Source organism: Bidens hawaiensis, unplaced genomic scaffold (assembly GCF_021521415.1).
Source record: "Bidens hawaiensis isolate Kalapana, Puna unplaced genomic scaffold, B.hawaiensis_p1.1 tig00013629_1, whole genome shotgun sequence".
Classification (NCBI taxonomy): domain Eukaryota; kingdom Viridiplantae; phylum Streptophyta; class Magnoliopsida; order Asterales; family Asteraceae; genus Bidens; species Bidens hawaiensis.
The window spans coordinates 470,121-541,141 of NW_027492158.1; the positions used below are offsets into that span (position 1 = coordinate 470,121).

At 35.8% G+C, this 71,021-nt stretch overlaps 7 protein-coding genes and 1 pseudogene across 8 annotated transcripts; 4 read left to right on the plus strand and 4 right to left on the minus strand.

Annotated features, from left to right (window-relative positions):
• The first annotated feature begins 12,743 nt into the window (after positions 1-12,743).
• On the plus strand, positions 12,744-15,111 carry LOC143544618 (adenine phosphoribosyltransferase 5-like). The gene is made up of 6 exons (XM_077036680.1): positions 12,744-12,838; positions 12,906-13,016; positions 14,094-14,186; positions 14,636-14,785; positions 14,870-14,928; positions 14,989-15,111. The coding sequence occupies exons 1-6, from the start codon at positions 12,748-12,750 to the stop codon at positions 15,076-15,078; spliced, it is 594 nt and encodes a 197-aa protein (XP_076892795.1). The 5' UTR covers positions 12,744-12,747; the 3' UTR covers positions 15,079-15,111.
• Positions 15,112-23,065: 7,954 nt separating this feature from the next.
• On the plus strand, positions 23,066-26,084 carry LOC143544613 (zinc finger BED domain-containing protein DAYSLEEPER-like). Its single transcript, XM_077036676.1, has 2 exons — positions 23,066-23,188; positions 24,013-26,084. The coding sequence occupies exon 2, from the start codon at positions 24,027-24,029 to the stop codon at positions 26,082-26,084; it is 2,058 nt and encodes a 685-aa protein (XP_076892791.1). The 5' UTR covers positions 23,066-23,188; positions 24,013-24,026.
• Positions 26,085-27,666: 1,582 nt separating this feature from the next.
• LOC143544617 (uncharacterized) lies at positions 27,667-28,683 on the minus strand. The gene has a single exon (XM_077036679.1). The coding sequence runs from the start codon at positions 28,639-28,641 to the stop codon at positions 27,667-27,669; it is 975 nt and encodes a 324-aa protein (XP_076892794.1). The 5' UTR covers positions 28,642-28,683.
• Positions 28,684-29,794: 1,111 nt separating this feature from the next.
• Positions 29,795-32,519, minus strand: LOC143544614 (protein FAR1-RELATED SEQUENCE 6-like). Its single transcript, XM_077036677.1, has 2 exons — positions 32,458-32,519; positions 29,795-31,792 (listed from the first exon to the last, which is right to left on the minus strand). Exons 1-2 carry the CDS (start codon positions 32,479-32,481, stop codon positions 29,840-29,842), a joined length of 1,977 nt encoding a protein of 658 aa, XP_076892792.1. The 5' UTR covers positions 32,482-32,519; the 3' UTR covers positions 29,795-29,839.
• Positions 32,520-36,898: 4,379 nt separating this feature from the next.
• On the plus strand, positions 36,899-42,392 carry LOC143544612 (pyrophosphate-energized vacuolar membrane proton pump 1-like). Its single transcript, XM_077036675.1, has 8 exons — positions 36,899-37,144; positions 38,137-38,711; positions 39,210-39,589; positions 39,673-39,759; positions 40,397-40,727; positions 41,338-41,748; positions 42,021-42,080; positions 42,171-42,392. The coding sequence occupies exons 1-8, from the start codon at positions 36,904-36,906 to the stop codon at positions 42,372-42,374; spliced, it is 2,289 nt and encodes a 762-aa protein (XP_076892790.1). The 5' UTR covers positions 36,899-36,903; the 3' UTR covers positions 42,375-42,392.
• Positions 42,393-45,440: 3,048 nt separating this feature from the next.
• On the plus strand, positions 45,441-47,598 carry LOC143544621 (uncharacterized). The gene is made up of 6 exons (XM_077036682.1): positions 45,441-45,614; positions 45,708-45,832; positions 46,309-46,405; positions 46,483-46,592; positions 46,673-46,747; positions 47,439-47,598. Exons 1-6 carry the CDS (start codon positions 45,545-45,547, stop codon positions 47,487-47,489), a joined length of 528 nt encoding a protein of 175 aa, XP_076892797.1. The 5' UTR covers positions 45,441-45,544; the 3' UTR covers positions 47,490-47,598.
• Positions 47,599-48,862: 1,264 nt separating this feature from the next.
• Positions 48,863-51,469, minus strand: LOC143544615 (uncharacterized). Its single transcript, XM_077036678.1, has 10 exons — positions 51,179-51,469; positions 51,008-51,073; positions 50,265-50,445; positions 49,996-50,192; positions 49,851-49,901; positions 49,694-49,785; positions 49,473-49,609; positions 49,321-49,397; positions 49,143-49,247; positions 48,863-49,041 (listed from the first exon to the last, which is right to left on the minus strand). Exons 1-10 carry the CDS (start codon positions 51,467-51,469, stop codon positions 48,904-48,906), a joined length of 1,335 nt encoding a protein of 444 aa, XP_076892793.1. The 3' UTR covers positions 48,863-48,903.
• A 1,583-nt stretch (positions 51,470-53,052) lies between these two features.
• Positions 53,053-60,284, minus strand: LOC143544619 (protein TOPLESS-like; annotated as a pseudogene). The gene is made up of 26 exons (XR_013137282.1): positions 60,185-60,284; positions 59,562-59,657; positions 59,306-59,485; positions 59,110-59,223; positions 58,866-59,024; positions 58,596-58,773; positions 58,378-58,501; positions 58,140-58,246; positions 57,890-58,058; positions 57,679-57,792; positions 57,046-57,111; positions 56,901-56,974; positions 56,719-56,814; positions 56,525-56,620; positions 56,183-56,310; positions 55,865-56,099; positions 55,617-55,781; positions 55,416-55,523; positions 55,201-55,347; positions 55,003-55,113; positions 54,749-54,928; positions 54,540-54,668; positions 54,354-54,449; positions 53,933-54,121; positions 53,464-53,621; positions 53,053-53,378 (listed from the first exon to the last, which is right to left on the minus strand). The product of XR_013137282.1 is annotated as a protein TOPLESS-like (transcript).
• Positions 60,285-71,021: the final 10,737 nt, after the last annotated feature.

The following is a 71,021-nucleotide window of genomic DNA, read 5'->3' on the forward strand; positions in this document are numbered from 1 at the left end:
TACCCTTGACTGCCAAATACCAAGCTTCCTCTTTTTGTTTTGTCGGGCGGTATGAACGTTATTTTCTCTCGTCCTCTGGGTGTAGAGGTTTGTGCTCTGGGGAAGATCTCTACCCAGTTGCTTCTCCGTTTCCGCAAAGCGTTTAGCTGCTGTCATTATGGCATCCCACGTGGATGGCATGCCATCTTTACCAGTCAAGGTGCGGATGAGCTCTGGGTCTTCCGCGCCCTGGATGAAAGCAGCGCGAACAAGATCTTCGCTAATAGTGCCCAGACTTAGCTTCTTTGAATTGAAGCGCGTGATAAAGTCTAGTAAAGACTCATCTTCCTCTCGGATGCAGTTGAGGATCGTCCATTGCTCTTCGGTATACTTTCTTTGTTGACTGAAGTATTGGCTGAACTTCTGCTGGAAGTCTGCCCAATCGTAGAGGTGGTGGACCGGTAGACGGTCAAACCACGCTCTGGCTGCCCCAACAAGTGTCATTTGGAACATGTAACACCACGTGGGTTCCGTCCAGTTGCTGACGGTTGCCCCCGCTATGAATCTGTTCAAGTGATCGTCTGGGTCGGATATACCATCATAAGTGCCGATGTTGGACATCTGTTTGGCACTCTTCGGTGCGATTGCTTCCGCAATGTCCCTTGCAAACTTGGACTTTCCCGCATTTGCAACAGTTGGTCTAAAGGTTTTGGAGAAGTCATGTGGGTTTCCACCCGCGTTTTTTGGTTTGGAGAAGTCACGTGGGTTTCCACCCGCGTCACTGTCAGATTCTTCCCAATCTTCATCATACTCGCACTCATTACTCATGTTGAGCTGTTGTCAAGTGTTTCCGAACTCGTCATTAGCCTGTTGGAGTGAACGTAAACGTTCATCCAACTCAGCTTGGAATTCTTTCTGACGTGCTTCTGCCCACGCTTTAACTTGATCAAGTGTTTGGCGGGGGAGCCTCGTTTGTTGTTTCTCCAACTGGGTATCAATGAATCCCAGGGGAGGATTGTTTACTGCACTTGCCCCCGCTTGGGTAACCGGGGTAGTGTTCGTAAAAATTGTGTACTCACCGGTGTTCCCCCCTGTAGCTGGGGTTGTGGTTACCGGAGTTTCTTGGTCACTCGTTGGCCTTGGCATCGGAGTAACCTTAACCATCTTTCCAGAGGTTTTGAAAAAACTGAGAAAATTTGTTCTAGCTTTTATGCACGGATGGCGCCAATGAAGAAACACTAGGTGACCCCGGCAGATTACGGATAATCTTAGGGTTAAGTAGATGTTTCCCACGAGGGTTAGGTCCGGCAAAGATGGTTATTCTTATGATGACCTGCAAAACAGACACCGTGAGCTCGTCACTGAGAAGGGGGGGTACCTTCTTGTGACCACCCTCCGGCGTGAGAATCAGACTAGATTGCTCTGAATATAAGTGTATATTAATAGAAATAGCTATAGTAGATAAGATAATATCAGATGATATGTGATAGTATAAGATAATCTGAGATCCTGATACCGTTCCAAGGTGTTGGAGTATTTATAGCCGAAGGTAGGTTTCCAAGCAGGTACAGCCAGCTGTATAATATTTCTTTTCCACCAACTGTGGGCTACGTACGTGCCATGCTGGTAGTTGGTGGGTAGGCAGCGGCTGATAGTGACATGGCCGGCTGTGTACTATTCCTTTTCCACCAACTACAGGCTATGTACGTGCCACGATGAGGGTTGGTGGGTAGGCAGCGGCTGATAGTGACATTTTGTACTAGAGCGTGCTCCTCCTCGTACTGTTGTCGGTGAGCTGTCACCCTATGATTGGTTCATGGGCTGCTTTGGTCAGATCTTGTCTATTTTGTCCATACCTTGGCATGTATAGTACAAAAGATCTTCCAGAAGCGTACAGACTGGCTCATTTGGGCGGGAGTATTCCCGCCTTGCTCATTCCTTCTTCAGGTGACATTACTGAATTATTGAGAGTTAGTGCCTTGTGCGTGTAGCCTTACTATTAGTGCGGGTAGCCTTCCCTGATGGCTTGTATCCGCAGCTGCCGGAACAGGCGGGGTACTTTACCATTGGGAGGCTTTTCCTGCGGGAACAGCTGGCGTACTGCACGTAAGGTCTTCATCTCTCTGAGCATGGTGGGTCCTGCGGAACCAGTTGGTCTTCGCGCAGACGTCCCTCTTCAAGGTGAGTCTTGCGGGTCCAAGTGGGCTCTGCTGGGACCTACCTCTTCAATATTTTTACAAGTTCATGTTGTATTTGGTTTGTCTCGGATTCGTGTTGTATTCGGGTTTGTGTCAGATTGACCCACCAACCTATAAATATGACCCCCTTTTACAATCTTAGAAGATTTAAAGGTAAAGCAACTGATGGGGACGGAATATTTCAAATGAGTACCCCTTTGAGTTTTAAGAACTCGAAATAACTCAGTGTAATGATTTTTTTTTTTGCACATGCATAATATATGTTGGTTACATACACGTAAAAAAATTACAGAATTTTTTACACACTGAGTCGACTTTTTACACATGTGTAACGGACGTAAAAGTTAGTGTAATCACTTACATCTTTATTCTCTCTCATACTTTGACTTTTTTTGCCAGATTTAATTTCAACCACATATTCCAATCCATTTAATTAAATGTGTGGCCTAAAATGGAGTTCTTAAGTTTTTAAAACTCACCATAGTTCTCAAAAGATGCCTCCCCAGCAAGTGATAAGTTAAAATGAAATATGAATAAATTGTTTTGATGATTTTTGAACATACATTATGTGCATGCGTATATAATATTAAGAATACAAAATTCAAGAAAATTTAAATCGTTAAATATCTATTTTTGTTTTAGTAATAATTTATATTTTACCCAGAGAACGATAACCAATATATCACTGATATATCGGTGATATATCCTCGACACTGACCGCATACTTATGCCTTATGCCTATTTGTATTCTTAAACACGCATTCCCATAAGTTTTTTAATTACACACTTTTAGAAACTTGAAAAGGGACTATCAACATGCCTATTATTATAAAATTGTGGATTAAGTCAGATAAAAGAAGAGTTTGGATAAATTATCACTGCAAGATCTTAAAATCCATATCATAGTGATTGGAATCTTAACCCAGCAACTTGTCATGGAACAATCTTTATAACATTTTTAAAACAAAAAATTGCAAAAATATAAAAAATGAATTCGAACCATTATATATTTTTCAATCCTAAAAACTAAAAAACTAATTTTATATAGAAATGTACATGATCATAAAATAGAAATAATTTAATTTGATTGTATGGTTACGTATATAACTTATAAATGTATAGATAGAAGATATAAACAACTTGGTTTTATTATTTGTGTATGTACACACCTAAAACATGTATAGTTTGGTCGTTATTTATATAAAAAAAACTAGGTTTTGTTCTCCCGTATTACGGGAGTTGTTTTCATTTTTTATTTTTAATATTTATATTTTTTATTTTAATTTTATTTATTGTAAGACAGTCAATAAAATAGTTAGCCTTTGATGATAAAAGAGTTTCACAAATAAATGAGATGTTATAACCCATTAAAAAGCTATCTTGGTTTGATAAACCCACGATGTAAGGCCCCGAACCCGGTGACCCTACTTTAGCGTCGGATTTACTCATAAACACAATTCTTCAAATCAGAGTTTATTAAAACTTTATATTTAAAACATCTTTACTTCTTTCTTCAGATGCCAGCCGTTCAATCCATGCCGTGTGTCATCCTCATGCTAACTCTATAATCAGCTCACCTGCGTGCATACTAAAAGTCAGCTACGCTGAGTGAGTTCTAGTTAATCGAACGCCATACAATACATACACATACACACATATCCGTAGATACATATCCATACTTCACTAGTTACCCTTCTGTTCTACATACATACTTGCTACCATACATACATACATATCTACAATCACTAACCTCAGTCTACCGAGAGTACGTTCATAGTTTACCGTCTATACCTGTACTCAAGGTCGTGAACACGTACAAGGTTCGCAGTCCTTACCTATGTTCACCATTTATGGTACGTACAAGGATCGCGGTCCTTCCCTATACCATAGTACATCCACAACACGTACAAGGTTCGCAGTCCTTCCCTATGTTGCAACCTAATTCATAGCACGTACGAGGTTCGCAGTCCTCCCCTATGCTACAAAATCAGCACGTATAAGGTTCACAGTCCTTTCCTATGCTGAAATACATCCACAACACGTACAAGGTTCGCAGTCCTTCCCTATGTTGCAACCTAATTCATAGCACGTACGAGGTTCGCAGTCCTCCCCTATGCTACAAATACAGCACGTATAAGGTTCACAGTCCTTTCCTATGCTGACGCCTATCTACATTACGTATAAGGTTCGCAGTCCTTATCTACGTTTACATATATCATCTACTTCACGTATAAAGCTCGCAGTCCTTAACTACGCCATCACCAGCCGAGTCTATGTCCGACAGAAACTAGAGGGATTTGCCATCCTAACTTACTATGTCGAACGTAGAACTCACATGCCATTCGTGTACCTATATACACATACTTACATTATAACATAAGAACACTCTAGGCATTCTTTACCTCATTCATTTAACAACCATACCCCTTGTCGTTACGTGCAATATCCGAAGATCATTCACGCCCCGACAAGTATTCATTTGAAATATTCATACATCTTCGATATATAATATTCGTACATTTATTTTTAACCTGACAGTACGCGCAATATCCGAAGATCGTTCGCGTACCGACAAACAATCATTCATATCTATCACACATATCACATATGACATACACTTATCACTTAGGATAAATGTATTAACAACACATCGAGTATGCACACAGCCCCGAAAACATAACAAGGAATGGGGCTAGAAACTCACCTGAACACGGTTACGTTCACCGTTGATCGTAATCCCTTTATTCAGTTGTGCACGGCTGACTGTATAACAAATACACGTATCAAACAACTATCACTACTCATATCATCTTTCAGTCTTAACTACTACCCACAACGAACGGGGGTCCGGGGGCAGCGCCCTTGGCAGCGGGGTCTAGGGGCGGCAGCCCCTAGCAGGGTCCAAGGGGCAGAGCCCCTGGCTGGGGTCAAACTTGACTTTAGGCGAAGTTAACCCTCGGGCGAACTTAGCTCTAGGCGAAGTTAACCAGCTAAGCGAACTTAGCTTTACAACGAAGTTGCCATCAGGCGAACTTGGCTTCAGGCGAAGTTGTCATCAGGCGAACTTGGCCTCAGGCGAAGTTACCAGTTAGGCGAACTTAACTTTACAGCGAAGTTGCCATCAGGCGAACTTAGCTTGCAGGCGAAGTTCATCAGGCGAACTTAGCTTGCAGGCGAAGTTCATCGCTTTGAAGGCGAAGTTGCCCAGTTGCAGGCGAAGTTGTCCAGATCAGCCGCTGTTCGGTTTCTGTCCAGCATTTTGAGCGATTTTAACACCCTTGCTATGGTTCAATATCACCCACTACGCTTCCCGACCATTTTCGGTCGCTTATACACTAAAAAGCTTGGATCTTTAAACTTCAAAGATCAAGAATCATACCTTTTTGAGCTTGTTTGGATCTCGTTTAACTTGTTAACACACTAATCGCTCTCTCTCTCTCTCGGATCTGCCCGTTCCTCTCCTCGGCCCGGCGGCGGTGTAGATGGTGTGTGTGTTTTTTGGAGTGTGTGTGTAGAAAGTAAGTAAATGAAGATATTTTTGGGTTTAGGGGATATTTATATCCCTGAAATCCCATGGACCTAAGGCCCATTCTCATTTAACCCGTCTCCATTAATCCAACACTAGCCCGACTCATACCAACTCCTACTCTATTATTTATTTCCTGACAACCCGAGTAAACTTTCCCTCTATTAGTAAGTAATATAATTAATATCACTTTGAAATTTCGGGATGTTACACATGACTCACTTATTTTTTACTATAAAATTATTTATTAATTATAAAAAAAATTAAAAATCAAATATTAATTTTTAGTATATCCCTATTTTATAGGAATTTAATATCAAATATTTGGTGAGATTAATTTTTAATACAGTGAGATGTTATAACCTGTTAAGGGTTATCTGGGTTTGGTGAGACCCATACCCATAAATTTAGGTTAAATTCATGAAAAACCTTTATTTTTAAATAAAACAACCAATGAGCTTTTAAAGGTTTCGTTTATATTTATTTAAGGTAAGATGCAAAGAAAAATATAGTTTCTAAAAAAAACAAGACAGAATTACAAATTTTGTCCTTTAAAATAAGTCGAATTACGGTTCGTGTCCTTTGTTAAGTCTCCTTGCAGGCGGTGTACTTTAAACTTTTTTTTCCTACAAGTTTTGTCCTTTACGCTAACTGGGTTAGAAAAAGTCAGTTAAATGCCCTCACGTGAGACGCATGTGAGGGCATTTTTGTCTTTTCGTCTACCCTGCAACTTCATCATCATCATCTTCTTCTTCTTCATTTTTTGCATATCTCAATCAAAACCCTAAAATCATCTTTAATATGTCAAAATCAAATTACAGTCTCCAACCTCCCGTCACCGTCTTCCCCACTCAACTGCCGCCACCGTCTCCCAGCTCCAACGACGCCACCGTTGGGACTGGGTGCCGGAGGTGGTTTCTTTCCATTTCACATGGGACTGGGTGGGTGATTGCTTTGCTATCACTTTCATGGTGGTAGCCCTCTTTCCATTTCACATGTAGACAATAATCCTCTTCAAGTCAAATCCATTCAAACCAATAAACAAACGCGTCCGGATTGATTCTTTGATTATTCAATTCAGGATTCCAACTACAAGCTACCCACGTTCTTTCGTCTCTTATTCCACAAATTAAATAACCATAAAAATCCCACCTTTAAGCTGGGTTATCATTTTCTTGTACTCAATTCCACCAAAACCCCATCTGGGTATCTCAATTTCGATCCAAAAATGGGCGTTTGCATCAGCAAAAGCAAGAGTCATTCAAGACCTGATGTGGGTGTTGCTTACAATCACAGATCCGATGAGCCAAACATAGTTTACACCAAATCTCCAGCTCCGGCCGACCAAATTCCGGCCAAGAAATCACCTCCGGCACCCAGTCCCAACGGTGGCGTCGTTGGAGCTGGGAGACGGTGGCGGCAGTTGAGTGGGGAAGACGGTGACGGGAGGTTGGAGACTGTAATTTGATTTTGACATATTAAAGATGATTTTAGGGTTTTGATTGAGATATGCAAAAAATGAAGAAGAAGAAGATGATGATGATGAAGTTGCAGGGCAGACGAAAAGACAAAAATGCCCTCACATGCGTCTCACGTGAGGGCATTTAACTGACTTTTTCTAACCCAGTTAGCGTAAAGGACAAAACTTGTAGGAAAAAAAAGTTTAAAGTACACCGCCTGCAAGGAAACTTAACAAAGGACACGAACCGTAATTCGACTTATTTTAAAGGACAAAATTTGTAATTCTGTCAAAAAACAATAATGAAATTGATGGTATGTTTAGAGTGATAAATATTAGGCATAAAGTAGGAAGGTGTGTGGGGTGGGGGGGGTGGGGGGGAAGTTGTATAAATAGTAAAATAGAGGGGGTGGTTAGGATCATGTTAGACAGTACCACCACGCATGCGCTTAAACAGTGAGCTCTTCTCTTGTGGTCCAATTTTCATTATTAACTTGTCTTTCCATTTATTTCTAAATTCAATACTATAAATGTATGTATCAACTATTTTAATTTTATATCCTTATTTCTTTTTTATTAAGTTTTTCGGTCTTGGCATAATTTTCGTAAGTTGTATTTTTTATTTATTTATTTTTTTTTTGTAAGAACCCATGATATATTGATATAGAACAGGGTTGTAACAAACCCTACCAGCATCTTCTGTTTGTCGTTCTCCAAAACCGTAGTTAATTGAACCGTAAACACCTAACTTTTAGTGATTTAATTGATGTTAATTTTGAACTAATAATTTCTAACCTTTTTCTAAACTTTTCAACGCTAGTCACAGTCAATGAAGTGAAAAACCTGACCTTTTGCTGTAATTGCACGTACATAACACTTGTCTTGTTGGCAAATAAATCATTCGTCACATTAAACTCCAATTATTTCGTCACAATACATCCTCCTCGTGGGTTGTCGGTTTGTGATTCCAAATAATTCCAAGTTTTTGTTCCCCCAAATAAATATGAATGCTTATTTATATACTTTTTGTTATCTAATTCTTTTATGATGTCGATATTTTAATGTTATTATTTCTACTTTTTATAATAATAAATAAAATGTAAACGAATATTTAATAAATTGGACCAAATTGTAATAATAACAAATGGAAATAATTTGGAAAACAGAACTTCACAGCTTGTTTATTTTTGGCTTCAACACAAAATCCAAAACGAATTGGTATAACTTTCATATTTTCTTAGGCTTATTCGCTATTTCTAGAACAAGAATCGTCAAATTAAGTTCAATCAATAATATATGGACTATACATCATGCACAAATATGCACATGTTAGTTTCGGTATTATGACATATTGACCATACCAAAAATAAATTATCCTTAATTTAAATGGTAGGTGTATTGCTTTTGTTAATTCAAATTATTGTTTTTTTGCTTTCTACCGGTCTCGACTAATAAATTGTTTGACAACGATCCTATCTTTTATCATATTTGTTTCCAACGGTCAGCATCCCCTTATAGCTAGGTGTCCCCAATGTGTTTAGCGATATCTATTTATCCAAATTAACACTTTTATTTATCGTTTCGTATGCAAGTTTTGTGGCTATCTTTATTATATACTAATATGATTAAACTTATGAATTGCTCACCGACCTTTGTGTTGACAAACTTTATTTTATGAAATGTTGCAGGTTTGCATCTTGGTTGATTTATGATTGTGAAGAAAACGACATCAAAGAACTTAGGATATTAGTAAAAATGAACAATATCAATTTGCCATATTTTGTGATATCTTGTTTATGGTTATTTTATGGATAATTGTTATGTGACATTTTCGATGTTGTGAAATGAAATGAGTTTATTAAATACTGTCACTTTAATTAGTGTCATGTGCTTATGGATAATCGTTACACCTCGACATGTTACGCCGTCTTTGGTCGGGGTGTGACAAGCATGTCAAGGTTTACCTTATGGTCGACTTAGATTTAAACTAACGGTGCCATGGGTCAATGTTTGGATTGTCTTTGTTTTGACAAAAAAGGTTGATAGATTGAAAGAACTCATGTGAGAATCTAGAAGAGTGGGAATTTAAAAAAATTGCGTTTTGAGTCGACGTGGCAAAGACGACCAAAACCATATCTAAGCTAGGGTTGTAAATAAACTGAATGGCCTAGTCTGTATTCATCCGTTAACTCTCAACATCTAAAACAGAAGATAGACATCCTACCACTATATCTAGTTTCTTTCTAAGATACGAACAACTTTAAAAGATGCAAAAGAAGTTCCAAAAACTTTTATACACAGTGCTCACCATATTAAAAAAAATCCGAAAGTAAATAAAGTCAATGATCTTAAAATCATAATTTGAAAAACACTTATTATACTACTTGACAAGCTTATAAGTTATAATCAAATATAAAGTCAAAAATACACCACACGAAGACGAAAATTACTCCAAAGCAAATGACTAAGCACTAAAAGCCGATGCATATAGGCCACCAAAATTTTATGAAATTAGTTAAAAGTCTTGATTTATATAAATTTTAGGCATGAACCCGGAGTATAATTACTTGCTTGTTTATGAACATGCGGCCTGTGCTCTTGTCATTTGGTGAATCTTATGACGCGCTTGCAAATACGATGATTCAATATAAATAAATAATAAATTTCTTTTAATTGCTTTGCATTATTGTGAAGTGAGCTTAAATATTTTATATTTTTTCACAAAATTGTAAAGTAATGGTAGAATAAGTTTAAAAAGTATATGCAACTCTATGAGAGTGAAAAATAGAAGTAGATATTAGGCTGAGGGGTGTGGGGCGCTAACCTGGGCGCGTGAGCCCCTCCGCTCGCGCCCCCAGGCGCTAACCCCACACCACCGGTCCGCGAACCTGGGCGCGAACGGGGCGCGAGCGCGAGCCCCCAGGCAGGCGTGAGTGTGGTCGCGGGAGAAGAGAGAGGAAAAGCTGGTGGGCCCGCCCAAAAGAGCCGTTGAGCTCCGATTTTTTAAAAAAAAAACATTAAAAACTCCTATATAATACCCCAAAATCAACCCATTTCAACCATATCAAAACACAACTTCAATCTCCAAACTCATATATAATACCCCAAACTCCTATATAATACCCAAAAATGTCTGGAAATTGGTACCCAAACCTAGATTCAGATTATATTGACGACGATTTATGGTCGTCACCAGACCAACCGATGTTTTATTCGGGGCCGCAAGAAACATCCGGCTTTCAACCATCCAACATACAACCGTCTCCTAACTTTGTTGTTCCAGAGACACAAGAATCACACGTTGATGCTACCGGAGCAAGGAGACGCGTCCACCGGAAAAAACAACCTGCAACGGACGGGCCGAGACCGGCTTCGACTCCGAGGACGAAACGGAAAACCACTCCGTGGTCATCGGATGAGAAGGAAGCCTTGTGTCGGGCTTGGATAGTCATTTCTGAGGATCGGCGTTGCGGTAATTGTTTTAACGTTTTTAAAAATGATTTTTAATAAAAAAGTTAAATAAAAAAGTTAACTGGAAATCTAATTTAATTACTCATTTTGCAGCCGACTACCAAAAAGCAAGGTTTTTTGGACAAAGGTTAGGGAGACGTTCTATATGTTTTTTGGACAAGGTTTTTCGGCTTGTTTACTAATCTTTTCAACAGGAACGCCGGTCGTATGAGACCAAGTGGCAGTGATGATTTGGCGGTTTACAATTTCAATGTCGAAGAGTGGAGGCAGGAGTGTTTGCGGAGGCATGGGACGGTGAAGACGTGGGACGATTTAAAGTTGTGGGAGAGGTTGAAAAGGTGTTCCAAGTGGGTTGAGCTTGTGGCGCCGGACCATGATGCGGAAGTAGGGCCGAAACGGACTAAAACTAGTTCGTCTGGAGCGTATAGCACTTCCGCCGGGTCGGATTGCCGCGTTGGATTCGACCTAAACATTGCGGGGGAGGAAACGTCTTCACCGCCGAGGAGGCGGCCATTGGGACGGGACGCCAAGGGGAAAAAACCGGCTGAGGGGGGAGCCGTAAACATCGTCGATCTTGTTGAATCCCTCAATAAATTCAACAAAACCATGGAGGTGGTCTCTAATGACAAAAAGGAAAAAAGTCGAATGAGAGATTTGGACTTCCTTACAAAAGACTTCAGTAACCTAAATCCGGTCGATCAAATGCTGATGGAAAAACAAAAGGAACGTATCCGAAAGAGGTTGATCGAAGAAGACCAAGCCGAAGAATAAGAATAATGTTTTTTTAGTACTTTAATTTTTATTTTATTTTTAGATATTCATGTGTTTTTTTTTAATGTGCGTTTTTTTAATAATTTATGAGTTTTTTTAATAATACGTTTTTTGAATACATTTATAAAAAAATAAAAAAAAATCCGCTGGAGCCCCTGCTGGAGCCCCTCCACACCAGGGCCAGGGGCTCCAGCGGGGGCTCCAACACCCACCTTATCCAGTTTCTCTTTCTGCCACACGTCACAATATTATTGGCTGGAGCCCCCACTCGCGCCCCCGTTAGAGCCCCCACACCCCTCAGCCTTAAGAAGATTAGGTTTAAGCATAAAATTAAATTTATAAAACCCCTAAAAAATAAAATAAAACTTTTATATTAAAAAATGGTAGACCTATTTGATCTAACCCATCAAATCACTTTGTGAACCGAGAGGGTTAAAATCAAAGCATTATTTGCTTTAATTTTCTTTTAATGGCTAATTTAGATAATCGACAGGCTATTAACCCACCTAATCATCTTCATTTTATTCTTAAAAAGAAACATATCTATATATGAGGAAAACCCTTCTTGGCCAACTTGAGCTCTCTATATTTTGTCATACATCCAACATAGGTCTTATATGGCTTATATATTAACCATGGTAAGTGTTTGAATATGTCAAAGATTACATAACCAACCAATACAAAAAATAAAAATAAAAAATCATGAAACTAAATTTGACCCGAAGGAAATCAATAGCTAAGACCTTAATTTTTTTTGCCCTTTGTTAATTTTAACTTTTTACCACCTGCAAATGTATTTTCAAATTTTATCCATTAAAAAAGTTTGATCAAAAGTTGCGTTTCACTTCACACTTTTTCCTCACTTTCTCGTTTCTTATTTGATCTGCGGCTTTTTATATCACAACATTAGTCAGTGGCGACCTATTACTAGCGTAATGGTCGGCCGTCCTCTCTGAAAGAAATTTTAATTGCTCTCATAGGGTAAAAGCCCCGACCAACCAACGTGATTAAATTTCCGACACGTATAAAACGATCTTCGGTTCGTAAAATACTGTATAAAAGAAATATTTTTAATTCAGATATATGTTAATTAAAAGCACAGTTTATTAAATACGGGTCATGTATAAATTTATATTCACGTGATATCATAAATGTAAAATTGATGGATATAAATAAATACAAAAGAAACTATTTCATAATTTTATAATAATAAAAAATAATTTGATTCGGAGGAAAGTACAATATAATTCGCTTATAAATAGCACACGGGATAAGTTAAACACAACACCAGAGTGGAACCAAGAGACCAAACTGACCACACTTCCTTCCATCTCACCGGAACCATGTTCGCCGAAGAGAATGGTTTACACGGTGACCCGAGGATAAAGGCCATATCAGATGCCATACGGGTCGTTCCTCACTTCCCTAAACCAGGTATTTGTTTTTACTGAAGGTTTTCGATTTTCAGTTGGTGGGCTGGTTGTAATCTTTTATTATGCAGGGATAATGTTTCAAGATATCACAACGCTGCTGTTGGATCAGAAGGCGTTTAGATATACCATTGATATCTTTGTTGATCGTTATCGAGACAAGAACATTTCGGTTGTTGCAGGTATTATTATTATTATTATTATTTATGTTTTTATATTTTACACTTACATGCAAGCGATTTAATTTATTTATTTTTATTTTCTTAATATTTAATATAAATATTCTGTATTTTTGTAGTTATTTGATTACGGTCTAGGAGTTTAATTTAGGATTATTTTTTTAATTTTTGTATTATATATTTTTCGGTTGCAGAAATTAGGGTTCTTGATATTTAGGGTGAAGTTAGAGCATTTTTTAGTAACTTTTTAAAGTGGATGTAAGTGAATCTGAGAAAAAGAAGTAATAAGAAAAGTTCGAAAATGATTATTTAATTGTAAATGATTAAAAAAAAGGTTGCGTGTTTTAGTGTAATTTTAGATTTGGAAATAAGATGATAATGAATTGAGAGTGCTCTTAGAGCATTTACTAGAGCTCCTCCATAAATATCTCCATCTTAGAGAAAAATTTGCTGTTAATTAATAAATTTGAAGAAACATAATGATAAATATAATAATAAATGTATAAAAATATTATTTGTTTTAAAAAAATAGATAAAAAATTGTGATTTTTAGTATAATTATAAAAATAGAGATAGATGATATAACTCGTGGGCCCTAATTCCAACTCCTCTTGTTTAGAAAACATAGATTATGTAGCATATCAGCATCCAAGATTGCATGTGGATTGTTCTTTGTTGTCTAATGTGTAATTATTGATTAGGTATGGATTAATGACAAAGACAATATTAAAGTGAGAGATTACTTAGCAGTTAGTTTGATATTAAATGATCAAAAATGTCATTACCAGTTACAGTTGGTTCCTAACCAATAACCTTGGCTCCATTATTTGCTTCCTCAGATTATTGATGTTATATGTGGACCTAATTCTAACCCTACTTGTTTATAGGGCATAGATTCTGTATCTATATTCTTGTTCACATGTCTATGCTGTTTATTAGGTGTGGATTTTTGTCAAAACCGAGAGTACAGTGACATCTAAACTGTATTGTTTATTATTATTATTATTATTATTATTATTATTATTATTATTTGTTACATAAACATTAGTTGCTTGCTCACTGTTTATTTTTAATGTACAGGAGTTGAAGCTAGAGGATTTATATTTGGTCCTCCAATTGCTTTGGCTATTGGTGCTAAATTTGTTCCACTACGCAAACCAAGAAAGCTGCCAGGTAACATTATTATTTTTTATTTTTTAATTTCTAAACATCAAAAATCATAATTTATAAAGAATTATTTTTAAAAAATATATATACTAGAAGTACATAAATTTAGGAAGTGTGTATTACACTAAACATAAAACAAGTTCCATTTTTTTTCAGGTTTTTATTATTGATTTTTAACCAGGATACGTTTATTGTCGACTCGACTGTACCAACTTGCATTTATTGTTCATTTTCAAAATCTACTAACGTGAGATTTTGTTTGTCATTTCAGTGTCTATATATACATCAAGTGTCATCTGATGTGACATTTAGTAATTTTTATTTAATATAGATAAGGGATCCAATGTGACATTTAACAATTAATTTTAAATATAAATGTTGCACCTCATGGGCTGCTGATATGGCATCAACTAGTGCAACACCAACAATATAAAATTAAAGTTATAAATGTGTAGGTGAAGTTATATCAGAGGCGTATGTGCTAGAGTACGGTACCGATTGTCTAGAGATGCACGTAGGGGCCGTGCAACCTGGTGAAAGCGTGTTGATTGTGGATGATCTGGTGGCTACGGGTGGGACCCTCTCGGCTGCCATAAGGCTTTTAGGTAAGAATGAAAGTCGCATCCTTACGTCGAACTACAATGTTTACTTGATCATAACAATAATATGTGTCAACTTGTTTGTTGTAGAACGTGTTGGAGCTGAAGTTGTTGAATGTGCTTGCGTAATTGGGTTGCCACTTGTAAAGGTAAGTTTTATTTTAGCGTTTCGGGTCAAAACAAACAAGTTGACTTATGACGGATAACAGGGTAATTGGAGGCTAAATGGGGTACCACTGTATGTTCTTGTGGAGCCTCGCCTGGATGATCAAGACAATCATGAAGAATGTGGATTATAAGATGGTGTATGGTGGTCGGTTAACATGTGGTGAATGGTGAATCGGTCTTTTTAAGCTCTTGCGGTGGCTTTCTTGTTACGGAACAGTTATACATTGGAGACACTGGGGGTGTGTGTAATTGTTAGGGTTTGGGTTTTTAGGTGTTTTGTTTCCCATTGGAAGGTTAGCTTTGGTGGGTGTATTTTGTAGGTGAACACATTATTATTACTTTGATTGAACCCACAAACTAAGATTTATGAATATACACCATGGTGGTGAGTGTTCAAATGTGCTTGTTTTTGTCTTTCAGTTTTTTGGGTATTTGTGTTTAGATATAAAGGTTTTTTGGATGATAAGTGTACCAAATAGCTATAGTATATATCAATGGTAAACCTTATAACCCATTACTACATAAGGACTTGCATGAATTGAGAACAAACTCTGATTAAATAAAATAGTTATTCTTTTAAAATTTTGAATTAATTACGTGGATGGTTATGTCTCTATGTTTACATGTTTTACAAAATTGGACCTCAATCGATAAAATGTTAATAAATAAATATTTTATTTTTTTAAAATCCCAAATGTAAATATTAAATATTTGGTAAAACTATAAATTAATACTTACTAAAATATTTTGAAGTTAAGGATTGTCTGGTAAAAAAAAGAATCTATTTTTATTTTTTTTTTAAAACTTCAAATATATATTGAGTTTATATTTAAGTCTATCCATTACACTTAAGAGTTGAGGCAATGTATTCTTGTATTGCAACAATAAGTTGTGAAGAGTTGTTGCCGCTTGCAATGCTTCTTTCCGAGTGGCCGGCATCCACCATAATTTCTTTAATGTTTTGAACCTCATAACATTATTTTCACATGGATAATCCAACAATTCATTCATATCCATTTTGTGTCGATAATGCATTCCCGTAATCAAGTTCTCAAGCTCACGAATGCCTTCTTTAGAATTTACATCGTTTAAATCATTTGAGCTGGTTGGTTTAGTCGAACAAATTTTATAGTGTTGAAAGCAATTTGCTATGGGCTCTTGTTTCACATTCTCCAAGCCGAGACGACCAAATTGACGACATCTAAAACAGTAATATTTTCTAGGGAAGAAATATCCAATTTATAACCTTCTAAAATCTTACGATCAAACCTTTTACGGTAGTACATGTGAAAGGCTCTAATTATCCCAGCTCTTTAAATTAATAATTTATTATTATCGATATAATAATATTTTGCTAAATTATCAAATTATCCCGATCCCAACATTATTAATTTATAGAGGCTTTACTGTACATTGAAAATACATGTGTATGTTGAGACTTGAGATGAATAACCCAAACACTTCTGTGTCGCCCACCCCTTTCTCATGCCTACTTAGGGCTCCTTTTTCATGACTACAGCCAGCCTGTTGTTTTTAATTAGGGATGAGATTGGTACCATACCTTTTGCAATGTCAACCACGTTGTTCATATCAATTTGGTTTTATTGATTGATTTTCTTAAAAGCTGGTAGCTAGACCACTTGATCATGTGTATTTCAAACCGTACTAGTTTCGGTTTACAATTTATCTAGAAAACTAACTACAACAGTTGGGAAAATAAAATATTTGAATTGTGGGCTTTAGTTTTTGTACACTCGAGAATTGGGCCTCTCCCAAAGACAGTTCCGTAAATCTAAAAGGCTTGCTTAACCGTGGGCTTCAAAATGCCATTTGTGTTTTGCCATGTCCACTCAAGCGCCAGTAGTCACGACTAGAGGTGCACAAATCGGGTTCACCTTGAAAACCCGAACCGGTTCGGAACCGGTTTTTTTCACACCGGGTAGAAAATGAAACCGGTTCCAATCAGGAACCGGTTCGGTTCCCGACCAGAACCGATGCCCATAAATGCAAAACTTTTAGGAACCGGGTAGGTTGGAACCGGAACCGGTTTTTAAGTAAAAACCGGTTCCACCGGTTTTTTTTTTAAATTTAAACATTATAGCCGTTGAAATCATGAGTAACAAAAGTAATTATAAAAAAACAAATCAAAACTAAATATTAGTTGAACAAGTTACAAATAAGTTTACCAAAACAAATAATTACAACTCTTCTTCGTCTTCATTCTCGTCTTCACCCTCGTCTTCGTTATCGGAAGAAACCCCGTCCTCCGCCTCCTCATCATGAATATGACGCTCTATTGGTATTTCGTCTTCAAAGTTCGCCTTGTGTTGTACACGATCCACCGCATCCAAATGGTCCTTTAGGCAAATGCAAACCTCTAGAGACTCGGGAGTTAGTTTTGTTCTTCGCATAGATAACACCCTCCCACTAAGAGAAAAAACCGATTCGGAAGCAACCGTTGAGGCTTGTACGGCAAGCAAGTCACGAGCCATGGCGGATAGAATGGGAAATTCGTTTTGTTTACCTTTCCACCAAGCCAACAAATCAATATTGCGAATTTCGTCGACCGTTGCGCCCTCAACATAGTTTGCTCCACTATATCGACCAAGTTCGCTACTTGGTGTGTTTCCTCTTTGCCTCTTAGATGCCGATTCACGAATCCCATTCATCAAGTTTATAAGTGGGTCATTGCACGGCCTACCAGTTGTTGTTTTTTTCACAAAAGACGATCTCGTGCTTGGACCATACATTTGAAAATAATGGTCATAAAGGTCTTGAAGGTTTTTGTTGAACTTGTCCTTCGCTTCCGTCGACAACTTCGGGTCAATCTCGTGCATACCTAAGTTGTCGAATATTTCCTCAATCGTTGTTTCAACCCCATTAACATTCCAATAGGGGTTTAATGCGGCGGCACAAGTGAAGACCGGCGGTATGATTTCAAAATATTTTATGAACTTTTCTTTCATCACCGCAACAATATTTTCGAAGAGTTTGTTCTTCTCCGCAAAGCTTTTAAAAACACAAGACATATAGTACAATTCTTGCAAAACCCAACAACTAGTAGGGTAATAGACTCCCGATAATTTTGTTGTTGACTTTTTGAACACATCAAGATACTCCAACAAATAACCGACTTGGACCCAAACACTTTCCGGAAACATATCGGCCTCGCGTTCTTCAACAAGATTGTTATGAAAAGCTTGTAAAGTTTGGCGTTGGGCAAAAGCACACTTTAACATATGACAAGTTGAGTTCCAACGGGTTGGAACGTCCCAATTCGGCCCCAAATACTTTCTTTCAACCGACTTGCAATAGTTCTTATATTCAAGATGTCTTCTTTTACCACTTTTGAAGACATCTTGTAACATAAGTCTAAAGTATTTTAAATCATCACAAATGTGTTCATTGTCAAGACCTATTTGGACAACCAAGTTGATGATATGTGCAACACATCGGACATGAAAAAAATCCCCGAAACAAGGTGGTGAATATTTAATGATAAATTTTTCAGCCGCCTTAGTATTGTTTGAAGCGTTGTCAAACGAAATCGAAAATATTTTATTTCTCAAGTTGTAAGTCGTTATAACTTCATCAAGTAATTCAAACAATTTTTCGGCGGTTTGTGGGAACGGGAAGTTTTCAAAAGCGATGGTGCGTTTCATCAATTGCCATGTCACCGGATCAACCCAATGAGCGGTGACACATATGTATGATTCGGGCAACCCGTGTGGTGCCGACCAAACATCGGTAGTTAAACTAACCATGGCTTCTAAAGAATGAAAAGACTCGATTAACTCTTTTTTAGCACACTCCCACAACCTGATACAATGACGTCTTAAGGTAGTACGACTTACATGTGTGTATCTCGGTTGTAGAGTTTCGCGAATCAACGACGTCAACTCCGGGTCATCAAAGTGGTTAAACGGCAAACCTCGTTGAATAACGAACTTTGCCATTCTATCTTGAACTTGAGTCGTGTTGTAACGAAATAGTGTACCATCTTTACCCAAGTCAATTTGATCGGTCGCGCCAATCCCTTTCAACGCCTTGCAATATGGCTTCTCGATGTGCTTTCTCAAAGTAGAGTTGGAATCGTGCTTTAATATTGAACCACATAGTTTGCAACGAGCCTTTTGATAACCTTCGTCATCCACAATCAAATCCCAATTCTTCCATACGTCTTGGTTGCGGTTATGGTTGACTACCGTAACAACCCTTGGGTCCTCCGTAACAGGAACAGGGGCAACAAAAACACTCTTCTTAGCCTTGTTGTTAGTTTTTTTGATGGGTGCCATAATAATATTTAGGTGGATGGTCGGGTAAAGGAACGGGTTTGCTAAAGGAGTAGTATTGTAGTTTGTTTTTGAGTTTGGTGGTGAAACAAGTAATGGAAACAACTTATATATAGGTTTGGCCCAAAAACCGGTTCCAACGGCTATATTACCGTTGGAACCGGTTCCAACGGATATATTGTCTTAAAAACCGGTTCCAACGGCTATATTACCGTTGGAACCGGTTCCAACGGCTAATTGGTGTCTAAAAAATCCGGTTCCAACGGCTATATTACCGTTGGAACCGGTTCCAACGGCTAGTTTGACTTTTGTTTGACCCTTCAAAAAAACCCGTCGGAACCGGTTATTCCGGGTACGAACCAAACCGGTTCCAATTAAGAACCGGGTAGGAACCGGTTTGGAACCGGTACTGACATATAAATATTAGAACCGGGTACGATTTTCGGGTACAAAAATACCCAAACCGGGTATTGTTCCAACCGAGTTGGAACTGGAACCGGTTCCGGTTCGGTTCCACCGGTTAGGTTCCGGAACCGGTTTTTTTGTGCACGTCTAGTCACGACTAGAGGTGCACCAATGAGTTAACCTATAACCGGTTAATTTTCTAACTGGTTTTCTTTTGGCGGGAAATAACCAGTTAGACCGAGTAATCGGGTCGGGTACTAACCGGTTTTGATAAATTAATAAAAAAAATCGGTTAACCGGTCGGGTAATAATCGGTTAAAAACCGGTTTTAATAAAATAATAAAAAAAAATCGGCTAACCGGTTAGTAATTGGTTTCTGTGTGCACATCTAGTCACGACTCACGAGTAAAGCTATACAAAACCGGTTTTTTTTGTATATTCCAAACCGGTTCTGCCTAGAGATGAGCAATCGCCCATTTAATAAAATAGACGTAGCGACCGTACAAGTCAAATGTATGTTGTATTTAATATTGTCCGTTGTAAATTGTAGTGTTACACTTGTCATGTAAAGGCATGCAGTATGTATTGTAAAGTTATGAATTTTCTTGTAAAGGAATACAATCATCAACAACTTATAGATGTTTAAAAGCAGTGCTTTAGGTTGAATCAAGTATGAATGTAAATCTTAGTAAAGATTAATTTATAGAACGACCTTTTATCACTTGTGGTTTATGTTTTTTGCTTTTCTATAAATCTAACACTTGACCACCCTTATTACTATTGATTAATACTATTCTTTTGTAAAATTAAAAGTGGTATTTACACTTTGATATTTCAAGACCAAAGATTTAAAAGAGCAATAGACATCGTAAGGTTGTGTGAACGTCAACCACTGTTGGTATTTGCCCTTTGGTGTTATTGCCCACTTTAGTGGGAAAAAATTTTATAACATGTTTGAAATGAGATCACTATACTCGTACCGGTACCGAAAGTACCTGTACTAAAAATCAATAAAACTAATCACCAAATACCATACCTAATGTGTTGGGCTACACCGGTACATGTATCGGTATGATACCTGCTTTGGTACCACTTTGTCATTTTTTTTTCTTTTTTTTTCTTTCTTTCCTCCTTTTTTTTATTTCATTTTTTGTCAAATCTCTCTTGATCTTGGTATGGCAATAAATATTTTGTGAAAAATCAAGTGAAAAACAAAATGAAAGTATTCGCCCCTTGAAATATGTAACGTGGTCTCTATCAGCCCTTAATAAATTAACTAAAGATTTCATCTATAACAAAAGTTACAAGAATTTTTCTAAAAGTAAACAGAACAAAATTTACTGAATACTAGTTTATTTATAAATAATGACATGTTTATAATAAGATAATTTTCTTAAGACTAATACACTATTAAAAAAATACATTGTCAATTATCTATAGTTTAAGTGGCTATTTAGGGTGAAACACTCTAAAGTTTTAATTTAATAATGGGAGGTTTTAGGTTTAAATCTCATTTAAGAAAAAAAAATGGGGGGGGGGGGGGGGGGGGGGGTCAAGGGAGTTTTCTTACCTATCTATCTGTAGGTTTCTTCCTGTGAGTGTAACGGAGATGATCAGGTGGTTCAAGTAGACCGTCAGCGATCCAAGTTGGCCCTTTAAAAATTAAAAATAAAAACAATATTACACAAATTTCAGACCTTAAAGTTTACTTGCCCTATGTTTAAGACTGTATGTAGTGGATGAAGCTCTTATGGGGGTGTTTTATGCCATATGGCACCATGTGAGCATTGGGGGTTTTTTGTCGAAAATTGGTGTAGCGGATGGAGCTTATGTTATAAATCAACCAGAAGAGCTCAACCTAAAAGATTAGTCTAATGGGTAAGGGAACTCGCTTGGCTCATAAACCTCACATCAGTTGGCCATGTAAACGATGTGGGACAAGTCCAATACCTTGCAATGGTTTCACTTTGTAACAATAGACCTTATTTAAAGGTAATGTCCTCGTTGGCCACGACCACGTTGGTCACGGCTGGCTCACTTCAGGCCACCACTCCGAGCCCTCGTTGGTTACGGCTGGCTTCCTACAGGCCATCACTCTGAGGTTGGCTCTGATACTAATGCTATAAACCAAACATAATAACTCAACTCAAAAGACTAGTATAATGGGTAAGGGAACCCGTTTGACTTATAAACCCCACATCAGTTCAATCGATGCGGGACAAGTCTCATACTTTGCAATGTTTTCAGTATGTAGCAACCCCTCTAATGATTACCCAATTATTATAATTTAAATTAAATATAAATAAAATAAATGTGTGATTGGTTGGAGTTTGTGGGGCATTAATTTAATTGGTTGAACCATTTAAAGGAGGGATGCTTCTAAAAAGCCTCAACCCAAAAAGTCCCTTAAAAAGCCCCGAACGTGATATTTAGAGGCACTTTGGGGCTTTTTGGTAGCCAAAATAGGGATGAGATATTTTTTTCCCTAATACCCGTACGTGTCTAACTGTCTATTGGGTACGGATACCCAAATTTACTGATTTTAGGTACGGATACTTTTGGGTAAAGGTACGGGTACCGGTACTCGTTTAGAATATGTAGGGACTTTTATTAGGTTTCCAACACTCATGACTTTACGTTCAAGTAGAATTTTCAAAACCTAATATATATCGGAATCAGTTCCTTCTCGATCTATACGTGTATATTCATATTTTTATTTCATTAAATAACATGTATTAACTTTCTCTCTTGTTTTTTTATAGAAATTGAGGAAGCAATAAAAAGAAAAGGAAGATGGAAAGATGACTATCGAAGATTAAACGACGACTGTTAACTCTCTTTGCATAAGTTAATATTATTTTAAACATTTTTATTAAAAAAAATTTGGGAGACTTTGTATGTTTTGGAATTCATTACTTGACTATGAATGACTTTTATATTATGGTTTATTTCATTTTTAGTTTTAGCATTATGTTTTTGTTGTGTTATTAAGGTTTTGGTTGTGGTATTATAGATAATTGTTTATCGGTATTGCACGGTACCGATACTAAGTTTAATGGAGATTTTTAAACAAACAGAACAAAGTGGTACCAAAGCGAGTACAGTACTCGAAAGTACTTGTACCCGTACCCGCACTATACAATTAGGTACGTATACGGGTATTCAGATTTACTGATATTAGATACGGATACAGGTACGAATACAAGTACGGTACCAATCTAATCTATAAACCAAAACGCCCCGCTACAGGGTCCAGTCCAAGTGCAACTTTTAAGTACTAAACTCATAAGCACTACATGGGCCTAGTTGTAAGCCCACCATCCTTTAATCTTCATCAACCTCCAAAATTTCCAAAAACCTCTGGAGATTTAGTTTTTAATTTCTTTTATTTTTATATTGTTATTATTATTCTTTCATTGACAAAAATACTATATAAGCTCTTCACCTTAAACCCTAGTTCCAAATATTTATTTATTTTCCAAGATTTCTTTTTCTCATCAGCAGCAACTGTTTTCCTCATTCACCGATTGCTGCCGCCTCAAGGGTTCGTTTTTCTTCACTCAAAACTTTCATCTTTACGCCAAAACTTAAACCCTAATGGGTTTTTATTATCTAATCACGATCCACACGTTTCTTGATTCTTGTTATTGTTTTTATTATATACCCATTTGAAATCGATTGGGGTTTCTTAATTAAATCAACCCAATTTATCATTGTTGATATGTTTGGATTGCAGAATGTGAATTCTTGTTATTGTGATGGCGGCGTGTTTGCTATTGTATTGTTTTATGTTCATGATTTAGGGTTTTATGAATGAAAGATGAGATTTTTAGATGTTTTACGGTTTTTGTTTTGTTTGAAAATTAAACCCTAATTAGGTATATGAAACAGGGGATGCTTTAGATTTGGCATTGTGTTTTGAAAGTGATTGTCTGGTAATTGATGTTGGCTATATGATTATTTAGGGTTCCGAATCTTATAATTTTTTTTAGATGACCGCTTTGGCAAAATAAGTCGAAACACTCTCTGTTGCATCTAATTAATTGATTATCTGTTTAACAGTTTGTGTAAAGTAAGGCTAATGTAACAAACTTTATATTCAAAAAATATAAATTGGAATTTAAAGTTTTATCTGGTCGTTGTTACATACGGTTATCTGGTTAACATTTTGTTTGAAGTATGGCTAAAGTAGACGCTTTATATTCGAAAACATATTAAATTGCAATTTGAAGTTTTATGCGATCGTTGTTACGTCTGATTATCTGATTAACGTTTTGTGTAAAGTAAGGCTAAAGTAGCAAACTTTATATTCAAAAACATATTAAATTGCAATTTGAAGTTTTATGCGATCGTTTTTTAATCTTGCAGAAGTTTTTGTATTGATGGCTAACCCTACAAACAACAGCGAATCCCCTAAAGTGGATTTGCAAACAAGCAGCAAACGTAGGCGAAAGAAATCGATAGTGTGGGAACACTTCACAATTGAAACAATTGATGCGGGATGCACGCGCGCTCGTTGCATGCAATGCAAGAAATCATTTGCATATATTTCAGGGTCAAAATTAGCAGGCACCAGTCACCTCAAACGACACATTGCATTGGGAATCTGCCCCATGAGCCAAGTCAATAATAAAAGTGATCAAATTGTCCCTTTTACCCCCCTTCCCATTAATATCTCGCAAGATGATAACGTTTTTTCAAGAAAACGCTCAAAAATTACTTCCGGGTCAACAAGTTCCCCCTTTCATCATGATATTGCGAAGATGATTATTATGCACGAATACCCGCTTACAATAGTCCAAAATGCTGCCTTTTTGAAATTTGTAAAATCTTTTCAACCTGAATTTCCTGCTTTGTCCCTTGAAGCTATTGAACGGGATTGTGTGGGATTGTACCAAAGGGAAAGACAACAACTTTTGAATCTGGTTAGTAGTATTCGGGGTCAGGTTAATCTTTCTCTCGACATGTGCGCCACGGATCAAAGTGTCGGGTATGTTTTCATAACGGGTCAGTTTGTAGATGATGACTGGAAATTGCACAGAAAGATTCTTTCTGTTTGTTTATTACCGTTTCCTGATTCGGAGTCTGCTTTTAGTCATGCGGTTCTCTCTTGTGTTGCTGATTGGAACTTGGAGAACAAGTTACTTGGGGTTACTCTTGATGAAACGTTTGCAAATAAAGCGGTTAGAAAGAATTTAGAACATTTACTTTCTGTTAGAAACCCGTTGATTGTTAACGGGAAATTCTTGACCGGGAGTTGCTATTCTCGGATTTTATGTCATCTTGCTCAAGATGCATTAGGGGTAATATCGGAAACGGTTAAAAAGGTTCGCGATAGTGTAAAGTATGTTGTGACGGTTAAATCTTGTCAAGAAAGATTCAATGATATTAGAGTTCAACTTCAGGTACCGAGTGCAAAAAGTCTTATACTTGATGACCAAAGTCAATGGAACACAACTTATTGTATGTTAGTAGCTGCTTGTGAATTGAAAGAGGTATTTTCTTGCTTGGATACTTTTGACTCAAATTACCGAATTATTTTTACAATGGACGAGTGGAAACAAGTGGAGATTCTTTGTACATACTTGAAACTTTTACTTGATGCAGCGGATATTTTAACGGGCCCTACGTATCCAACTGCAAATGCTTTTTTTCATGAAGCGTGGAAGATACAGCTCGAGCTTAAAAACGCGTCCGTGAGCGAAGACGCGTTTGTCAAACGGTTGACCAGGCCAATGCACGAAAGATTTAATAAGTACTGGAAAGATTGCTTTTTGATCTTTTCTATTGCGGTTGTGATGGACCCCAGGTTCAAAATGAAGCTTGTTGAGTTTAGTTTTACAAGAATTTATGGTGAGGATGGGGACCACTGGATTAAAGATGTTAGTGTCGGTGTTAACGAACTGTTTCTTAATTATGTTGTGAAAATGCTTCCGCCACCAACTTTTTTTGTTAACGGAAATGAAGGGTTTGAAGAAGAAACGATTCTTCATTGTGAAATTGTGAAAACAGAGTCTGAAAATGAAATATTTCTATCAACAAGTGACGAGCTTTCGGATTTTGATGTTTTTCTATCGGGAATTTCGAATCAAGGGAATATGAAAACGGAACTTGATCAGTATTTGGAAGAATCGGTTTTACCCCGGATGCAAGAATTTGATGTTTTGGGGTGGTGGAAGTCAAACCGAAAAAAGTATCCAACTTTATCAAAATTTGCATCTGATATATTATCCATACCCATTTCTACAAAGTTTCAAGATTCGGTTTTTGACATAAAGTGTAATAAGATGGATAGATATCGGTGCTCTTTAAAACCGTCAACTGTTGAAGCACTTGTTTGTGCAAAAGATTGGATGCAAAATGGATTCTCTGGCTTGGATCGCTCACCGGACTTTTCATCATCGAGTTCTGCAAGTTTGTTTGTGAAAACTGAGTTATAGTTTTTTATTTTTTTAGATGTGAAACACAAGGGGTTTTGCAGGTGCTTTTATAATATCTTTCGAGTAATAGACACATTCTAATTCTTTCTTTAACATTTTATTGTTGAAGAGAAGTAGGTAATAATCGTTTCCCTTGTGACGTTTCTAAACATGATTATACTTGAGTATGTGGTATGATGTAAATCCTTGGGGTTCTTTTTGTGTTTCTACTATCTTGATATTTGTCTGGTGTATGCATGATGTTTCAGCACAGCTATAAAAGAGTCAAAAAAGAAATAACACCTTTCAGACTGACATTGGTTGAATTGCTGTTTTTGTGAAAATGGAATTTGTTTAATGTGCCAAATGATGTATCATTTTGGCTGGCAAGTAAAGAGACTGTTTTATGTACCAAACCAGGCTTTAGGGAAAACAAAAGTGATAGAATTGGAGCTATTTTCTGGATTTAATTCATATATCCCTAAAGACTAAAACAGCCTAATAAAGAAAGTGACAAAGGAAGCAAACTACCACCAACACCAATTATTTATCATAATCAAGTAGTGTCTGTGTAATTAAAAAGATTGATACGTTTACAAATGTGGTTGAAGTATTGCATTTAGTGGTTAAAGTATGCATAAAAAATTAGACAGTGACATGGTTGTGTGTTTTTTTAGAACAGCGACTTTCTTGTGTGTAAGGTTACGAAAACGATAGATGCCATATAATAACTGGGTCACTCAACTATGTCATTTGACGATAGAGGTCACACAAACATGTGATTTGGTTTTAAATAGTCATATCCTCCATTAAAAAATCTTTTTTTTTTCAATGTGAATCACTACACTATGTGGTTTGGTGTAACATAATCGTGTATTTCCTGGCTTAAAAAAAGTTGTAAAGGAGACGCTGATCCACCTCTAAGGAGATGATCGAGCGTTTATAAAGACGAAAGTAGAATGATAAACACGAAAGGCGTTTATAATTTTAACATTTTTTTGCCGCTGGTGCGCTATGATAACTATAGAGTACTTCGCCTCTTCGGGCTTGCCCGCTGTTGTTGGTTACATTAATCATTCATGTTTAAACATTTTTCTAGAAACCAAATTAATTGCAGAAGTTCAAACTTTCACATGTCAAAACCCAAGCTTGTTTAAAACTAATTTGTGTGCAACACTTATGTAGCTTCAGCCTTGTTTAATTTATTACATTTATTATAACCAAAACAGAGTTCATTTTCTGTAAAATTATGTGTATTATTGAGCTGTAAGTTAACGACTTTTCACTATTCAACTTGGAGGATGTGCATCACAAAGTTGTAGCAATCGCTAGTCGAGCGGTGGGGTGGGGTGGGGAATAGTGATTAATCAGCACCTAGTCGGGATTTTTACAACCATATTTGTGATACGGTTTGAATTATACAGTCCTCTAAATGAAACGAGGTCAACTGTGCAGTTAAACTACAAGAAAGCAGAATAAGCAAGAATTGTGCATTTAGCAAAACAACATCAAATAACCTGACTTCAATTCACTTGTCAATCTACACTTCATTATAAGAAAACATAACAAAAGCATAATAACCATACCATAACTTTCAGTAACTTCAATTAGTACCAGAATCAATAAGCACAGGAAGCCGGCAATGCAGACTAATCGACTTATCGGTTTGTCTTGTCCCCGGAACAAAGAACTGAAACACCACAGTCAAACAAGCACCCTGCTGAGCAATCCCATAAAACGCACAATCCGGTTTCGCTAAATGACACTGAATCGACTTAAAGAAATGCTTCACGCTAACTTGCACGCTCATCCCATCCCCTTTATCAACCGCCCTTTGCGTCCGCGTCTGAGCTGTCAAATTCTCATCTCCAGCCGGGACCCGCGCCTGCTCCCCTATCACCTTCAGCTTCCTAAACTCAGCCCCAAGCGTAATCAAACTAGTCGAGATTTGCAAATGCAAGTCACCGTATTTAGTTATGGAAACATTTAAAACATCACCAACGTGTTTCATTCGGTCGACAAACGACTGCAGCTGGTTCATATCAGGAACTTGGACTAGCGTTTGTGGTAAATCCTGAGCCATGTCGAGAGCCGACTGGAGTTCAAGAACATCGGCTCTGGATAACGGTTTGGATATCGGGACATCTTGAATCACAGCAGATTTATAACCTTTGGTTTCAAACGTCAAAAACGGCATGGGCTGGCTTGAATACGGCGGTAGCTTTTTAACCAGCTTAATTTGGAGTCGGTTGGCGGTGGCGTCACCGCCAACGGAGCCACCAAACTCGGTGTAAATCGTGAGAACGCTACGCAGTGCTCGGTGGAGGAGGGAGAGGTCGATAGTGAAGGCAATTCGGTCATCGTTTTGGCTGGAGATTCGGTAGTCGTCGAATAAGGCTTCTTTTTGAAACTGAGCAATCGATTGGATTCCGTCACCGTTTAACAGATTGTGAAGGAAGATTGCGTGGTCTCGGGTTAGGTACAGGTGGCAGATTTTGCCCATTTTATCTAGGGCTTGTAAGAAGCGTTTCTCCAGAAGGTTAATACCATGATCAGTCAGAAAGGCTTTAAACTTCATTTTCTATAAATGTAATTAAAATGTTCAAGTTCTAGAAGATCTTCAATCTGTGAATATTATTATTAAGATCATTGTATCAGTCTAAACCCTAAATATTATATAAACATAAACGGATTATACTATAAGCAATTAAATTAAATACAGAAACTAATAAGTAATAATCATAACACTAGATAATAATCGTGACACGCAGATTTGAGAGAAATAAAGATTAAAGAGTACCTTGAGCTTGATGACTGGAATTGAATTGGAGGGAAAGCATCCCGCCTCTATTAAGGGTTAACTTTTTCGGTATCATAGTTTGATCTTTTTTTCATTCGGAGCTATTGTTGTGTCATTTCTATTTTTTAACTCGTTTTCTTATCGGTGGATTGGCTGGAGTTACATTGATTGATTTTAAAAGAAAAAATGTACGTTGATTAACATGGCGTTTAGTTTCCACCAAACCTGATTAAAAATGAAGGTTACCAAAGACCGGTTGGTCCAACGGTAGCTCTATGACTTTTTTTATGGGAGGTCATGGATTCGAGTTTCGCATGGATCAATAATGGATCATTATGTTTTCGGGTTGAGACAGAGAGTGGGCCGAGTCACCACGCTCTGCTCTTTAGACGGAAAGGTGATCTGTTTGCTAAGGTGATCCTAGGTGTCTGGGCCTTTATTGTTCAAAAAAATAATGAAGGTTATTAAATGTTAGTTAATGGAAAATTCTCAGGTTTAAGGGGCGGTTTCCTTGCCCACCCGAGTAGACGGAGTAGTTGGGATGTTTTGGTTGACTTGAGATGACATTATCCTATTTCTTAATTTTTGACCGAGTACTTGGGTACACCACCCTTAAATTGAGTAGTTTTGGGTTGTTTTGAGGTGGTACTATACTATTAATTGTGGTTCATTATCTTTTAACGCCATTAAAATAATTTTAGAGATTATCATTAGTAATGACAAACTGAGAATCTTTTACAGGTAGTGAAGTAGGAAATAAACCAGATCTCAACAACACATTTACAGGTAACATGAGAGACGGTTAACACCACCATTAACATTTAAGAATCAAACACATATTTAGGAATCTGTAAGCTCCCATTCAAATGACGCAGATATAGACATAAGTGCATATTAAACATCAAAAGTGTACAGGAATGGGGCAGAAATACCCTTTGCCAAATGAAAGAAAGCAATGGTTGTATACAATTCCTATTCATGTCTTATCTTCAATATTATGAACTCTACTTAAGCTTTCTTCAAATGTCTGCAAGGCAACCTTATAATGATCCAATGAGATCGCACCTTCTTCCACAACTTGCAACGCGCTTCTGTATAACTGATTAAACCACTCGACCGTATCTGTACCATCATTATTATTAATCACATCATGATCTGGAACATATAACCGCTTGTAATCCCTTTTCCATCTTGATAAAATGTACTTTGAAGGAATCTCTTCAACCCCATTAAAATTAAGCACACATAAAGCATGCCTACATAAATAACCATTGAAATTAAAACAGCTGCAAATGCAGCGTACATCAGCCGCCCCTCGGTTATACAAAACTTCATAATCCTTAATCTCCCTCCGGTTTTCACCTGTTAAAACGCGTTCTTTCACCAAAAAGATAATAACGGGCCCGTCAACATGCAACTGTGTGGTACTGAAACACGAATACATCTCTTCAACTTCGGTTTGAAATTTCTTGAAAATTTCCCGTGTGTAAACTTTTGAGAGCTGTAACTCGAATGAGCATCTTGTTTGCAGCGCCGGTAATGCGTTTCTTGATTCCATGTCAGCATTTGCTTCTTCTTTGTGTTTTTTATGTAACGCGAGTTCATATTTGTCAAGAAATTCTTTTAATGGAGTTTGTTTGTGAATGTATTTATGAAAGATTGGTTGGGGTGTGTCACCAGGAGCCATTCCAGCAAAAGATGCGTCTTTTAAATATACTGGGGCCCACCAGGCCCGATCTTCATATAAAGACCGAAGCCACTCGTTGTCACCGAGCCCAAACCGTTGGATCATGAAAGCCCATGAGCTTTCAAAGTCATACGGTTTTAACGTCTCGTAAGCTGCTTTAACCATAACCTTTCTAATTGCATCATAGTTTTTTAAGCCTCCTAACTTCTCGGGAACCTTTTTCATTATGTGAGACAAACTAAACCGATGATGGGATTTGGGGAAAACTTCCAAAACTACCCTTTGCAAGATCTTACACCTATCTGTAATTATGGTCTGTGGGACCCGCCCAGATGTGCTAATCAACCATGATTTCAAAACCCATAAATAAGACTCAGGCGTTTCACCTGAAAGCAAACCGCAACCCAATAACACGGATTGACGATGATGATTCATCCCGGTAAACGTGACAAGCGGGATCTCATATTTGCTTGACAAATATGACGTGTCAAAATAAACCACATCACTAAAGTAACCAACCGCAGCCCTACACCTGGCGTCTAACCAAATCATATTCCTTAAACGCCCCTCATCGTTAACATCCATCAGGTAAAAGAAATTAGGGTTAGTCAACTGCATACGGAAGAGGTAATTATAAATAGCTTGTGCATCACCTTTCTTCAGATTCAACCGATCAGGATGATAAAGAACAGACAAAGAACCTAACTCCCGACCGCTTGAATGTGAATTTCCGTTATTACCCCTTGAATCAATCACAAGTGCTTTATATAGCTTTAAAGTTCGCCCTTCTGCATCAGAATCTGACTGCACTATCTTCTTGATGGATTTGTGAGCCTTCACACCGAGTAAATGGTTATGATCAAGTGTAACTTCTAAAATCCTCCATCTTCTAGAATCCACTAACCTCATCCTCACCATTGCAGGACAACCGGTTCGTGTTTCTTTTCTTAAGCGGTTCACATCTTTTATTCTCTTAAAACCTTGGCTGCTACAACATAAAACCGCGCCATATTTCTCTCTGCTGTTTCTTTTAAACCACGAGTTCTTCACACGTACTCGAAAACCAGATTCCCGAGCATAACAATTATAATAATTGTAAGCATCATCATACGACTCGAACTCCATCCCTACAGCAGGTGCCACAAAACCTTTTCTGACTTCCGGAAATCCGTTTTCCGGCAGACTATTATCGACATCTTCATCATTAATCAAATGCTTGCTGTTAGGAGATACTTCTTCCATCTAAATCAAATCACACAATTACCAAACAGTCTTAACTTTTAAACCCTAATCTACATAAACAAAACAAAAAAAACAACATTTTTCGGTGTAATTTTTCACATCATCATCGTACTCAGTAAATCCCACCAACAGCAAAGCTATGGTAGGGTCAGAGGAGGGTAAGAAGTAGACAGCCTTACTTACCTCTACCCCGTAGGAATAGAGAGGCTGCTTCCGGTGAGACCCCCGGCTCGATAGTAGTCTTGCGTCAAGCCTTGGACATAAGGCACATACACTCAACCATATCGGCCGATTAGTGCATGTACCCTTGTCTTTCGGCTGCCAACGCCACCACATGATACCTGATTAACATTCCGCCACTTTTAACGTTATTTTCACTAAATTAGTAAAATATCGTCAAAATTAGTGCAATTTCACTTTTGCCCCGAGGGGCAACACAATATACTTTATATGCGCATACCGCAAAAGGGCGTTAACGAGTGCATTTTTCCACATACATTGACTAAAAATTGGTCAGAAAAAAGAAAACCCAAATGGGTGCATTATTTAGCAACAAATACAAGCAAATGTTGGCAATTTTTGAGCAAATAACAAGAAAACTGAATACATGAGATATGTAATTCACCGAAAAATAGAGGCTTAATAGTTGTACAGCAATATATCACCTGGGTTAAATTTGATTGATTCATCAATTGACGCAAAACTGGATAGAATCTTGGCTTGGGTAAAAGATGATAGCAGGTGAACCAGTTATGAGATCGATCAAGGGTTAATCTTTTTGTGATCCAGATCCAGCGTGCATTGAGAAGTTTGTTCACGTACCGGAAAATCAAGGACGGCGAAGCATTATTATATTGAATGAAATTGAAATTGAAATTGAAATTGAAATTGAAATTGAAATTGGGGGTTTCTTGACAAACTGGAGCCCTAGACACCGTGGACATGTGTATACCCGACAGGTAGACCCGAAGTCAGTGGGTTTGCCCCATACCTCCAAAGTAATTACCCGATAGAAACCGAATGGGTTTGGGTTGGCTTTTGTAACAAGATTTTATAATTGGGTATAGAGTTGGGATTACCTAAACTCGTCTCAATCCCGATCCATTATTACCCCCTGAAAAATTGTCAATTTTGGTTTATGAATAGTAGCGCTTGAGTCGTTTAGGGGCTATTTGACAATTTATGTGCCAGTAAACGGCGAGTCAATAAAAAACCCGACTGGGTATGAGACCTTGAGCCCATAATTGTTGAGCTAGTAGTGTTGTTTGGTTGGATCTATAGGACATAATGACTATTTTGTGTCGATAAAGTAGACCAACCAAAATGTCTTAATAAATTATAAGATCAACTAATCGATATTTATTTCCAACGACTCTAGTGAGTGAAAGTGGCAGCAGTAATGGCTTGCGATGTTACACGTGATGGCGACTGAGGTTGTGAACGGCCATGGAATTTGGAACAGGTGGTGCGGTGGTGGTTAGTGTGGCGAAGCTGGAAGAAATTGGTGACGGCGGCAAGTGTGGTTGTTTCTGCTAAGGGTTATGAACACAGGTGTATTGACAAATGGGTAAAATTGTTATTCATCGTCATTTTGAAATTTGCCCATTAAGGGGTTTGCTGATTGATTCATAGATGTCATTCTAGTTAACCAAATACACTTAATGTTGACCGATTCAAATGCATTCTTTTAATGGAATCATTAAGAGTACATTAGCCAAATGGACTCGTGAAGTTGGCGGCAAACCATTGGGTCCTACTGGAACATTGGGCTACCTCTCCTGGTATCATAAGCGACTTCTTTTAACCAAGTGTTTTTTTCGACGATTATATAGTCATTACCCTCCGTAGCAATTAAAAAAAATCAACTTTAGGGTATTAAAACTAAAATATATATATATTTAATTAACCCTTGTTAATACCAATTTCGTTATTTATTTGTACACCGTTTAGTCTTTCTCTTATCTGTTAGATACTCTTTACAAAATTGTAAGCGTGTCCAACAACTATTGAAAAGAAAAAACGGTTTCAACAATTAAAAAAATACAAAAAACAAAAATGTAGATTAGGTTCGCACAATCAACCAAATCTTACACAAATATACTATTTCTACAAAATTATTGTTAAATTAGGTGCATACCAAACTTAGTTAAACGCAGCGCGTTTGGTTACGGTACTGGAAAATTGTCGTACAATTTTAGTCGCGCTATAATTTTCATTTCAATCACCGAGTACCATAACTCCTTTCAGTTCTATATCGGTCAGGGATGGCTCAAGAGGGAGTCTTGTTCTCTCAAATTCCAAAATGAAAATGGTTCCATTTTTATTGTGGGTTTTACCCCCCCCCCCCCCACCCCCACCTCAAAAAAAAAAAAAGGATTGAGATAGCCTTGACATCGGTATTTGTTTATTTTTTGGGTTAGATCAATATAAAATGTGTGTTGGCATCCTTTATAATATAGGTATCAATGTCGGTATTCGTGTTTTGGTTTTCGATTATTTTTATTATTTTCAATCATTGTGAATTTCCGATGCAACGCATGGATACGTTTACCAGTTATCAATAAAAGGGAATAGCATATTTTGAAACCGTTTATTACAATTTAATTTAATTTATTTTATTGTGTTATATGGTTTTTCTAGTATTATCTGGGAAACATGGAATGGGTTTAGCATCAAAATGATTCTCCGGTAGGTTATATTCAAGGAAGATGGCGCATTGGTGTCAAAAACTCGTATGGGTATATCCAAGGCACGCATCTCAATACATACAGTGATACAGATCATTACCCCATCATTTTAAGTTTTTGACTTTTTTTTTGGTTAAAAAATATAATAAAACAAAAATAAATAAACCTTTTTCTTTCAAAAAAAATTAAAAATATATTAAATATTATTATAGGAAATCTTTAGTTAAAAAATTAAAAATATATGATAGGAGGCTTAGGTTTTCCGGTAGAAATCCAAGTTCGATTCTCACTTGTGTCACTTTTTGGTAGATTGTGACAATGAATGATTTGAGCTAAGCTTTGCAAGGTTGTCAGTTTGAATCCCGAGTTAGTGAGTTCTCCCCCCATTAAAGAGATCATTCAAGGATACATTGAGTCTCTTGGATTTCACGTCATAACGTCTATACCCGGACTGAGCAGATCCAAGAGAGACACAAATGGTTTCCTTGGGGACAATCTCTCCCTTAACTGCCAAGGAATATGAACAAAAGACGTGCATCCAAACACTCGAAAATGCCTATAGTACTGCTCCAGTAAGAAGTTCGCGAGGTGCCGTTTTGTGGACCCGGGGAGACTGTCAAGTGGCAGCTGGCAGAATGATCTCCCAGGGGAACGCTAAAGTCAAACTCTGAAGCCAGCGTGGACCTGATTAAGACAGCACAGTTTGGCCAGGTTGGAGCAACGGAGCTCTCCAAATTTGGAAAGTCATGTGAAGACCTAGCACACAAGAAAGTCGCCGTTAAAAAAGTCTTATTATATAAAACACACGCATGTTGTCGTTTTCGTATTTGAATTATTATTATTATAATTTATATAAGTGGAAATTGACCGAGCTACTTGCGAGTCTATAAAGCCCCGCTCATTAAAACTCAAGTCGGGCATAACCTAGAGCATCTTTAACCTATATTACATATAATAATCTATATAGGCACTATGTAATAAATAAAGGTCCTTCATGTCACGTGCTACTTCTATATTTATTTTTATAATTTTTTATCAGTTATCTCTATTATTGATTATAAATCTATGATTTTAATTAGGGGTGTTCATGGTCCGGTTCTGATGGTTTTTGGGTCAAACCGTAAGCCAAACCGTTAGTACGGATTTTGCTAATAAAAAACCGAAGCCAAACTGCTGAAAAAATAAAGACCAAACCGAACCGAACTATTACTAACGGTTTAGCTCCGGCCGGTTTCACGGTTTAGGCTTTAATATGATGTTGTCAAAAACTTAAACTCTAATTCACAAGTTCAGATTTCAGACTGTCCAAAAATAAAATAACCAAAATACAAGTTCCCCATAATTAATCATATTGTCCAGAATTTAAGCCTAGAACGTGACGGGATACTGGACTTTTAGTAAAGTTGGGCTAAATTACACATTAGCATCTTATAGTGGGCTAAGACAAGAAGCCTAATTTTTAAAACATATGATATATTATAAGTAATTATATAAACCTAATATAAAAAAATAAAATTCATATATAAATAAATCCTTTGTTCCAGTCCGGTTTTTTACGGCCGGTTTTCAATAAAACCCGCAAGCCAAACCGTTCATTACGGTTTGAAATTTTGAAGCCGATCGACCGAATGTAAAAAAAAAAAAAACCGACCGCAAAGTCAAACCGATGACCGGCTTGAGCGGTTTTGCGGTTTTAAACCGATTGCTGAACAACCCTAATTTTTTAATAACATGCTTGTTTAAAATAATATGAATTATACTAATTAAATACATTTATTTTATAATACATATTATTTAAAGAAGCTTTGAGATCTAATTATTAAAATTTTTGTTTTCAATAAAATAGTAATGCAAGTTAAATTATATTAAATAGTTGTTAGGTTATGTTTCCGAGTTTCACTTAAGAAAAGAAAAGGAATAAAAGGGAGTATTGTGTTCACGGGTTTCATTTAAATAAATAAATGAAATGAAGGGAAGAAACCTTGTGTTCTCGAGTTACATCTAAAGAAAGAAAAGAAAGAAAATGAAAGTAAATAGGAAAATAATGAAGGCAAAAAATATATAATAAACGAACTTAAATCTTTAAAACAATCCAGAAGTTGAACTCGAGTTTTATATACAAGTCTCTAAAACTAGAAAAACTTTGACATATTAAAATGAACAAGCTAAGTAAGTCTTGTTAAACTTGTATTTCCCTTATTAACATAACAAATAAATAAACCTTTAATTTTAGAAAGACAACAAATAAAAAAAAGTAAGTAGTAAAAAGTTTCTATTAATATATAATTTTATCCAGAAGTAAAAAGATTATCATGAAAACCCTACAGTCGTTACCGTTGTCAATATATCCCACTATAAATTGAAATTGAATACACACTCTTCGTTCCTCTGCTTTACCTTACCTTACCCTAGCAGGATTATAGAATGGCGGCGGCGTTACTGTCAGATTTCGCGACGGAGATTATTATTCCGTTATGCGCCGTTATCGGTATCCTGTTTTCCTTAATCCAATGGGCGTTAGTCTCACGAGTTAAGCTCACGCCTAACGGACCGTCCAACAACAACAAAAACGGATTCAGTGACTCCTTGATTGAAGAAGAGGAAGGCGTTAACGAACATAACGTCGTCGTTAAATGCGCCGAGATTCAGAATGCCATCTCTGAAGGTTACTTAGTTAGTTAGTTAGATCTAACTGACTGACTGACGTTAATATTTTATTTTAACTTCGTTAAGTTTAATATGTTATTATTTGGTGACTAAAAAGGCAGTAATATTTATTGATAGATCTGGTAATGTATCTTTATATCTATTTAAGTTATTGCTTGTTTAGGTCATTTATTTGCTCAGTCTTACTGATTGATATAAGCATCAATAGTAGAAATAAGTATTAAATCATTTTACAGTATCCAAGTTTAGTTCTTGTTTTAATAAAGTCGCCATCACCTTTCTAGTTATAAAAACACTCGGGGTGCAAATGAGCTGAGCTGAGCTTGACTTTTTTTGACTTACAAGAGCTCGAGCTCAGCTTATTTATTAGTTATTAATTAACTTATTTGCATTTTTAATTAATTTCTTATATCTTAAGAAAATCTTAAATGGATGGATATAACCCTGTTTGAGTGTGCGTGTGTATAGTACCTTAAACGGGCCAAAGTTTAGCTCGAGCTTGGCAATGTGAAATTAATGCATACAGGTCTATAAGAGTTAAAAAGTAAATATATATACAAGGCTCGAGCTCGATAACTTGAAAGGTTGTTATTATTTAGTGAGATAGGCAGATAACTGTTGTGATTTTTTTTTAATTTTTTGTAATTGATCAAATTAAATGAGATAGGCAGATAACTTGAAAGGTTGTTATTATTTATTGAGTTTTTATTAGTATTTCCTACACTTTAGGTTAAACTTGTAAAGAAGAATCACTAAATAGTAGTCAAGTTTTATATTTGTTCTATATATGTCACTTAATACTTTTAACATTAATAAAAGTTTCACAAACTTGAGTGAATTTTGTGGTTAGGAAACTACAATAAATAAACTTACTGAAACAATAATCATCATGATGCATCTATAAATTAAATCTCCAAGATAATAACCTTTTGATTATAAAAGATCGTGATTTCTGCTAATTTTGTGTTCTGGTTCATTCTAAAACAACAGGTGCAACATCCTTTTTATTCACTGAGTATCAGTATGTGGGCATTTTCATGGTTGTTTTTGCAATCTTGATTTTTCTTTTTCTGGGTTCTGTTGAGGGGTTCAGCACAAAAAGTCAACAATGCACCTATAATGTTCACAAAAAATGCAAGCCCGCACTCGCCACTGCTTTGTTTAGCACCGTATCCTTCTTACTCGGGGCTATTACATCCGTCCTATCTGGTTTTCTTGGTATGAAAATCGCCACGTATGCAAACGCAAGAACGACACTTGAAGCAAGAAAAAGTGTCGGGAAAGCGTTTATTACTGCGTTTAGATCGGGTGCTGTCATGGGCTTTCTTCTTGCTGCAAACGGGCTTTTGGTTCTTTATATTACTATTAATCTGTTTAAGTTGTATTATGGAGATGATTGGGAAGGTCTTTTTGAAGCTATAACGGGGTACGGTCTTGGTGGATCTTCAATGGCTCTATTTGGAAGAGTTGGTGGTGGTATTTATACTAAAGCTGCTGATGTAGGTGCTGACCTCGTTGGCAAGGTTGAAAGGAACATTCCAGAAGATGATCCTAGAAATCCTGCTGTAAGTTACAGTTATAACTTATGGTTGTGTTCAGGTTGTCATGTTTAATCAGTTTAGTTAAAACTTAAAAGCCTTTATGTTTAACCAACACAGGTCAATCGACTAACCCATTCATGACCCATTTAATCCATGTTTTTACAACCCACCAACCCGATTAACGCATTTACAACTTGATTATTAACCGTCAACCAATTTAATGCGTTTAAACAAAATGGGCCGTGCTTAGGTTGCATGATTTGAAGTATATTGTGGATTAGGGTTGATGTCTTTGACACATAAAAAATTCTGAGTCGTTTGGATTGAACAATTTCCCGCAACCTGTCGCGATTGTACCTATAGAAAAATGCTAAGATAGATTAGTAGATTACTAAAGATTCCAAAATTTAAAATGTGGAGACCAACAAAACTTTCACTCATATTGATGAGAGAGAATTTCTTGGCAATTTTCTGTATTTTGTTTTGAAGATCGTGTTTTTAACAGTTTATGCTTGTTTTCAGGTAATTGCTGATAATGTCGGGGATAATGTTGGCGACATAGCAGGAATGGGATCTGATCTTTTCGGTTCTTATGCTGAGTCATCATGTGCTGCACTTGTGGTTGCTTCAATTTCTTCATTTGGAATCAACCATGAGTTCACAGCAATGTGCTACCCGTTGCTTGTTAGCTCAATTGGAATTATTGTTTGCTTGATAACCACACTTTTTGCCACCGACTTTTATGAAATTAAAGCTGTCAAAGATATCGAGCCATCACTAAAGAACCAGCTTATTATTTCAACCGTTCTTATGACCATCGGGATTGCAATCGTCAGTTTTATAGCATTGCCTTCATCTTTCACCATTTTCAACTTTGGTGTACAGAAAGTTGTACATAACTGGTAAGAAAAGTGTGATTAGTTGCAACTTGCAAGTTCCAATCTTTTTCATATTGGAGGTTAAAAACTTAAAAATCTGTTTGCAGGCAACTTTTCTTGTGTGTGTGTGTCGGTCTTTGGGCTGGACTCATCATTGGTTTTGTGACAGAGTATTACACCAGCAATGCATATAGGTATGCACTGTTTGTTATAGCTAATATGCCATTTTTTGTAAATGAACTGAATGTTAAACGAAGCGTTTTGAGAATTTGACGAGAAGTTTGTTTATTTAGAAAACGGATAGACGTGAACAAAATTTTCTGTTCATTTACTTAAACAAACGAACATGAAATCAAGTCTCGTTCTTTCATTTACGCATGATTTGTGTGTGTTCGTTCGTTTACGTTCATTTCGTTTTCATCTATTTAAGTTTGTTCGTTTACTTCGTTAATATATTCATTTAAAGATTTTAAGCCCATTTCAGGGTTAGTCTAGCTTTAGTAACTTTTTAGGCCCAACGCATTGTTGTTCACATTTACTATCAAGCGGTTTTAACACAGTTATGCTCGTTCATCTATGTTTAGTTATGTTCATTCATGAACCGTTCGTTTATACAGTTAACCAAACGAACATAAATGCACACGGAAGCATTCATTTTCTTAGTGAATTAACACAAACAAGAAAACCCTGTTCGTTTAATTGTTCATGCTCGATCAATTGTTTGGTTAAAGTAAAACGAATGAACACAGGCATTCTTCTTTCATGTTCGTTCGGTTTGTTTACAATCTTATTTACACAGATTGGTTCAAAGTTAATTGTGTATTATTGCAGCCCGGTGCAAGATGTTGCTGACTCATGTAGGACAGGAGCTGCAACAAATGTTATTTTCGGGCTTGCTTTGGGATACAAGTCGGTTATTATTCCTATATTTGCAATAGCTATCAGCATTTTTGTGAGCTTTAGCTTTGCAGCCATGTATGGGATTGCAGTTGCGGCTCTTGGAATGCTGAGCACCATTGCCACTGGTCTAGCTATAGACGCGTATGGTCCAATCAGTGACAATGCTGGTGGCATTGCTGAAATGGCGGGTATGAGTCATCGGATCCGTGAGCGGACTGATGCACTTGATGCTGCAGGAAACACCACTGCTGCCATTGGAAAGGTGATTATTATTATTATTATTATTATTTTGATATACTGGACGTATACATTGGTCAGTAAGTATTTAAAATTTTGATAACTTGCTGGATGACGAAAATGGCTTGGTTTTTTAGAAAGATGTGAATATCCTTGGCTTGATGTGGTATCAATGTGGTATAGGTTTAAATTTGTTTATAAATCTAGAGCCCTTTATGAGATTTATTGCATAACTAAAACGCCTATCGTTTTCTTGTGCTAGGGGCATTTTTGTATTCAGAATTTCAGATTTAGAAAAACCTTGATGGATGATGAAAATGCCTTACTATTTTTAGAAAGACATAAATGCTCTTGATATGGTGTCAACATGTAGGCTTAAAATTAAGTAAAATATAGGGCTATTTTTGTAGATTTGCCGAACACCTAAAATGCCTACTTTTTTCTTGTGTTAGGGGCATTTCTGTCATTTTAGGCACATACGAGACTGCCACCACTGGAAATGACGTTTTGGTATTTAGATGGCCCTAGTGTAACCTTTCTAGTATTTGTGTGACCTTACTATGTAACATGATACCGTTACTTCTATCATTTATTATATACAGTTATATTTAAATATAGTTTTATTGCATTCACAGGGATTTGCTATCGGTTCAGCAGCACTGGTTTCACTGGCACTATTTGGTGCATTCGTGAGCCGAGCAGGGATCCAAGTGGTTGATGTTTTGACACCAAAAGTGTTCATTGGTCTAATTGTTGGAGCTATGCTTCCATACTGGTTTTCAGCCATGACCATGAAAAGTGTAGGCAGTGCCGCCTTAAAAATGGTGGAGGAAGTCAGGAGGCAGTTCAACACCATCCCTGGTCTAATGGACGGCACCACCAAACCCGATTATGCCACGTGTGTTAAAATTTCTACCGATGCATCTATTAAGGAGATGATTCCACCAGGCGCTCTTGTCATGCTCACTCCTCTTATTGGTGGCACATTTTTTGGTGTCGAGACTCTCTCGGGTGTTCTTGCTGGCGCTCTAGTTTCTGGTGTTCAGGTAAGTGTTTTAAATGAAGCCATCAAAGCGATTTAACCTTTTTCTCATCATTTGACAAAATACATGTTTAAAGACAGTAGTGCCCGCATATTATCTTATCATGTTGAAAGACAGAATAAGTTGGAACACTTTGGGTGGTCTTTTGCATATATTGTCCGAACTTAAAATGAAAAAAAGTTTAATATTTAGGGTGGTCTTTGCATATATCATTCCAATCTCTTACAACCCTGTTTTGTTTAATTTAAACTTTCTTGTTGATTGGCTTATATCAGGTGGCGATTTCTGCATCAAACACCGGTGGTGCATGGGACAATGCCAAGAAGTACATTGAGGTGATTGATAATTATAACTTAAATATAGTGAAGCTGTTTTTATATTCCTGCTGCTAAAAAAGCTAACTTTTTTTTGTGAATCTTGATCAGGCTGGTGCTTCAGAGCACGCGTTGACCCTTGGACCGAAAGGGTCTGAACCACATAAGGCTGCTGTCATTGGTGACACCATTGGAGACCCACTGAAGGACACTTCTGGTCCATCTCTTAACATTCTGATCAAGCTCATGGCTGTAGAGTCACTTGTGTTCGCACCCTTCTTTGCTGCTCATGGCGGTTTGCTTTTCAAGCTTTGAGGGTGAGGATGTCTTATGTATCAGTGTATGTATGGCTTCTGTTTTAGGGGTAGTTGAGTATGAGTAGTAATTTTGACTGTGAGAAGAGAGTTTAGTTTTAAGAATGTTGTGTTAGTTTCTTGATGCTATTTTATTTCATAGCAGTTAATTTTAGAGCTGGCGAAGTTGTCACGAGGTATCAAACGACTTAAAAGATTTTATGGATTGTAATCCTTTTAACTTTTATTATCCTATTTTGTTGTCATAGACTATTATTATTATCTATTTTGTTTAGTCTGTTACAACTTACATGTGAGGTGATGTTTTTTTATTAAACTTGTTATCTTTAATTGTGTTAAATGTATTGCGTTTTATTTAATCACTAGGTGTAATATACGAGTGGTTAAAAAAATAAAACAAAAAGGATAAATTTAATAATATACGTAATAACATACCTTGTCGTCTTAAAAGTATATTAAAATATACTTATATATATCTAAAAATATGTTTAATACAACATATTTTTATCTTATGAATTTACCTTATGGAAGAATGATTTTGTTTTAATAATATAATAAGTAGATTAAAATTAAATAGCTTATTAGGTGTAAATTATAATTTTGAAAATTGTTGAGGTGGAATCTTATATGAATAGCTTAATTAAAGACCACGTGGAAACCATGTTGCTTTAATATAATAGTTAGATGTCGTCTTAAAGGACGAGTCATAGATTGTCACCACTAAAATTAGTTTTACATCGTAGTTATTTTTTTAACCTTGTATCAGTTTGATTTCTCACATTGTTTTCAAGGTAAAATGATGTTTTTACCTGCTTGCTTGATCATAAAGGTAGAAACATTTAGTTAAAACATGCATTCAAATATCAAGATAATTTTACAAAAGACATTTCATTTAGAAAATCAAATTTTATACAAATCAAAATAAATAATAAAAATAATATGGACCGTTTATCCAACATAATTGATAAAACCATACAGTTTACCAATCCAGTTTGTTGACAATAAAACTTAAAATAATAATAAAAAAATATTAGTAGGCAACAAACATGGTCCATAATAGCACATGCTATTAATTAATTAACTACCTACCTTTATCAAAAATTCAAAGTCGTATCACATAAGTTATTGTTAATCAGGTTCCTAGCTCTTAGGCTGAGGGGTGTGGGGCTTCAGCGGGGGCGCGAGAGCCCCTCCGCTCGCGCCCCCAGGCGCGAGCACCACACCCCCGGGGCGCGAGAGGGGCGCGAGCACGGAATTCAAAGCAGGCGCAAGGTGGGTCGCGGGACCAAGCTGGCGTAAAGGAGCCTTGGGAGACGTGAAATAGCCGTTGGGAGTACAGAAATGAGCCGTTGGGCTCTTTAATTTAATAAAAAAAAAATTATTCTTCCTATATATAAACCCAATATCACCTAAAACAATTGCCACACCCAAAATCACATAAAACAATTACCACAACTTCAAAAAAAAACCCAAAATCAACCAATCTTCCAAACTTTTTTTTAAAAACATGTCTGGAAATTGGTACCCAAACCTAGATTCAGGTTATAGTTACGACGATTTATGGTCGTCACCAGACCAATCGATGTTTTTTTCGGGGTCGCAAGAAACATCCGGCTTTCAACCATCCAACATACAACCGTCTCCTAACTTTGTTGTTCCGGAGACACAGGAATCACACGGTGATGCTACGGGAGCAAGAAGACGCGTCCACCGGAAAAAACAACTTGCAACGGACGGGCCGGGACCGGCTTCGACTCCGAGGATGAAACGGAAAACCACTCCGTGGTCATCGGATGAGAAGGAAGCCTTGTGTCGGGCTTGGATAGTCATTTCTGAGGATCGGCGTTGCGGTAATTGTTTTAACGTTTTTAAAAATGATTTTTAATAAAAAAGTTAAATAAAAAAGTTAACTGGAAATCTAATTTAATTATTCATTTTGCAGCCGACTACCAAAAAAGCAAGGTTTTTTGGACAAAGGTTAGGGAGACGTTCTATACGCTCGTTGGGAGTACAGAGCGAAACGCCGATATGATTTCGGGTCGGTGGTCCGAAATCAGAAAATTTGTCGGCTTGTTTACTAATATTTTCAACAGGAACGCCGGTCGTATGAGACCAAGTGGCAGTGATGATTTGGCGGTTTACAATTTCACTGTCGAAGAGTGGAAGCAGGAGTGTTTGCGGAGGTATGGGACGGTGAAGACGTGGGACGATGTAAAGTTGTGGGAGAGGTTGAAAAGATGTTCCAAGTGGGTTGAGCTGGTGGCGCCGGACCATGATGCGGAAGTAGGGCCGAAACGAACTAAAACTAGTTCGTCTGGAGCGTATAGCACTTCTGCCGCGTCGGATTGCCGCGTTGGATTCGACCTAAACATTGCGGGGGAGGAAACGTCTTCACCGCCGAGGAGGCGGCCATTGGGACGGGACGCCAAGGGGAAAAAACCGGCTGAGGGGGGAGCCGTAAACATCGTCGATCTTGTTGAATCCCTCAATAAATTCAACAAAACCATGGAGGTGGTCTCTAATGACAAAAAGGAAAAAAGTCGAATGAGAGATTTGGACTTCCTTACAAGAGACTTCAGTAACCTAAATCCGGTCGATCAAATGCTGATGGAAAAGCAAAAGGAACGTATCCGAAAGAGGTTGATCGAAGAAGACCAAGCCGAAGAATAAGAATAATGTTTTTTTAGTACTTTAATTTTTATTTTATTTTTAGATATTAATGTGTTTTTTTTTTAATGTGTGTTTTTTTTAATAATTTATGAGTTTTTTTAATAATACGTTTTTTGAATATATTTATAAAAAAATAAAAAAAAAATCCGCTGGAGCCCCTGCTGGAGCCCCTCCACCTGGCCAGGGGCTCCAGCGGGGGCTCCAACACCCATCTTATCCAGTTTCTCTCTCTGCCACACGTTACAATATTATTGGCTGGAGCCCCCACTCGCGCCCCCGTTGGAGCCCCCACACCCCTCAGCCTTATATTTCTTTACAAAAAGAATGCGAATGATAATAATATAAAAGCACTGATAACATCAATTAGCCCGTCACCAGAAAGCAACAAGTTTGTCATATCAGCAAAGACAAGTTTAGTTTCATCGATTAATACCCATCCTATTCTATTCTATCTTCACACTCCAAAATATCAATATCAATAATAATAATATTATCTTCAACATGGGTAGTGCATCATCCACACTAACTCAATATGATATTGAAGATGTTCAAGAACTCTGTAATTATCTATGTAAGCCAATCTTTATACATATTTAGCACGCCCATATGTTGTAACTTATAAGTTGTTATTTCACTTTATGTTTATGTTTGTTTATATTATAAGTTTCCCAGCAAGAAATAGTTTCTTTGTACAAAAGATTTTGCCAACTTGACCGGAATGCCAAGGGATTTATATCGGCGGATGAGTTTCTATCGGTACCCGAGTTTGCAATGAATCCTCTGTCCCAGGCATGATGTTTTTTTTTTAGTTTTGTTTTAGGTAGGGGTGTGCATGGGCCGATTCTGGAAGGAAACTGGACGAAAAACGGAAATTTTGTGTTTTGAACCCTTCAATTTGAATTTTTCGTTTTGGTTTCGGTTTTGCCATTTGAGTTTGAAATTTTTAGGCCGAAAAAAGACCAAAAAATAATGAATTTGGGTCTGACTCTTTTTGTTATTTAATAATTAATTGATTATTATGCGTTTGGGTTAAAATATTTGGATTACATTATTTGTTAAATTCTTATAAATTACTTAAAGTTAAAAATAAAAAAATAGATATCTATTGATTCGGTTCTGTTTCTAAAAAAACATAAAACCAAATCTTCAGTTTGTCTTTTTTTTTTCTTTTGTCGGATCGGTTTTTTCAGTTTCATACACACCCTTAATTTTAGGTTTATTGGGATGCCTAGAAGGTGTTGATGAAATGCCTTTTTTTTTAACAGAGATTGCTTAAGATGGTGGATGGTTTGAACTTTAAAGATTTTGTGATATTCTTATCTGCTTTTAATCCGAAAGCAAGCATGCCTCAAAAGATTGAACGTAAGCTTCACACCTTATGAATATATGTTTTACCTTTAGATATTAATTAGTTAACACTTGTGAACACATATGATCAGTTATCTTCAAAGTGTACGACTCGGATTACAACGGTAAGGTGACATTCAAAGACATAATGGAGGTGTTGCGGGATTTGAGTGGCTCGTACATGTCAGATAAGCAAATAGAGGCATGATTTTTAAACCGCTTTCTAAATAAGATTACAATTATTATGGAACGTGTGCTAATAAGTTTTGCTGAAATTTGCAGGAGGTTTTGATCAAAGTGATGCGGGAAGCTGGTTACAGTAAAGATTCTTCTTTGTTGTTGGATGACTTTGTTAAGGTTGTTTTAATGACAATACATTTTTTGTATATTGGTTTTTAATGGTCTCAGCTATTGTCTTTTGAACACTGTTGGTCCCAACTAATGAATTGGTTACTAATGATCCCAACTTTTAAAGTATTTGTTCTTAACGGTCCGCGACTAACAAAATTCTAACATCGTTACTTTCAGGTCGCCGGAAAAACGTTTTGGCCGGAAAACTCAACTTTTTTCCCGAAAATTCAACATTTTTGTCCCAAACATCTTGGTAACTTCGTATCGGACCATTAGAAACCTTTTTCTAGTAAAATCCCCAATTATTGAGGTCGCCGGAAACCTTAGAACCATCATCGGAATCGGTTGATTGTGCTCAAGTGGTGGTAGTTGGTTAACGGTGAGTCAATTGGCGGTGGTTGCGGTGTTCAAGTGGTGTTTTCCGGCAACAAATTTGAATTTTCCGGCCAAAAACGTTTTCCCGACGACCTGAAACTAACAGCGTTAGGATTCTGTTTGTCGCGGACCATTAGGAACAAATAATTTAAAAGTTGGGACCATCAGTAGCCAATTCATTAGTTGGGACCAGCAGTGACCAAAAGACAATAGTTGGGACCATTAAAAACCAATATACCTATATTTTTTAATGACTTTGTTAAGGCCTTGATGACACATTGACAATTGATTTTTTTTTTTTTATTGTGAATTTGTTTTTTAGATTCTTGATCATCCTGGATTGAAGATGGAGGTTGAAGTCCCTGTTGAGTAGACTGAGATAAAAACCATGAAGCTGACAATTTCAACATATGTTTTCCGCACTCGTTTAAAACTGTTTCTATTGCCATAGAAGCAGTCCTAATTATGAATAAGGAGAAAGTATGTGCATATAAATGTTTATAATTAATGAACTGGTGGATTTATATGTAAAATTGGTGATAAGTAAATCTAATGTTTTGTCTTAACTCCTGCTGTTTACTCTTTTGATCACAGTGCTTTTAGGCTCTGCTAATCATAGTGCGTTATTATTACCCAGAATTACAAAGTACAAATGAAGAACAAAAAATAGAAACTGTCAGTCGTCTTCTGAATCAACAGGCAGACATTCACGTAAACCATTGAACAAATCATCTATGTCTGGATGAAGAGCTACAACCCATTGAATCAGAAGCAGTGTATGATTTTGTTAGAATTGTTCTGAGACAAAGAGATACGAAGTCGTGTAAGACATTAGAGGAGCTATGATTAATTTTTGAAGACGTTGGGTCCTTAACGTTAGAGGAGTTATGTTCCAAAGACAACTTTGAATATGACTTAAAATGGAAAAGATCATACGTTCCTTAAATAGACATAAAACAAAATATATGGACGTCCATGTGCAAAATAAAGACTGATGGAATTTACAATAATAAAATAATTCTTAAAAAATAATAATTAATTTGAATTTCAAATATAAACGTTAAAGGAGACATTGAAATGATGGCCACGGTAGCCTTTGTCAGATTCACTGACATCATTATTACTGACAAAGATAAAAATTCAAAAAGTAATCATTAACACGTAAAACACGGAAGTTTCTGACACGTGGACAGCTGTCTCCTGAAAAAACACACGCTCATAATCTTAATGGCATCTTATCTCCTGACCGTCAGATCAGATTATCTTATCCGTTCCAGATTTCCAACCATTCTCAGTCGTCCGATTTTTTCCTAAGGCCAAGTGATAATATTAACACACTTGGCTCTCATATAAATAAGTCACCGGAATCACCGGTGCTTAGGATTATAGACAATCTGACGTCATCCGGTGATAAGGGTATTTTCGTCCAAAATGCCAAGGCTTCCTGCTCGTTTTCTAATGAATGCCAGAAATTATTTCTTAACCTACCCACAATGCAACCTTCCCAAAAGAAATAGCCTTAGAACAATTGAAATCCTTACAAACATAAAATTCATTCGGGTTTGCAGACCCACATCTGCATGCACTTATTCAGTCCCAAGGAAGATAAATTCATTCAGGTTTGAGAAGACTAAATCAGCATTCATCTTAGCCAAAGTCCAGGATGCATCTCAGACTCATTTGATTTATAACTCCTTTCTTATCATACAACAAAAACCACCATCACGTTAAAACTATCCGTATCGACTTTTAACAATCTCGTCATAACATATAATTCGGTAAGTAGCTCACAGTAAACATGTCTTAAACCCCTTTTCTAGTTCCTCAGCATCTAAATTCTTCCCTATGAACACAATCTTGTTTACTCTCGGTTCATCCGGTTTCCACAGCCGATCTGGTGACCCTTGAAATATGTCATGCACTCCCTGTTTACAAAGGCGCGTTTATTCAATAATCATTTTAATAAATAGTTTTAAATATATCACAAATTTAGATACTTGTTGCATTCTTGGTATCACAAACTCACCTGGAAAACAAATCTCTCATCCATTCCTTCAATAGATAAAAGCCCTTTCATGCGGTATATATCTTCACTTCTATCCATTAGTAATGTACCAAGCCAAAAGTTAGCCTGCAAAAAACAGCAAGAGAGTATTTTTAACAATTTATACAATAAGAGAGTTTAAATTAACCACATAACCAACCTTTTCAAGATCTAAGCTTCCTTCACAAACTATGCTGACAGAAGAAACCCCGGGGTCATGGGTATGATCATGATGTTCTAAACAGAAAAAAAGAACATTACTTCATGAAACCAATTATTATGCATAAATGAATAACATAAGCTTTGGGTTACCGTGCTTGTGGTCATGGTCATGCTCATGCTCATGATGGTGGTGATGGTGATCATGATGTTCATGGTCATGATCATGATCATGCTCGTGATGGTGGTCATCTTCCTTTGAAGCTTCATCCTCAATAGCAGCATCAATTCTAGCAAATATATAAATATGTCAAATCAACCAATCATTTTATTAAAATGCGTCATAGTTGTTGAAAATTAAAACTGCAAATAACCTTTCTAAATCAAAGCCTCCTATCCCAAGAACATAATCCAAATCCACTTTCCCAAACTCAGTACGTTTTAATTCAGCCATACGATTTATGCCCTGTATTTAAGTGTCATTAAGGTAAAGATTAGCATGAAATATTAACTAAATAACCAACTCTGTACCTTTATCCGCTGAACCAAAGAAGTGATCTCTCTATCTCCAACAAGATCAGTCTAAAAACAAATATAAAAAATCCCATGATTCAATTGAACAAAAACTACAAAAAATATTTAATGACTGAAGCCAAAAGGTGTTAATAGCAGATACCTTATTCACTATAATACGATCAGCATAAGCAATTTGCTCTACCGCCTCATTAACAACACCTTTTGGCTTAACATCATCCAGATGAATATTAGCATGTTTTGCATCTACTAACGTGACAACACCATCCAGCTTAACATCATTAAAAATCTGATCTTCAGCATAAAATGTCTGTATAATTGGTGCTGGATTCGCCAGTCCTGCAAATTATAAAGATATAAGATAAGCATAAATCTTGAATCAATATTAATCATTCTTGATTTGTCTCATACCTGTAGTCTCTATGACAATATGGTCAAACTTTCCTTTCTTTTTACTAACCAACTCTCCTATCATTCTAACAAGGTCACCCCTGACTGTACAGCACAGACAGCCATTGTTAAGCATGATAATATCTTCCACTCCAGCTGCTTTTGCAGCAACTAATGATCCATCAATGTCCACTTCTCCATACTACAAATGCAATTCAAACCATTGGAACCATATAAACGAAGCAATTATTAAGGATGTAAACAAGCCAAGCTACTCGAGATCGAATTGATAAAAAGCTCGAAACAAGCCGAGCCTTATTGAGCCCGAGCTCGGGCCTTGTATCGGAAAATCGTTAAGGCTTGACAAGCCTAATGTACTTTCAAGTTTTAACTCCTTTTGGACTTCTACACATTAATTTCACATTACACAACTGAGCTTGAGCCAAGCTTTGGCTTTTTAAGGCACTGGACACGAGCTTAGGCTTGTTAAAGTTTTCTCAAAACATATAAAATAATAAAATATGTATTAAATTAATTAACAAATAATAAATGAGCTCGAGCCTGAAAAAATGACTCACGACTCACGAGCTGAACTCATGTTTTGGAAAAAGCGGGCAAAACTAGTCGAGCTCGAGCTCTTGTAAGTCAAAGCAAATTATTATTCATATAAAAGTAGCAGCTAACTGAAATACAAAGCCCTAATTCGCCTCCATTTGTAGTAAATAAAGGTAAGAAGAAGAGCGTAATAATAATATTATTATTACCTCATTCTCAATAACTGCAATCCGTTTGCCGTGATGAGCTGTAAGTATATGATTCAATAACGTCGTCTGTTCAAATACAAAGAAAGCATTCGTTTTAACAATCAATTGCACAGAAACTAATAATAATAATAATAATAATAATAATCAGAAGAAGTTAGGAGAAATGATAACCTTGCCGGAACCTAAGAAACCGGTAATAATCGTGGCCGGAATCCGATCGTCAGGAGGAATCTTCGTCAACACATCGGAATCTTCGTCCTGCTGTGTCGGCGTGGCGGTTGCGGCAACGGATAAGTTGCGTGAGAATCGCTTTGCCCTGGTGGATAAACTAACGGTTGTCGTCAAACTTTCACGGCGGAAAGGGATACTTCTCCAGAAGTTGGCGGTGAGTGAGGTTTTGGTTTTGTGAAGGTTGAAAAGTCCGGTGAAGGTGGTGGTTAAGTTAATCGACGTGGAGGCCATAGCCGGTGGTGAGTCCAGTCCAGTCCAGGGGTTATGAAAGTAGGGCAGAACACGAAGGGCTTATCCGCTGTGGATTGAGGCGTGTGTAATATTGATTGATTGCTTTCTTAGATATTTTGCTATAATTAATTTTAATTTCATTTCACACCCACTCAAATACTTCTTTTTAAAATTTGTAATCGGAGGTTTCAGGTTAGGCAATTCGGTTTCTCACATACGATGGGTGGGTTTACTTATGAAGGTGGTCTTAATACTCAAAGAATGAAGATGACTGAGTAGGTTAGTGGCCCGTTAAAGTGATGCAAGTGAAATAAGAAACGATAGCAAAAATTGATAACTTTCTTGCATTTTCTTAGGTTTTATACAAGGTAATCAAAGTTGAAGTGAGGAATGGGTTAAAAGTTTGTTTTTGGTTGGATTATATCCTGCTAAGGAACCTATTTCCTAATTTATTTGACTTGGAAGAAGAAAAGGGTTGGATGGTGGGTGCTTGATGTAAGGATCGAGATGGGAGACTGCTTTATATTGGGACTAGAGAAGGCAACCTTTGTATGGTAATGTAGTGATCGAGTTAATTGCGTTGTTGAGAAAACTCTACAGTTTCAAATTTAAGCCAATCAAGATAAGTGGGTGTGGGGTGGTGATAACTCGGGTACATTCTCAATGACATCTGTTAAAAAGCTTCTTTATCAAGTTGAGCTGCTTTCTAAAAAAACTTCTTAGAATTGAATTATTGGGGTTTGTTAAAAGTGAATGTTATGGCGGACACTTGTAAATCGCCTTCCTATTGCGGAAAACCTGATAAAGAGAAAAGGACTAACAGGCTGTGTAGCGGTTGGTGGCTTCAGGTGAGTCCGTTGACCACATTTACTTCTTGTTTTGTAGCCTCAATGGTGTGTCAAAGCATTAGAACGTGGTGTGAAATCCCCCATAATATACGCGTTATCAATTCAAGATATTATTATTATTATTATCAATAAGCATAATTCATATATTAAGCTTAAAAGGAAGTTGGTGTAGTGCATAATCATGGTGGCTTGTTGGTATATTTAGAGGGCTTATAATAATTTTATCCTCAATTACAAACCGATCAAGGTTGAGAATATTCTAGAATATATCAAAGTGCTAAGTTTCTTGTAGATTAAAATAGGGCTCGAAGCTTAAATGTTGATTTGAGCTAAATGGAAAGTACTTTGCTGTGTAGTTGTAGTTGGTGTCGTTCCAAAAAAATTGTAGTTGATGGTGTTTTTTTCCAACCCTTGCTGGCTTCTCAATAGCAAGGTTGGCTTGTTTTTGTGAAATTTGTAATAAAAAAAAGTGAAAAACATTAAAAAAAAGAAAAAAAATTATTATTTAAAACCTATAACAAGCAAATCATGCATCATTTTATAGATCTTTTTATATAACCACCACCAGAAGCAGTATAATCAAAAAACAAACCAATATATGGTTTCATTTAAAAGATTGAGAAATAACATCAGACTATTAGCATTTACCCTTCACAACATCTTACACAAGTATTTAGATCAAGTCAATGCACCTACTAAACCACATGCACTGCCACTTGCAACCAAAAGAAAAAACAAAAAATAAAAATAAAAAAATCCACAACACTAGAACCAGCAACATAACTACAAAGTTGGAACTGCACAGAAACCAAACGTTTACTCAAAACTAGATGCAACCAAGTCACCTCTGGGCGGGTTGTTCAGATCCTGAACCACCAGCAGTCAGCGGTGTAGCTGGTACTGTGCTTGTGGACCCATTATCAGCAGGTGGTGGGACCCCCCATTTGCCATCGGATTCAAGTGGCTCCAAAACATGAACAGTTCCATCCGAAAGTCCTAATGCAAACTGATTCGGTTCTTGTGGATGAGCGGCAATCACCATCGGGTGCACATGCACGTTACTGTTAAGAAACAGTTCTTTTTAATAAAAAATGAGCATGATTTATGTTTAAGAAACACCAAAAATTATGTTTTTGGTTATTTTACCTTGTGAGATATGCATATGGATTGATCTTACATCGAAGGCGAAGGTGAGAAGCAGTAAACACACAGATAGTTGAGTCCAAGAAACTTGCATATATCAGTTGACTATCGCATGAAAATGTTGCATGTGATATCGGTGCTGAATTTTCCCGTTGAATCCACTAAACAAAGATCAATTCAGAAAGATGACATTGTCAATTAACCACATTGTTAACTTGTCACATTTGAGTCATTAAAAGATGGTTTATTGTCCTTTGTACCATATTTGAGTCGTTATATGGACTTGATGTAAAAGATTTTTATCCCTTTTGGGTCAATGATAAAATACTCTATGATGAACAAAAAACAATCTTTTAACGACTTGGATGTACAAAAAAACGCAATGACTTAACAAGACACGAGTGAAAATTCATATGTATATTATGCAAAAGACCCTATCATAAGTTACAAAGAATAAGAGTTGAAATACTACCTGCTTTACGCATTCTAGTTTTGTTGTTTCATAAATGGCGAGTTGGGTCTCGTGAACAACAAGAAAATGGATTTGATCCTGATGAAACTGTACCCGAGTGTCAGATTGTGGTGATGGTGTTCTCCCCGGTGGGAGTTGAACATATCGGGCCTTCTGTTTTTCCCATCCATCAGAACTCCATACACAAATCTAAGTGGTAAACATATAAACCATTAATTTACATGTGCTTGATAAATCTTTAATGCAAATTCTAAGTGGGTTTTTATTATGACTACAAAAGAACGAATCTTTCAAGATCTATAATAAGAATACATCATAAAACCTTTTAACTTATGCTCGTTTGAAAAATCTTAAATGAAAATTCTAAGTGGTATTTTATAAATATTCGATAAAGAATGAATCTTTCATGATCTTTACTAACCTGAGCATCAGCACCGGATGAGACTAGGACATTTAGCACATGAGAAAAGGCGAGACCCGTGATTCTTTTTGAGTGACCTTTAAGCTTGCTTTTAACCTTCACAACAAAAAATGGTATTCTCTACATAAATAAAATATTTGGGAACAAAATTCAACAGAAAGTTATAAGAACGTGTACTTTATTTACCTCATCAACACGAACATTATAAATCTGGATTGTCGAGTCACCCATGCCAATTGCTATAATATTATTATCTTGAGGGTGGAAAGCAAGAAATGTTGCTGCAGGTGGAGGTGGCATGAACGTTGTCATTGTCTGCAGTTGACCTCAAAAGTCAAAATTACAACAACTGGTCTGTTTGACCTCAAAAGTCAAAAGGATAAACAAAATATTACCTTGAATGTCATCATATTGAACAAAGAAATCTTTCCTCCTGATGCCGACATAACATAAGAATCATTTTTAGACAAAGCAAAGCATGCAACAGACTCTTCAGGGTTAGTTTCTGCCACATCATTAGTCATCAAAATCCCACTTGAAGGTTGCCATAATTGTGGCGAAACGCCAGCTGTCGCCTGCAGTAAATATTTTTACATTATGAAATCATGTCACTGTAATATTTTCTTTTAGTCAGTAAATTAATATTCACCTTGCCACTTGAATTACGGTCGTTACGCTGCCATTTCCATAGCAAATGAATAGCATTTGATGCTAATGCTAAAATAGCATTTCCTGAATTTGTATATATCAATCTTGATATCTGTATGATCAATAAACTTTCCCGTTAATTTTGTAAATTGTAAACTAGTAAAAAGAGTTATATCACAATATAAATATATAATCGCACCTTTGTTACTCTCATGTTCTCGGGGAGCTTTAACGACCGACATTGAGAAGCTTCGTTAATCTCAGTTAGTTTCCAAATCTTTGATTTGTCATTAGATTCTTCCCCAATCCTAGGTTTCACATCTGGCAAGCTTCTCGCATCCCCATTCTACATTCACAATAATTATTATTTTAACACTATGAAGTATGACAATTTAGTCGCTGTCAAAGTCAAACACGAGCACTAACCGCTGCAGAGATGATGGATCCAACGGGTGCAGTCCTTTCTGCTAATGCAGAATTACTAGCGGCGGCGGCGGCAGCAGATAACACGTTTATGGTAGGCTGCAGTTTAAAATATCATTTAAAGGGAATATAATTATATAACATGTAACAAGAAAATTATGATCATGTACTAATTAGTCTTAATAAATCTACCTTTGCTGCTTCAGGAGTTCTTGAAGCAGACCCGTCAAAAGAAAGATTTTCGAAAGTTCTAAGTAACCGAACACCATCAGAATTTGCTAAAATTTTGATACCGTTGTCATTAGTAGAAACCGCCAAAAGAGCACCATCTTTATTAAACCGGATTCGTGGACTCGCCTAATTAAGAACAATATTAGATTGGTCATTAGTGAGTTAGTCAAACCGGTTTGTTTCTGTTTGTTGTGAAACGAATGTATTACCGGAAGACCTCCATCAGCATCAACACTTGTCAAAAGCTGAACATTATCCATGTCCCAATATTTAATTGAAAAATCATCACCAGCTGCTAAAAAGCGGTTTTTGGTTGTATCAAATTGCACAACGCCTAATGATCGTTTACGGAAGCCGAGATACGTTCTTTTTACAGCCCCTTCACTTTCATTCCACTCAACAATGTGTGATTCTCCGTCTTTGCTGGTCCCACATGAAAAAAGCCTGAAATAAGACCAAAAAAAGTCAAAACTTAGAAAGTCAAAGAAGGTCAAAGCTTTATGAGTAGCATATATGCACTGGTCAACCTTGTTCCATCACCACTGTATGCCATTGTTGTGCACCACCTACCGGGAGCCTCGTAATCAACTCTTGACCCCATGTTATCATATAACCATGCTTTTATCTTCCCATCAAGAGCCGTCGAAAATATAAACTGAAAAACAAAAAAGTTTTACCTTTTAAACTTCAACTTAAACGAGCTAACGAGCAAGCCAGCAAACCAGCGACGAGCAAATCTTGGCTCAGGCTCAGTTCGTTTACAGACCGAACCAAACGAGCCGCTGGCTTTTTGAAACACCCCTGTTCTGGACTCCCTTGAAAAAAACTTTTAATTTAATAATTGAAATTCTGCAAAAAGATAAAGTTACCTGAATATTCTCTTTATAGTGGGGGCATACAGAATAAACGGGCGCTTCATGTCCTTCAAAAGTATGCTTCTTTACTCCAGTTGCTGCATCCCAAACCTATGTCATCAAAATCAAGAAAATCTTGATTATTGTAAGTATATATAATTGTACATAAACAGACCAAAATATATTATACAGCACGGTCATAACCAAACCTTGATGGTTTTGTCATCCCCGCAAGTTATCACACATAGCTGTTTGTTTGGATGAGAGAATGCAAGATCATTTACTCCACCAACATGCGCATCAATCTTCAAAAAAGAAAAACGTGTCATATACTCGTATTATGCATTTTATGCAAATTTTAGCAGTCACATAAAGAAACCGAGTGCACTACCTCTACATTTTGTCTCACGTCATCGCCTCCATGATATGAATATATTTGTACAATGTGTCTTGAATATGCAACTCCTGTTCATATAACAAGAAATTAAAAGGATTGTATTTATTGTTTTATCATACTATAAGTTAGTGAGACTCACCAAACAATGAACCATCTGGACTCCAGATTACACGGTTCACTGAAGCCTGCATTTAAACAATTACGACTTCAAGCCTAAAATCGTGTGTGGCTTTTTCGCATATTAATACTTTAAAGTTAAAATTTTACAACAAAAAATACAAATGTACATAAAAGATAAAACAATTACATTTTAGTTTGAAAATTTTATGTCAATTTCATATTTAAATTTTTGGCATAAAATACCCAACCAATTTAATTTATGACATAAAACACATTTTAAAAATATAAATAAAAAAATAAATGAATTAAACGGGTCAACCCATGAACCCGCTGGATTGACACGAGCATGACCCTTTTAGGTAAACAGGCTAGGACCCAAAACTGGTCAAAATCCGTAAATATTGTGTCGCGTTTTCGTGTCGTATCTGAAATTCACACCCATAGGTAACTTTACAAGTAAATCTTTGCACAGGCATCATTTTCCAAACACCAAAACAACTGATTATCACAATTTCAAACAGCAGAAGCGCATGCAAACGCCATTTTGTTACAACTCATTATCTGATTGGTAATTTAATACTCCATGCCATGCTATTACTCTTAAAAAGCAATGTCAAACACACTCATATTATGACTAGTTAATGATCTTTACATACCTGAAGCGACACCGAACACGCACTAAGATTCCAAACTTTGAAATTTTTAAGAACCAGTTTTTCCCGAGAACCAACTTCCCACAATCCTATGTCTCCAACATTTGTCCCGACTGATGCAACATTACATTTATGCCACATGTCAGCATCAAAACTTCAAGACATGACAAAAAAAGATATAAAAAGACCAAACAAATAATTATTAATTACCTAAAAGTAATGTTTGTTGAATAGGATGAAAGTCCATGCTCATAGGAGATGAACCCTGGTTTAACGTTCGTGCAACGGTTTTTGGCAAGTCATCGGGTGCATTAAAAGCTTGATTATGACCAGAATGCCCCGGGAATGTGACAGGCAACACATTAACTGGCAGATTTGCCTGTTTTCCAGCAACAAAAATTTGTTACAACTAAACTTTAATAAGATAAATGATGTTATAACTTATATGAAATGAACTAACCTCATCAGTTATCCCCATGATTCTTGTTCTTTTGCTCATATGATCAGAATCTGCAGACGGGTAATCCAAAGAAGGGTTTGTTGGAGTTCTTGGATGCTTCAAAGCAGCTGCAAGCGGGTCAAAATATGAAATGGGTCAGCAGGTCAATGAAAAGTGTTGATGGTTCAATGGGTCAATGAAAAGTATTAACGGGTCAACGGGTCAATGAGAAAATGGTGTAAAGAATCATTTACATTACCTGAAATAGAGGGACTACCAAGACCAATGGCACTACCAGAAACCGTTGGATGAGATACAGCTGGCGGATTAGACATCCAACCCGCAAGTGGAGCTGGTACCGGAGCCGGTGCAGGTTGAAACGGCTGAAAATATAAATCAAAAGCGAATTATACAATAATATTATTTTTTAAAGATCATAAAATGGTGAAAGGTTAGGGGCAAATGTAGATTACACACCCCATGTGCACCCAAAGGAGGAAAGCCACCAGCTTTTGGTAATGCTCCAAGAAGTGGATTATTTGCAGGCGATGGAGCACGCGCACCGTTCGGTTGACCACACGAATGGTCAACAAATAGCGTTTTGATATCCGGATTTGGCCTAGGGTTTTTACAAAGTTGGTGTTGCCAATTCAAGCTGTGATACAATTACACAAACAACTAACATTAACTACCATTGAAGACCTACAACGCATAGTAAAAAAACATCTCAACAACTTTAAGGTTTACCTTTGGTTTATTAAAGTCCTTAATCTTGAATTCTTAAGATTTGGAAATTGCAATTTGTCACGAAACAAGGGATTTGCTTCGATTAGCTTCTTAAGCTCAACCAACATTATAGCTCGAGCCGATTTAGTATCACCATATTTGGATAATTGTTCATTCTCCCTAAAATGTAAACAAATATATACAAAATTATAAAGGGTTAAACATATCTTTAACAAATCACAAAATGCTAACATTTGTAATGTACCTAAAATTCTCCAAAGTTAACAACTGAGTTATCTCCTTAAACAAATCTTCATTAAATGAAGCAAACACTTTAAGATCCTTTACAAGGATCTCTACCGCCTTGGACCGGTCATGCCTATCAAAGACAACATAATTATTCAAAAATTCATAATCAAAAGAAATTATTATTATTAACTCAAGAAATAAGAAGGGCTTACTTATCCAATGCTTCAAGATACTTTTGCTTTCTAATCTCGAAAAATATCTTCATGGAATACCGATTATCGTCGACTTTAGTGAAACCCGAAAGGTACTTCTCAACCTCATCCCAATTTCCATTGTGCACTTCTTCCTCAAAATACTTCATGTTGAAGAAAAACCCTGATTCTTGCTCAAGCCTATAGTTATAATAAACCCATGAAATTAATATTCTTTTTTAAAACAATTAAAGAAAATGTAAAGCAAAAGACTTACTTGTGCACAGTTTCTTTAAACTTTTCTTCATCAAGAAACTGCAAGATCAAGAACACTAGCTCCCTACTTAAGGAAGACATTGCAATCCTCTGGTTCCTAAATCAACACAACAATTAACATTCTTAGAAAGCAGATCTACAAAACCCTAAAACAAAAAAACAATATTTATTAGTAAAAATTATTTTTTTCTAACCCAAAAAAAAAATAAAAAATCAGATCCTCTGCAAACCCTGATATTTAAATTACAAATTAACCAGACAACAAAAAGAACCTGTTTTTTCAAGAATATTTGAGCATGCACCGACAGATATGAACAGCAATCAAAAAACAAAAGCTGTAATTTTTTTTATTTGTATTAATAATTAGACTAAAATTAAAATTAAAATTAAAATTCGTGTGGTGGATCAGAGAAAAAGAAAGCAGCTTTAACCCACTGGGAATCTAAGATGCAAAAATAAAGAAAAAGGGTAACACAAATGGGAATTAAAAAGCAAGGATACCTAGAATACAGAGAAACAAAATATTATTATTATTAATATTTTTATTAATTAAATTAAATTAAAAAACAAAAAACAAAACATGTTCTTGAAGAAACAAGAACAAGAAGATAGAATTAAACTCACCTTAGCAAACCTTAGCAAGCAAGATCTGTTGATGATAAAACAGATATATATGATCCAGAAAATCTATCTCTATATTTAGATATATGTATATTTCTCTCTCCTAACTTTCTCTCTCTACTCTATCGTGCGGAGAAAATTAACAATTAAAAAACACGACATCACTTGCAGAAATGGTGAGTTTTATAGAGCTTGGATGATAAGTACACTCACTTATCACCTTCTAAGCAACTGGCCATATTGATAAGTGGTCTCAAGCTTATGATAAGTACAGTGGAAGATAAGCCGGCTTGGCTCATCGGCTTGGAATCTTCAACCGACAGCGTGCATCGGCTTGGCTTGGATACTCCAAACAGAAGTAAAGATAGAGTACTTGCATGCTCATAATAACGGAGAATATCAGCCCTTCATTAGATGTGGGACCCAGTGTGTCAGTGAGGTCAGATGATCGGACGGCGTGGGATGACGAAAGCTAGGGCTCAGAGTGTGGGTCCCATGATGTGTTGTTAAACTTGAACAGTTTTATTGGTGTTTGTTTGGTTAATATTTAAGACCAAGACCGAGAAATTGATTGGGACGTGAGTAGATGAGAAGAGTATTCGTGTTTAGGGATAATATCGTGAGAAGTGGGGTGAGAGTAACATGATGCACCCACTCGTGGGCTGTATTTAGTAAAAGGTATCTAAATATATCAGGAAAAGTATGTTTATACCCCTGGTTTTGGCATACACGTCCACTTGTAATCATTCAACTTTAATTTAAAAGTAACGTAGGTGAATAATTTTTTTTTTTTAACAAATTTTTTTTCCATAATATATGATTGTTTATTGGATTAAATCGAAACAGAAGGCAAGCGGGCAACAAGCTGCGCCGCTACCCCTTTTTGAATCGCAAAACCCAATAATTGAATACTTATTATTTGTTAAGTATATTTGTACAAAGGAAATTCTTAAAATAAGTATTTATGAAAACAAAATTTTAATTTTAGGTATCATTTACAAAAAATTTCATAAATAGGTATTATAAACTAGTCGTAACGAGTAATTAGTAGAATCAATTAAAACTTGTCGCGCATCCTTAAACTAATCATAACGAGCAGGTTAACTAATCATTTACTCGTCACGACTAAATAAGTTTTATGCCTCGTAATCAACACCCACGAGTATTTCATAAGTCCTTTAGTCGCGACGACTAGTTTACCCGGTTTACATTCCCTACACGAGTAGTTTATTAATAGTTAACTCGTCGCGACTAGTTTAACCTTATAATCTACTCGTCGCGACTAGTTTAAGGATGCGTGGCAAGTTCTAATTAGTTTCAACAAAGTATTCGTCACATCTAGTTTATAATACCTATTTCTGGATTTTTTTGCAAATAATACCTAAAACTAGAAATTTGTTTTTATAAATGATTATTTTGGGAATTTTCCCTTTATATGTTTAGCCTTTTTCAAATTGTAAATTGTGAGACATTTTATTGTTAAAATACATCTGTATATTGTAATTGTTTTAATTTATATAAACAAATATACCTAGTAAGGATGGACAAGGATGGTGTTATGTCAGTACCGGCATTGTCTTCTGTCACAAACAAATACACAAGCCTACTCGTCTTTCTTCTGTGAGTGATACCCATTGTTGGAACCACAAAATCTACCGAAAAGGGTGGCAGCAACATAGGTACCGGAGTGTACCATATCCACCCTAATATCTTAATCATAGCAAGATATTAGTTGGGTATGTAGAGGTAGAAATGAAGCAAACATTTTCTTTTCCCATAAATATAAAGAGTGTTGTTCTCAGTGAGACACCGCTCCAAGTTGTTTTTATACATACAGATGAAAATAGTTAGCTTATTTCAAATACATACAAGGAAAAGTTAACATACAAATGAAATTAACGTGCTAAACATGAGAATCAAGTAGATTAGTTATATATATAAGTAGAGTAATTATGTAATTACATCATAGAGTAATTAATGATGGAATCACATAATTACTCTACAATCAAGTAGAGTAATTATATATATAAGTAGAGTAATTATGTAATTACATCACGATGATGTAATTACATAATTACTCTACTTATATATATAATTACTCTATTTGATTCGCATGTTTAGCACGTTAATTTTATTTGTATTTGATTCAAACCTTATATATATAATGTTAGTGTATCTTATAATTGCATTGTTTTATAACGCTTATGATTATGCATATAATGTTTCCGTGTATTTCATGTCCATGGATGTAAAATCTTGTATTACACGAACAAATATGGACTTATTGTAAAATAAAAATAAAACTATTATTTCATTATTTTTTTTTATTTACTCTACTTTAACTTTAGAGTACATCGATTTTTGTTATCTTAAAGTATACTATTTAATATATTTATCAATTTTGTTTCATTAAACTACTAGCTTTAGAACCCCATGTATTACAAGATATAATTAATGTATAAATTACAATGAATAATTTAATACAAATAAAATAAAAGATAATTAATGTAAAAAGCAATACCACTGGAAGCAGTATTTAAAACAATGAGCCTTTTAGATTTGAAGGATGTAGTTAAAGCATTTCATAAAAATGTTTTTCACTATATACCCTAAACCTTAAATCATAAGCAAAAAAAGACATCATATTTTTCTTTTTGAACAGCTTTCATGATATCTTTATAAACACGTTGTTGTTCAATTATCACAATAGTCTTATACTATATATAAAAAATGGAAAATTTGTGTATGGTTTTTAAGACTTATTAAACATTGGATATTTGTAAAAAGTAAATAAAATTATTATTGTTTTCTTCAATATGAAGATGTCTCAAAAATTAAATGTTAGTGTATTCTTTAAACACAAATTCTTTTATATACATTTTAATTTTAACGAAAATATCTATATGACACGTAATTATTATATATATTAATATTTTTTTTATATTAAGTATGTTTAATTTATAATCAATCCTATATTTGGAACAAATATATTTTTTTTTATTTTTCATTAATAGAAGAGAAGTTATGTGACATTTGTCAATTTCGGGTTATTTTATACTTGTATTCTTAATGTAAACCCGACCCGTTTTGTATCCCGAACCTTTCGATATTATTAAAATGATGAATTGTATGTTAAATATTTGTTTTATAGTTGTTGGATAAAAAAAACACCCTTTTCGGTTCTTAAAATTCCCGAAAACGCTCAAAACGAACTCCAGGGACTAAAACTACCAAAATGGAGACTTGAAGGACCCATTTGTAGTTTGTGCTTCTTGGGTCTATAACCAACCCATTTTCATGAAACACCCTTTATGAAAGACCCATTCAACTTACTCTATATATACACACCCATCTTCTTCATTTGTGCTTGCTCATTTCTTCATTTCTCTCTCAAATTCTTGAATTCTAAGGTTGTTCTTTATAATCTAATCTTTCATTTTAACTAGCTTCTCAACACTTAAAGCTTGATGTTACAACATATATATAATATACACTCCTTGTTTACCTTCGGTCTTTCATTTCTCCGGTCTCGGCCGGTTGAAATGTCGGGCTAGTAAGGCAAGGTTACATGGAGGACTTTGTAGTCCTTGTTTATATATTTAACAAATCTAACCATATAACTTGTTATACTTGCTTAACTTCTACATATTTTAGTTTATTGTTCATATTTGTCAAGTTCCATGGTATTGGGTATGTGGTGACTAGCTTCGGTTTCACCCCGAGTTGAGAACCGAACAAAAAACCGAACTTTTGTTTAAAAGCATTATTGTTAACTTTTTGAATGTAAAACTTGAGTATTATTATTTATAAGTTATTTTACAAGTTCCATGGTAATTGGGTATATGGTAACCATCCTCGGTCTTATTTCGAGTCAAGGACCGAACCAAAAACCGAACTTTTGTTTAAAAGCTTTATTGTTAACTTTTTGAATGTAAAACTTGAGTATTATTATTTATAAGTTATTTTACAAGTTCCATGGTAATTGGGTATGTGGTAACCATCCTCGGTCTTATTCCGAGTCAAGGACCGAACCAAAAACCGAACTAAACCGAGTTCACTCGCTTAAGACACACAAGTGTGTTTTTAGCCACCAAAACTCATATTTTTCTTCAAGATTATATTTTAAATCAATTTTAGTTAGTTTCTAAACATACTTGGCATGTCGGTAACCAACTTGATCTTATAACAAGTTCGAACCGATAAGGTCGTATACTCGCTTAACGAACGTTAAGGTTCTTCACAATTGAACTACATACTTGGTTAAGTCTATTTTGATTTTATTGAGTTATCTCATAACATTTATTATTTTGGGAAGTTAACTGTGAGCTTGGTCAATTATCAAGTCTCGAACCGACAAACCCGAACACTCGTTTAAACCTCGTTTTGGGTATTCGTATAACCAAGGGTTTTGCAATATCGCATTTTAACACACATTATTACTTAACATAGGTTGAGTAAAAAAAGAAAAAAACTAATGAATAGAATACCGAGACCCGGTTTCGAGTAAACTTATTTTACAAAACTCGTTTCTTTAATTTCTCAAATATTTACATTTTAAATCCTAAACTTTATTTATTTACTTTATTTGTCATGTATTTTATTTTAAACCCTTCCAAGACTACCTACTAACACAAGACCCGTTTAATATAGGTCTTGCTCGTTAAACCGATCTCTCCGATTATTCACGACACTATCTTTCAAGTTACTTGTTAATGTGAGTACCTTTTTCATCCCCCGTTTTCCATCTTTCATCTTGGGGGTGGCATTGCATACTTATTCAAATTCAAATGATTTATACTTGAGTCTTAAACCACAACACGTATTGTATATGTTTACTTAAATAAATGCTCGATTTGGTGTTATATGCTTTACATGATTATGTGCAAATTCTTGAATGCTAAGGCGGGTAGCCTCTTGAATGCTAAGGCGGGTAGCCTCATCAAAGTATGATCATACGTTAATTCCGAGTATATATGGTATCCCCATATAGAAAGGTGTCGTCAATGTATTCTTATTGACGATTTCATTATTGTCGTCAATGTATTCTTATTGACGGTTTTATTATCTAAATTGTTGCTATTATTTATTGTTTTAATATACTAGTTGTGGATTTCATACTATATACTTATTGTCCAAAACTATGAAAATTGCTCACCAACCTTCGTGTTGACAAACTCTATTTTATGCAATGTTACAGGTTTGATGTTAGCTTGATTGGATACTTGAAGAAACTTATTATCTTGGCTTTAGGATATTAGAAAATAAAAGAACAAGTTATTTGTTTATCTATCTATTTGGCATTTTGTATGAACAATTGTTGTGTTATTTATGATGATATGGATTTAAATGAGTTGTTTAAATATTGTAACTTTATAGTGTCATTGTGCAATGAGCAATCATGTCGCGCCTCGATGTTTCCGCCTTCATTGGTCGGGTTGTGACAAGTTATTTATGCGAGAATTTGATAATAAGGATTAACATCAGAATATCATATATCCAGATTATATTCTTTTATTAGTATAAGTAGATAGATATTATTACATAGAAAACTTAAGCATTGGAAAAAAAGAAAGAGGGTGAATGATTTTGGAATCTTTCTAAATAAATTAACTTTATTTATAAATAAGTTGCTTCGTTAAATAACTTAAATTAGGGTGTAATTAAGACACTTAGTTTTCATTAAAACAAAAAAAACCATTTTAAATGTACCTTTCAAATATGAAAATAATATTTTTTAAATATATAGAAGACAAATTGGACTTTAATAATCCCACTAATGTAGTTGGGTGATAATAATCCCAACTAAGAAAACAGCTGTCATCAGTCCCAGCTTTCACACTGTTTGTTTTCATTGGACCCTTATTAAAAAAAACTTAACGATATTACGTTTTTTACAAATTTCAAATTGATTTTTTAGGGCTTTCATTCGGAACGAGAATACGAGTCGATTTATATTAAACTTATCTCAAAACGATGGTTAAAACGACTAAAGGATGCTTCAATTCCAGTGTGTAATCTTTTAATTAACAAAAATCAGGCTGCTTGAAGCACCGTTTTGATGTAAGTTTTACATCAATAGATTCGTATCCTCATTCCGACCGAAAGCCCTGAAACATCAATTTGAAATTTAGAAAAAACTTAATGTCACTAAGTTTTTTTAACAGAGTTTCAGCGAAAACAAATTATGTGAAAGTTTGAACCAATGATAATTATTCTTTAAGTTAAAATTATTACTGATCAACTACATTAAATTGAGATTATTAAAATTTAATTCTCCTATAAAGAAAAGCGTTATTTTACTAAATAAATCGTAGTACATGCTCCTAGAACACATGTTGAACCAATCCTTTTTAAATACTCAGATAACAATCACATATTTTTATACTAAAAACATAATTTATAAGTTATTAATACAGGATAAAAGGGAGAGCGTGTGTGGTGTGGGTGCGTGAAAGAGACGGTAAGCGCATGTAAAGGGTGTGTGAACTACACGGACATGGGATGGTAGTGGTTGTTGGAAGTCCAATAATGTAGAATGGTTAAGGTTAATAGTACAGCAGTGACAACCATGTTTGTTGGCCCACATTTAGCATCTTCGTGTTCCCATTCTCTAAAGATGCATGTACTAGTTCTTCATAATAAAACCACTTTCTTTTTTACTTTACCTTTTCTTTCTTTCCTTCTTTCTTTTAATCATTTTCAACTAACTCTCCTAAATCCACATCATCCACCATAAAACAAAAACTCGTAGGCACTTTAATATATATATATAACTAGCATTTATCCCCCGTGTTACGGGGTTGTTTTGCATTATTTATTTCGAGATTATTATACATTATTCGTTTCTAATTTTTATATATTTTTTTGGATTTTAATTTTAATTTATTGTAAGAAAGTTAATAATATACTTAGGATTTGATGATGATAGGATTTCCTAAATAATGAGATGTTATGACCCGGTTTAAAAGCTATCTGGCTTTTGTGAGACCCGTGACCTGCTTATTATTTTTTTTGCTATAAAGGTGTTTCTTAATTATAAATAATATTTTAAAAAAATTGGATATTAATTTTTAGTATATCCATATTTTATAGGATTTTCATATTAAATATTTGGTGAGTTTAATTTTTAATTTAATGAGATATTATAACCCGTTTAAGTGCTATCTGGGTTTGGTAAGACCCATACCCTTGAATTCAAGTCAAATGCATGGGAAACTTTCATTTACAAATAAAACAATCTTGTGGTTTGAGAGAAAATAGGAAACAACCAGAGAGCTTTTAAAGGTTTCGATTATATATATTTAAGATTCCGACAATTTTTGGTACCGCTGTGTTACTAGCCCTCTATTTTTTTATCAAATAGTTTCTATTTTTAAGTATTTAATCCATTTAGTTGGTTGTTAGTAGCTTGAACTCGAAGAGATGGCTAAACAATGAGTACTTGTTGCAAAGACATGACTTGCCTTGAAGGTTCGGTGGAAGACTTAGTCATACATGCAGGTAACCAATCTTCGTTCCCGTGAGTGACAAGGTGACATGTTGCGAACAAAGAATTTGTCAGGGTCGCTCAGTTAGTTACGAGAATCCAACGTTTAAACAGCGATCGCCGTTCAAAACTTGGCGTACTAGTGTCGTAAATTCAACACCTTGGTTGACAAAGTCGCAAGTCTGGCAATGGCATATTAACAATGTATATTTGATAATGATCAGGTCATTGGAGCCATGAATCCAACAATGATTTATTAGTGTTGCGAGGTGCAACCCGATAATCGTTGAACAATTCATTATTATCAGGAACTACCAATTAATTGGCATAGAGGGTAGTAAACCAGCTCTTTATAAAAGTTCGGTTTGATTTAAGGTAATGATGGTAGTTGCACCCTCTGATCAACTTTCTTGAGCGTACTTTAAGCCGATGCTAAATTGAAACGAACGTTTTACTTGAATGTTGACACAAACGCATAAGGACATGCATGGTTATGCTGGTGGGAGAATGTGATGTGCCAGATGTTTGATGATCGTCGTTGCTTGTTTCATGATTGAATACATAGGTTTATTGGCTAGTATGGGTTCTCAATGGGGGCTGGGGAGGACCCTAGAAATTTGTGAAATGTACTATGTTTACACATCAAACACGCCACTAGTATGGAGATATGGTCATGAACCTATATGTGACAAGATGAAACCAATAATTCTTATTATATATGGGACAAAGTAGTTTTTTGTGCAATCGAGGGTGTCATATGAGGCATCGAAAGACGATCCCATGATATTATCCCCACCAGTGAGAATATGTACAAACATTTCATTTTTGCACATATTCCGGAAAAGAATATGTACGAACGCTTTATTCTATTTTTAACTGCAATCTCAGTAAAAAAAGAAAAAATAAAAAGAAAAGGCTCCGTAATTACAGGCTAAACTTCAAAATAAGCTCTGGAATAAGAAACCACGGTAAGTTGAGCTTGGGTTTATGTATCCGAGGATCCCAAGGATTGATAATAGTCAATCGTCTACCGACCTTTGGAATCGTGTTAGCTAACATTCTCACAGTACAATGGGACATGCAGTATAGTGTGCCAACGATATGATTATAACCTTGAAATGGAGGGACATAAGGGAAAAGGTAACATGGTTTTAACAATATTTTAGTAATTATAGGAAAACTATGGACTTTAGTAATTTTATCATGTAATATTTTTAAAATTCTATATATTTAACTTTTATTTATATTAACTGTTTAATAATAGTTACTAAATTGTATTAAAAGATTTTAAAAAATAATTGACTAGGTATAACACATAATTAATGAGTAAATTAATGATTTTCAGGATTACTATGCAATGTTCACCCAATCGCCCGTCACCACTTAATAGGTCTAAAACATGTTATGACTTATGATCATCTCTATATATATATATATTTTTAAACAATTAAATGTTGTATATTATAGGGATTAAACATTTGACCATCAAATTCATACCTAAACCATCTTTGTAAATAAAAATAAATAAAATATTCTTATTGGAAATAAAAAATTATGATGGCCTATTTTTTCAAATAATAGATAATAGAATTCTTAACAAAACTAAGAATGCTATTTGAGTAAAAATAAAAAAGAAGGAAAAGAAAAGAAGTTGCTAAATGTACTGTAAATTTGAATTTTTTACTAAACTAGTGTTGGTGGAAAAAGTATTCTACCAAGCCTCAAAATTTATTTGTTGTTTTTCATTTTTAAGCTATGCAAAAATTTCTCTCATAAAAAAAAGTTTGTAACTTCTTAATTTGGTTTCTTCAAATCGAAAAGCCATATATTTGACAATGTCCTTTGATATACACGTGTTTATGATATTTTAATCTAGTTTGTCAATTTTATTCTGTTATGAAAATCAATCCTTTTAAGAAACCAAAACACACCGTAGTTGAAAATTGTGATGTTATTTGGATTCGGAATGCTGGAGTCAACCTTTTCTGCTTGTCTTTTCATAATTTTCCGGATATCATTTATACTTTTATTTCCCTAATTTTACTTCCAACCAAAAAAAAAATTGAAGGATAAATTTACAATAAATAGTTATCAGTGATCAATAAGTTATTAAAATACTTAAGATTATCAAATTGTACACATATTATATCGGTATAAAGTTCATGGGTATGCTTAATATAGAAAAGTTCGCACTCGGTTCGTATTGAGCTCTATGCCTAAAGCATGTACTTGGCTCATAGGTAATTTTTCATACTCGAGCTTGGCTTAGTTGGCTCTTTCAGTAATTACTAATAATTTATATATTATATAAATACATAAATACTTTTATAAGCAATTATGACTATAATTATATATGTCTAAGCAATAGACTTATTTAGTTTTGTGAAACTAGAGAAGCTCGGTACATGAAGTCCTATCTGAATTGTATTTATTAATTGAGCATATTTAAAATCATACCGATTTGAGTTGTTATCGATCCTATCTAAATCGTGCCGATTCACATATAATCACCAATGGCAAAAGTATTTTAAAACACATATACATAAAAAGGGAGACTTTGGACTAATCATTGGTGCAAAGTAAGGTGAGACTTTGGAAACATATTCCCATTAAGGAAACTATAATCAGGGGAAGGAAGAATATTATGAAGGTCCGCGATGATTTGGGTGATGGTTATGATGATTTGAAAGATTATTTTTATTGGTAAAGGCAGTGCACATTATTTTTGGTTGAATAACCGTATATTCGATGATAACCTAAAGAATTTGTACCTTTCTCTTTTCGCATTGGAAGCCCAAAAGCTTGGTGCCATGGAGGATAGAGTGATGTACGGATGCGCATCAGGGGTATTAATCGGTATGGAATTGGAAAAATGCCTAGAGATCAAGTGATCAGTTGCTATTGTTAAACTGTTGGAATCTGATCCAACAACATATATCCATTTAATAGCCGAGGAGGGGGTGGAAGTGAGTGCCCATTAAGGTTAAGAAGGGACATCGATACAACAAATGTTTGTGCAAGATTCGAGCGTTTACTTGTGGTTAAAGTGAGTGCCCGTTAAGGTTAATGCGTTTGATTGGAGGACGGTTTCAAATAACATCCCAACCGCGGAGACGTTGTCAAGAAGGGGGATGCCAATAACGGACGTTTACTGTAAATGTTCTGGAAAGTCGGTAGAAGCACTGGCTCATCTTTTATTTGAATTTAATTTGGCAAGGAAAGTATGGATATGCATTCAAGATTGTACGAGGCTTAAAGCTACAGGGTGTAATTTGTTGGTTCAGCTGTTAGCAGGAGAAATGCAAAGGTACCTTGATCAAAAACCATATTGAATCTGAAATCTTAAAAGGTTCA

Bases quoted from the DNA above. Each gene is read 5' to 3' on its own strand.
- LOC143544618 (XM_077036680.1), top strand. From the start codon at position 12,748: ATGTTCGCCGAAGAGAATGGTTTACACGGTGACCCGAGGATAAAGGCC. The intron at 14,786-14,869 runs GTAAGAATGAAA...TGTTTGTTGTAG, and splicing joins GGCTGCCATAAGGCTTTTAG to AACGTGTTGGAGCTGAAGTT. The intron at 14,929-14,988 runs GTAAGTTTTATT...GACGGATAACAG, and splicing joins TTGGGTTGCCACTTGTAAAG to GGTAATTGGAGGCTAAATGG.
- LOC143544613 (XM_077036676.1), top strand. From the start codon at position 24,027: ATGGCTAACCCTACAAACAACAGCGAATCCCCTAAAGTGGATTTGCAA.
- LOC143544617 (XM_077036679.1), bottom strand. From the start codon at position 28,641: ATGAAGTTTAAAGCCTTTCTGACTGATCATGGTATTAACCTTCTGGAG.
- LOC143544614 (XM_077036677.1), bottom strand. From the start codon at position 32,481: ATGAATCAATCAAATTTAACCCAG. The intron at 31,793-32,457 runs GTGATATATTGC...GATTTGATTTAG, and splicing joins ATCAATCAAATTTAACCCAG to ATGGAAGAAGTATCTCCTAA.
- LOC143544612 (XM_077036675.1), top strand. From the start codon at position 36,904: ATGGCGGCGGCGTTACTGTCAGATTTCGCGACGGAGATTATTATTCCG. The intron at 37,145-38,136 runs GTTACTTAGTTA...CTAAAACAACAG, and splicing joins TCAGAATGCCATCTCTGAAG to GTGCAACATCCTTTTTATTC. The intron at 42,081-42,170 runs GTGATTGATAAT...AATCTTGATCAG, and splicing joins ATGCCAAGAAGTACATTGAG to GCTGGTGCTTCAGAGCACGC.
- LOC143544621 (XM_077036682.1), top strand. From the start codon at position 45,545: ATGGGTAGTGCATCATCCACACTAACTCAATATGATATTGAAGATGTT. The intron at 45,615-45,707 runs GTAAGCCAATCT...TTATATTATAAG, and splicing joins AGAACTCTGTAATTATCTAT to TTTCCCAGCAAGAAATAGTT. The intron at 46,593-46,672 runs GCATGATTTTTA...TGAAATTTGCAG, and splicing joins TGTCAGATAAGCAAATAGAG to GAGGTTTTGATCAAAGTGAT.
- LOC143544615 (XM_077036678.1), bottom strand. From the start codon at position 51,469: ATGGCCTCCACGTCGATTAACTTAACCACCACCTTCACCGGACTTTTC. The intron at 50,446-51,007 runs GTAATAATAATA...TTGCATTTGTAG, and splicing joins TTGCAGTTATTGAGAATGAG to TATGGAGAAGTGGACATTGA. The intron at 49,786-49,850 runs GTACAGAGTTGG...ACTTAAATACAG, and splicing joins CTTTGGTTCAGCGGATAAAG to GGCATAAATCGTATGGCTGA.